The 72089-nt window shown below is 36.4% G+C and overlaps 2 protein-coding genes and 1 non-coding gene across 3 annotated transcripts; all 3 read right to left on the bottom strand.

Moving 5' to 3' along the window:
• Positions 1-17767: 17767 nt before the first annotated feature.
• Positions 17768-29442, bottom strand: LOC145641003 (protein DCL, chloroplastic-like). Its single transcript, XM_081692208.1, has 3 exons — positions 29071-29442; positions 22841-22955; positions 17768-18508 (listed from the first exon to the last, which is right to left on the bottom strand). Exons 1-3 carry the CDS (start codon positions 29373-29375, stop codon positions 18293-18295), a joined length of 636 nt encoding a protein of 211 aa, XP_081548334.1. The 5' UTR covers positions 29376-29442; the 3' UTR covers positions 17768-18292.
• Positions 29443-30491: 1049 nt separating this feature from the next.
• LOC145640113 (uncharacterized) lies at positions 30492-32382 on the bottom strand. Its single transcript, XM_081691424.1, has 4 exons — positions 31942-32382; positions 31816-31875; positions 31464-31728; positions 30492-31291 (listed from the first exon to the last, which is right to left on the bottom strand). Exons 1-4 carry the CDS (start codon positions 32380-32382, stop codon positions 30492-30494), a joined length of 1566 nt encoding a protein of 521 aa, XP_081547550.1.
• A 32700-nt stretch (positions 32383-65082) lies between these two features.
• LOC145641259 (small nucleolar RNA R71) lies at positions 65083-65188 on the bottom strand. The gene has a single exon (XR_014115314.1). It is a non-coding gene; the product is annotated as a small nucleolar RNA R71 (small nucleolar RNA).
• Between the last annotated feature and the right edge of the window lie 6901 nt (positions 65189-72089).

Raw genomic sequence — 72089 nt, forward strand, 5'->3', positions numbered from 1 at the left:
TTTCCTTTTTTTTTTTTTTTATAATTTAAAACAAAACAAATTTATTAAAATTAAAATTAGTGTGGTCCATCCAATTTTAAAATTAAATCATATTCAATTTTAAAATTAGGGTTCTTCATGAATTTAATCCCAATTCAATTTAACTTTTAAATTAAATAGGTTGATCATGAAAAATTCATAATTTATCATGAAATCAATTAAATTAAATTCATTTAAACATAAAACTTTTGAATTAAATCAAAATCAAAACACAAATTTCATAAATTAGGGTTCTTGATTTCGAAAATTTTCGAAATATTAAGGGGGGGGTTTGAATTTTTTGAACTTGATAGGGCAATTTTCGGATCTTTTAAGGTCTAATATGGAGCAAATTAAACACCTTTAATGATTCTATATTGTTAAATCACATTTAATACAATAATTGACCCATAATTAAATTATTCTCCCTCCTAATTGAATTAAAATTGTGGATCAACAAAGGTTTAATACTCAATATATGTAATTGCAAGAGGCTAACTGATACCATTGTAGGGGATTATAGGTACTACGCAGCAGAAATAATCATGAATCATATTCATATAGCACCTAACCAAGGATCTCATGCACAACACATAAAGAGTAAGAATAATACCTTTGAAGCGTGATTCCACAAGTGATCGAGCAAGAACAATAAGGAGAACAAGAACCCCACGTGTGATTCCTCTACTTAGTTCACGAGCACGGATTAAACCTCCACTAATGCTAGTTAGTTGTGACTGAACGCTTCAATCAACCTTCAACGAAGATCCGAGTCACGAACACACCACACCACCACCCACGCGCCACCACACGCGCCGCCCACAAGGGAGCGTCGTACGGACAGGGAGGAGAGAGAGTGAGGGCCGAATAGAGAGAGAGAGAGAATTAGGGTTTTGGGATGCTTGGTTGCTTGTGTGACAATCCTAGGCATGGTTTATATTTATAGATCATATCTAGAAATAAAACCATGTCAAGTCCAAAACTCATTAGACTCTTCTAATTATCCAAGCCCAAATATCAATATGGTATGTCATGAACTCATGAGGCCCAATAATGGGCCTCTAACTTGTTTAACCCAATACTCTTATGTGTGACCTTGTAGGATCCATTCTATAAGGCTTTGGGCTATTAAGCTAGCCCAAAGATCAATTGTCATATCTAGCACCAAACATTAACGACCCTATAGAATGAACTTATTATCTCCATAATAGTGATCCTTGATATATCTAGTAATTGCACTTATCGAAGACATAACTCCTTTAACTGGCACTAGCGCCAGGCGCTAAACATTATCGTTTGGCGCAAAAGCCTGTCGCTTGGCGCTATAATTGGGATTTCCATATATACCCCTTTCTTTGTCATTTTCGCTGCTGCTCATTTTTGCTCGAGAATCGTCCGTGAACTTCAATTCACTCATTCTTGCTCGTTTCTCAACCAAATTTGCTCAATTTTGTTGCAAATCAAAGCTTATTTCATCCATTTTCCCGATCTATGTAAGTTTTCTCCAAACTCACTCCAGTTTTTATGAATTTTTCATATGTTTGTTCACGAATTCTTAAAAATTCGAAACTTGAATTGCTTACTTCACTTTGTTTGTCAAATTTTATGCCATGAAATTGCTTAATTATGTTTATATATTGCGTTGGGAGTAATTTAAGACTTGTTTGACTCAATTTGGTGAAGAAACGAACAAATCACCATTGTTGGACCTCTTAAGGTCGGGAATACAATGTAGCTTGTTCTTGGTGTTTTGCTAGAAATTCTTGTCTAATTTGTTGCAATAATTACCATAGTATTGCAAGAAATTGTTTGGATGCTTGAAAAATGTTGTGTATGCTCAATTCAAAATTGTGCTCTGTTTTAGTACTACGTACTCTGTTTTTTTTTTTGTGAACATAGTATCATGCGGCTAGGCGAATATAGAACCTTAATTTATGATGATTTTGCACAATGTAGCATGGCTAGACAGCAGGTTCGGGTTCACAGTCCCGAGACGCACGACGGGAGCACGAGCCCGTAGAGGAGGACGCTGACCCATCAACTTCTCTTGGTCCCCTCCCTGAGTGGGATGAGCGGACTCTGTAATTACCCCCCGTCCACCATATTTTTTAGAGGATGCGATGTGGGATTACGGTTGGTAGGACGCGCTACCACAGCTCAGGCTGCGATATCCTGGGCGACCTATACAAGATGTACATCGGCATTGATGAAGAGGTGAGACTTCTCTGGGCGTCTTGCGGGTTGACTGCACTGTTTGAGACCTCGGAGGCCATGATTGCCTCTAGCGGGGTCAGCACGTGGCTCGTGCCCTAGTGAAGTTCTTTTGGGACATCACCAACACTTTTCACTTCCCCTGGGGTGAGATGATGGTCACCCCAACCGACTTCTGTCTTATTACGGGACTGGAGTTTAGTTCTGCTGCGCTGCCGTTCGACAACGAGATCAGCGTCTTTTCTCCTGAGGTTGAGGAGCTGTTGGTCAGATTGCTGTTTGGGCTCGTGCTAAGGTAGAGTCGACTCAGTTCAGCGCCAAGGGCATTCGCCGTTCGACTCTGGCGGCGGCTTTTGAGGATGATGCGACCACCCGAGAGCAGCGGGTGCACATCTTTGTGCTTATCATACTATCAGGGACGTTCTCCCCTGACAAGGGTAGTAGAGTGCTGCTTTACTACCTTCCTGCGGTCCGTGATCTACACTTGATTGGGACTTATGACTGGGCCATCTTGGCCTATGCTGACTTTGTTCGAGCATTACGAGACTCGTGTTGACACCGGTCCTTCACGGAGAACGTTGCTCTGTCCGGCTTCTGGAGAGTAGTAGAGGTATACTTTATCTCCCATAAAGTTTATCTCTAAGCTTTAGTTAGCACTTGCTGATACTTTTTGCCTTTTGTAGATCTGTAACTACGAGTACTTTCCCTCAGTTGCCCCGGCAAGACCGTCGCCGCACAGGTTTCCAGTGAGTGCCTGTTGGGGAGGCCGCCGCGCTAGGATGTCCACTGCTTATGTCCGAGATCAGATCATCTTGGTATGGCTCTTTGCATAATTGAACATTTTTGTATTACTTTTGATGGATTCTTATCTGATAGGCGTTCTTTGCAGGAGCCTGACGTGCAATATCGGCCGTGGATTGGCTTGGTTGTCCCTGGGTTAGTTGCGCAATATACCGCTGAGCGTCGCTATTTCTTAGGGACATACGGAGCAATTGCATATCTTGGAGAGAGGGTTGCTATTCAGCATTCCTCAGAAACTTTCGTCATTCCTGCTCCTCCGCCGCGTCATATGTTCAATGGCGCGAGGTTGGTGAGCATGTTAGAGAGAGCTGGTACCCCTTGGCGATCTTATACTATCCCTGGGCGGTGCTATGAGGAGGAGCTGCTGCCGTTGTTAGCTCCAGTCCCTGTACTGGCTGAGGAGGTGGCGGTATGATTTTCATCTTTTACCTTCCGTTAAGTAGCCCCCCAAGTACTATTTTACTGATTTTGATTTGCTTTTGCCAGGCTAGACCTACTAAGTTCGTACCACCTCGTATGTCCATCCATTATCAGGGGACATATGGGCCAATCGAGGAGATGATTCCTCCGGCTCCTGAGGATGAGCGCTTCGTAGAGCAGTAGATTCCTCGTCACTTGACTCAGGTAAGCTTTATTTATTTGCAATTTTGTCCATATATGTTATGCATCATTACTGACTTTATTTCCTTGACAGTTCTCGCGCGAGGTGGTCACGGTGATGGCACAGTGTATAGATGCCTTCCGGAGCCAGCTCGTTCGGATGAGGAATGTGGCTACATGTCGTCGCGACGACGCTGTTCAGGAGGTAGTTTCCCTTCTTATTTTTGCATTACTGCTTCTATTTTGATTGTTTCTGATTTAGTTTCTTCTTACAAGGCCAGCCCATTCCTTCTCATACCCGGACGAGACCTGAGGTGCGAAGAGACCCGACGAGGTCTAGCTCGAGACGTCGTCGTACTGGTTCTGGCGGTCAGGGTGGTCGTTCTAAGGCTGCCCGAACCGAGGCGATGGAGGGCTCGGGCTCTTCATCTGGGGGTGCACACGCTGCGCCGGTAGGCCAGGGAGAGGCTACCTCGGCTCTTAGAGGTGGTGGGATGTACGAGGTCGGCTCGTCATAGCAGCAGCCTCCGCAGCCTTAGCCTATGGTTGATCTTGGGTGGACGGGTCTTGAGCTGAGTTTTCCACCTCCCGAGGAGACTAGAGCTGGAGCTGGTGGAGAGGTTACTCCTCGTACTGCGCAGTGTTATGACATGATGGGCATACGTCCCCCGGCGCCATAGTTTATTCCTGTGCTTTTTTATATTTTGACTTTGTATAGAATTTTGCCTTTATTAGACTCATTTATTAGACATATTTGTATATACATACTACAATGAGTTTATTTATTTAACATTTATTTATTATTTTATTCATTTTTATGTGAATATTTATGTGTGCAAAGAATTGTGATAATTAATAATTTTGCGCAAAAATTCCGTCATTTTTATTATTGATGGAGGATATCCGACTTTCTCCCCCAAAAAGAAAAAATGAAAAAATAAAAAATATTGGATTTACAAAAACTAAAAAATTAAGTCTAAATAAAATCCAAAAAAAAGAAAAATATAATTAGAAAAAGGGTCGATGTTTAGACTCGAATCAGGCAAAAAAAAAACGCGATTTTTGAAAAGCTCGTATGACAAGACACGTCAGCGCCATCTGGCGCCACGCATTTTGGGTTAGCGCCAGACGCTAATTCTTAGCGTTTGGCGCCAGGCTCTGGCGTTAGGCGCCAGGCTATGGCGTCTGGCGCTGACTCCGAATCCTTTCCGGATTTAAACTGTGCCAATTTTGTGTATAAATAGCCCCCTGCTCAGCCGATTTTCTTCATAATTTCAGCGAATTAAATATAACCTTAGATTTTGAAAAAATAATAATCATGTCTTTAGTCTCTAAGAGTATTACCAACTTCACTCATGAATGGTGTTGGTCTCTAACTTCCGAGGAGAGAAACGAGTTAGACTTTTTTCATATGGGGGGTATTTATGGTGTCAAGAGGGTAGATCTTGATGTAGACTTTATTCATACCGCCTTAGAATATTGGGATGTGGATACTCATTGTTTTAGACTAGGGTGTGGTGAAATTAGACCTTTGCCGGAAGAATTCGGTGCTATCTTAAGCTTCCCTGCATTAGATCTTGCAGTAATCCCTAGAATAAATGAATATTATTTTAAGGATTTTGAGTGCTTCTTTAATTTAAAAGACAAAGATCTAACAAATATAGTAGATGGTAGCATAGTTAATGTGAAAGAATTTGCTCGCCATTATTTTGATAGACCTTATTCTGAGTCTTTTCATGTTTATAGAAGAAGGGCTTTTCTTTTTTGCATGCTTAATCAATATCTTCTCACTAGTGGTAGAACTAATGAGGGTCAAGCAATCATATCAACTGTTTTGGAGCAGGTTGAATCTGGGAGAAATCCAATGCCATTTATCATTGGAGAGACTATGATTAGTCTTGATGAATTGAAAAGAAATCCAAAAGCACCTTTTCGGTGCTCTCCAATTTTATTACAGGTAGAAAAATAATATTTTTTAATTATAGAAATCAAAAACATATTTTTGTATAGTAATATTAATTTATTTGCATTGAATTTTTTACAGATGTGGCTAATGGAAACACTAGAATTAATTAGTCCTCCATACAATGTTGAAAAATACACTCCAAATTGCTTTGTGAGAAGGAAGAAACGCTTCTCTAAGATGGGGCACCATGAATGGATGAAGGTCTTTGCCTCTTGCAACTTTTCCATCAAGTGGGTCATCCCTTGGTGGAAAATAGAAAAGATGGTTGGTGTCAACAAGCAACCATTCTATCGTCTTCCAAGTTTATCCAGGATGACTTTTTATTATCCCTGCAGGGTAAAAAGACAGTATGGCCTACTTCAAACAATTCCTTCCGGGGATCTTAATCGTCCCTATGAATTCCTTGTGTCTCAAGAATTAGACAAATTTTATGGCTATTGGAGCGCTAGACCTTTAAGGGAAGTGATTACCCAAAAGTTTCCTCCTTCCTTGCCCAATGATGTGAAGAAGTGGCTTCTGAAGAAACCTTCAAAGGACATGAAGAAAAATCAGAGTAAAACTGATGTGAAGAGTCGTCTAGGTGACAAAGTGATTCCCGTTAAGGAACGCTTGGGTGAAAAGGTTGAGTCAAAACACCTACAATGCCTAGGAAGAAAATTTCTACAAAGGATAAAGGGAAGAGAAAAGCTGACACATTAGAGAAGAAGGCTTGGGTAGAGAAGAAACATGGAGTCCTAGCTAAGGGAGAAACTATTTACTCCAAAATTGAATGTAGGTCCTCTATAGGATGCCTACTAGCTAAAGTGATGGATGATGAAGAGGATACAGACAAAAATTGGAAGAGAGCAAAGAAAGAGAAAAAAGATTAAAGCATTGCTTAACTTTCAATTATTAGACTTAATTTTCAATTTAAAGGTAATTTGCTTAAGCTTTATTTAAATTCCATCAAAAATGTAATTGTTAGTTTATTTTATTAATGAAATTGCAGCTTTTTTAATTAAATCATCTTCTTTAAATTTAATTTATTAAAGCAATGAAAACTGAAAATTTAATTTTCCAGAAATTTTTTCGAGTACGGAAGTCGAAAATTTTCCGAAAATCACCGAAATATTCCTAGGTACTGTCTAGAAAAATGACGTCGCATTTTTACGACTGGCGCCAGCTGCGGCAGTCTGGTGTCAGGCGACAGACAATGTCGTTTGGCGCTAGAGTCAATCGGCTGGCAACGGGCCGATGCTTCGTCGAATTTCTGTCGAATTTGTTTTTAAGTCTGTGACGCGAGGTTTACAAAAAGTAAAGTGGCCGCACCCGTTAAGGGTAACACCAAGTCTCCTACTTTGATGTTTCTTGTCTTGACCTTCTTATTAAAATGCCTAGCCATACGAGTTTGGTAGCATTGAGTATGATGTAGAGCTTCTAGTCATTTTTCATCAAGTAGAATTAGCTCCTAATATCTCGCCCTAGTCCATTCAACTTCATCTAGTTTGCTTTCTAATGCAATGCGTAGAGATGGTATCTCTAGCTCTACAGGTTGTACGGCATCCATTCCATAAACCAAGGAAAATGGCATATTTCCTGTTGATGTGCGAATTGACGTGCGATAACCCCACAATGCGAAGTGGAGTTTGTCAGGCCAATCCTTGTAATTTTCTATCATTTTCTCGATGATAGTCTTTAAATTTTTATTAGCCGCTTCGACTGCTCCATTTGCCTGAGGTCTGTAAGGAGAAGAATGATGATGCTGAATGCCATATTTTTGTAACAATTCTTCACACTCAGCTTGAAAGTGAGTTCCATTGTCACTTATCATTTCATGTGGGACTCCATATCGACAAATAATATTTCTTTTGATAAAGAGTGCTACATGTTTTGCAGTGAGTTTAGCGTATGATTGTGCTTCGACCCACTTTGTGAAGTAATCAATTGCTACTAGGATATATTCGTGACAACCTGTTCCTGGGGGAGTGATTTTACCAATAATGTCAATTCCCCATGTAGAAATTGGTCATGGCGAAGTGTAGGTGTAGAGTAGGGATGGAGGAACATGTTGTAAATTAGCGTAGATTTGGCACTTAGGGAATCTTTTTACGTATTGATGACAATCCCTATTCATGGTAGACCAACAGTATCCTTCTCACATTATCTTTTGGAGTAGCATCTTGTCGTTCACGTGAGTTCCACAAATGCCTTTGTGGACTATCCTCATTGCTCTTTGAGCATCATTTTTTCCTACACATAAGAGAGCTCGACCCTTAGGTACCCTTTTGTGTAACTTGTTGTCTATGAGCACGTATTGGGAAGCCAAGAGTCTTAATGCTCGTTTTGCTCTTTTGTCAGCATAGGAAGGGTATTCTCCTTTGGTGACATAGTTAAGTATATCCGTATACCACGGTTCTTCTTCTTCTTCTTCTTCTTCTTCTTCATCTTGGATCACTTCATCATCTTCTTTAGCTTGAATATAAGTCGTTTTATGCCTTTTTTCTATAGTTAGAGGCATTTGCTCGATTTCCATTGGAATCCTAACCATTGAGGCCAGTCTTGCGAAGGCATCAGCAAATTGATTTTCTTCTCTAGGTAGATACGTGTATTCCAACTTCTCTAACTAATTAGTGAGAGTTTCCAGATAAGTTTGGTAAGGGGCTAGACTTTCGCTCCTTACTTTCCATCTCTTAGAGATCTGATTGGTGATCAATGAAGAGTCCCCGAATATTCGTAATTTCTTCACTTTCAATTCCAAAGTTATTTCAAGGCCTACCACGCATGCTTCGTATTCAACAGCGTTGTTGGTTACGTCGAAATCTAGCTTTATGGAGATTGGAACATGCTCTTCTTTAGGTGATACTAGTAGTACTTCAACGCTACATCCTTTTTGGTTTGAGGCTCCATCAAAGTATAAGGTCCAAGTATCATCTTCCGTGACCATCAAGTCTTCGTCTGAAAATTCATTGTCGTGTATTAGCGTTGAATCTTCTATTGGAAGTCCGCTAGAAAATCTGAAACCACATATCCTTTGATAGCTTTTTGAGGCATGAATCTTACATCGAACTGGGCTAAGTTGACTATCCATCTTGATATGCGCCCATTGAGTGTAGACTATTCGAATAAATACTTGAGTGGATCCAATCGGGAAACTACAAAGACTGTATGCACGAGCATGTAATGTCTTAACTTGGTTGTGGCCCACACCAATGCGAGGCACAATTTCTCAAGTGGTGTATAACGTACCTCATACTCAAGCATCTTTTTACTTAGATAGTAGATTGCATTTTCTTTGCCTTCTACTTCTTGTGCGAGCATGGCCCCCATTGTTTCATTGGTGACTGTTAAGTACAACCTAAGAGGTATTCCTGGAAGTGTTGGTGCCAATACAGAAGGATTTGCGAGATAGGCTTTGATCTTTTCAAAGGCTTTTTGACACCCGTCATCCCATATTACTGGTACATTCTTTTTAAGCTTTTGAATATTAGTTCACATATTGTTGTCAATTTTGATATGAACATGCTTATGTATTGTAACCGGCCAAGAAATCCTCGAATTTGTTTCTCGGTTTTGGGCGGTGGCATTGACATGATTGCCTTGATCTTGGTTAGGTCTATCTCTATTCCTCTAGAGCTTATGACATAACCCAAAATCTTGCCTGAGGTGACTTCAAAAGCACACTTGGATGGATTCAACCTCATGTTGTATTTTCTTAGTCTTTCGAAGAATTTTCTCAAGGCTATTTGATGGCCTGGGCGATCTTTTGACTTCACAATCATATCGTCCACATATACTTCAACTTCTTTGTGCATTATGTCATGGAGCAAGGCAATCGCTTCTCGTTGGTAAGTAGCACCCGCGTTTTTCAACCCGAATGGCATTACCGTGTAGAGGTAAGTACCCCATGGTGTTATGAAGGTTGTTTTCTCCATGTCTTCTTCTGCCATGAGAATTTGATTGTACCCCGCGTATCCATTCATAAACGAGAGAAGTGCATGATTCGCGATATTATCTACCAGAATATCGATGTGTGGTAAAGGGAAGTCGTCCTTTGGACTTGCCTTATTTAGATCTCGATAGTCGACACACATTCTTACCCTTCCATCCTTTTTCAGAACTGGGACGACGTTAACGACCCATTCGGGGTATTTGGATACCTTGATAAAACCTGCATTTATTTGTTTTTGAAGTTCTTCTTTTTTTTATAAGAGCTACGTCGGGTTTCATTCGACGCAACTTTTGTTTTACAGGTTTCATTCCTGGAATTAGTGGTATGGTGTGTTGAGCTATTTCTCTATTAATGTCTGGCATATCTTCATATGACCAAGCAAATACATCGATGAATTCCTTAAGTAGATTGATTAAATCGGTTATTTCTTGTTCATTAAGTGTTAATCCGATTTTAACTTCTCTTTTATTAGTTGAATCATTTGAGATATCAACCGTCTCAGTTTCCTCAATTATTAATGTTTTCTTTTCAAGTATTTCCATTGCTTTAATAAGTTCTTTGTCATTTTTATTGTTAGTTAAGCAATGCTCGTCATCTTGGGTTAAAGAAAAGCACGAGGAGTAAGGGGAAGAAGACATATTATTAAACTCGGAAATCATTACATCGAAAAGAGATATTTCCTCAGGGACTTAATTGCTAACCATCCTAAGGGAAGAGATAGAAGAAGGGGGTGCTACAACTAAGGACTTAGATGACTCTACAGGAAAAGACTCTAACTCTGACTCTGACTCAGACGACTCTTCGAACATCAGTCCTTGCCCCATCGTAATGGAGATTCTCCTTCCGCTTGGAGTATTCACCTTGACTTTCTTGCGCCACCCTTGTAGTGATCCTTCTGCTGGAGTGATGAGCCTTGAGGGATCAAAGCTTTCGATTTGTAGGACCGTTTGGATGAGCGAGGAGTTATCCTCTATGTACGTCGGCTCATCTTTTTTCTCGCCCAAATAGTAATCCCATGACATTAAAGTCAAAGCATGGGGGTGCTTTCTCCTTGATAGGAGTTGGGATTTCATCTAGAAAATAGCAATCTAGGAAAATTTCGAATCCCGGTTGCCTTATGCCATTTACGACAAAAGGTTCGGGAAATTCGTAGCATGGATAGTCCTCTCCTTCTTTTATGAATTGTCCATTGAGAGTAAGAGGATACCGATCCATTAGGATTGCTTCCTTTTGGATGCGAGCATTCCTACGCACCTTTGACTTTTCCTGGGCTCGCTTGAGATCTTCCCGAGTCGGTTCGAAACCAAGTTCAAAAGTGTCTAATTTAGGGAGGTCAGGTGATTCCAGCAATTTTGCTATTCCTTTCTTCTTTCCTAGAGTCATCCCAGGAAAATGTCCTTGTTTCTTCAGAATAGTGTTCACTATCATATTGGAGTGGGGGTCATGGCAGAGAGGGGTCCTTTCATCCTCCTCGATTAAGGAGACCTTTTCATTAAAGCCCCACAAGTCTTCATCGTCTTCATCGTGCTCCACGTTAATGATGGGATTTTTTATAGCTTTAATCCTCATGGGTGAAGCATCGATCGTGACGGGAATTCCACCAACTATGGCCTTTTAACTGTTTATGGAGATATGAAGGGACGGCCTTTAGGTCATGAAGCCAAGGGCGTCCCAACAATAAATTGAATGAAGCCTTAATATCTACTACTTGAAATGTAGTAGCATGTTCTATCGCTCCCGCCGTTATATTCATAGTAATCTTGCCAAGAGCTTAACGATGAGTGTTGTCATAAGCTCTTATTCCTTGTGTTGACGGGGTTAAGTCTTCATCCCTTATGCCTAGCATCCTCACAATCTGAGTGGACAGACATTAATGGTCGATCCATTTGTCTACAAGAGTCATAGGGATGTTCATTCTCTTGCAAAATACTGTGAGGTTTAGTGCCTTATAATGCTTGTCACCTTCTTGAGGTAAATCCTTGTCGGAAAAGGTGATCAAGTTGATAGGACTAGGGAGATCACTCGTAAGGAAGTTAGCCAACCCCTCGGGAGTGGTGTCAGAATCTATCCCTATTTTATCCAAAGCATTCATCACTGCCAACATATGCTCTCGAGATGTTGCTAGAAGCTTCCATACATTCATTTCAACCTTGGTTTTCTTGAAATGTTTGACAATATCATTGTTTTCTATGATAGGTATGGGAACTTTTTGCGTAGTCGGTATAGGTTGTGTCGAAATAGGAGGTTGCATTCTCCCAGATCTTGTGAGGACGTCTATAGATTAATCTTCTTCAATCCAGAAGTCATCCATGGCATATGACACTGAAGGTGGAGGTCCTTCCATGTCTTTTAAGTAGACGTCTTCTTCATCACTGTCCCAAACTCCATTAATGATTATGTCTTCCTCTTGTGGAATTTGGACTAACTTTTTTCATCAATCATTTTCTAAATTAAATCTTTAAATTTAAAACAGTTTTCAATAGTTTGACCCCCTGATTGATGGTATTCACAGTAGAATCTATCTGTCCTTTTTAGTGATTCAAATGGTCTCGGTTCGAGAGGTTTGACCTTGCCACTCTCGGGGAGCATTTTGAACATTTTAGCGTATGAAGTCCCAATTGGAGTATAGACTCTATTACTCTTCTTAGGTCTGTTAATTACTTGTAGAGAGAAGGGTTTCTTCTTCGTGGGTGGAACCTTGTCACACTTTTTCTGAAGCTCCTCTAATTGTTTCTTCGCAACTTCATGAGCTTCGCGTAGCAAGTTTGATCCCTCCAACATGGACAATGTAATCAACCATACATCTTCTTTACTTGCTAGTTTTGGAAAGTCATCCATGGCATTGAAAAAGATCTCCTCCTCTTCTTCGATAGCATGGATTTCTTCGATAGGCCTGATGAGAGATGAGGGATCAACCTCGTTTTCTTCATCAGAGATGGCCAAGGAGTGAGCTAGAGGTGCATTGTCAATTCTCGGCTTCTTACTGGCAGGAGGCAATGGAAGTTTGTTGTCATCGATTAAATCTTGGATAGCTTCCTTACGCTTCCAACAATTTTCGGTAAGATTGCCCCTACCTTGGTGATATTTGCAATGTGCATTGGGGTTCCAATTAGTTGTCCTCTTCTCGACCGGTGGGTCCCCAAATGGTCCAATAGGAGTTATAAGACCTTTTGCATTTAATCGGTCAAATGTAGTGTCATAACTCATACCTATAGGAGTAAAGTTCCTCCTAAATGGTTTCTTTTGTCCTTGATTATTCATAGAAAGGACTTCACTTAAGTTAAAGGTACTAACATTGTTTGAGTGGGTGGTTTTGGAAGAAGAAGGATTGTCGTTCTTTCCTTTCCAGCCACTGTTGGAGTTACTGTTAGCAGCTTTTAGCTTAGCCAGGTCGTCTTTAATATTGATTCCAATGTCATAGACGGCCTTGAAGGTATGAAGATTATTCTGGTATTTGAGATGCTTGGAATACTTCTCTTGAAGGTTCTTGATGTATAACCTCACAAATTCTTTTTCACTTGGTACTTCAATCATCTTAGCAGAGGTTTCTCTCCATTTGTTGCAGAAAGAAGTGAAACCTTCATTCTCCTTCTGCTTGAGGATTTCAAGTTCCCTAAATTCAGTTTCAACTTGAATGTTGCACTTATATCTATCAATGAAAGCGTTTACTATAGACTCCCAAGTGGAGGCTCTTTCTTTTTCAAGAGAGAAGAACCATTATAGGCAAACGATTTCAAGAGATAGCGAGAACAAAGAGGGAAACACCTTTTTGTCAATACCCTTGATGCTCATTATTGTTTCGAAGGCTCTTAGGTGAAAGTAAGGGTTGTCAGTCGCTTTGAATTTCGGGGTGTCATTGGCATTGAACTTCTGCGGAAGAAGATCCTTATCCACCGAGACCCCTTGTGAGCTAATTCCTTGAAACTTATAGTCACTAGACAGTTTGCTCAGACTTTCTTGCATGAGGTCAATTTGTTTGGTTCTTCACATGATCATCGATTTTGAGGGTTAAAACCTTTAATGCCTCAGTCACAGTAATCAATTGGTTCCTGAGCTCATTAACTTCCTCTTGATTTTCCATTATTGTCTTAGCTTTCCTTTTACGAGCGATTGGTTTGTCAAAAAGTTAAACTTGAATAAAAAGGTAGTATTTGATCAAACGCCCTTCCTTTCTTAACCACGCGCTGTAAATTAAACCATTTTGTTTTAATGACTTGACTCAAATTGACTTTGACCTTACAGTTTTTTTTTTTTTTTTTTTTTTTTTTTGAAAAAGAAAAAATAGCAAAATTAGGGGGCATATAAGGTGTACATTTTTGGGAGTTAAGTATAGGGTTCAAACAAGTGGTTTAATTGGAGGATTAATATCCGACTTACCCCCCTAAAAAAATGACGGAAAATACGCGCATACAAGACTCCCTTAGACATGGTCAAAGTATGCATTAGTGTGTGCTTTATGTGGTGATTGTAACTGGCATGCTTTGACTCTTGTGTAAGACCATGGGATTTAGTGCTTAGACTCGATTAATGGCTTGACATGGTATTATTACCAGTAAAAATTAACCAAATTTATTAGCAAATTGTTCAATTAGACATAAGGTGATGACTCGAGCAACAAACCGAACTGTCGCCAAAACGACAGGACTAGCGCCTCTCTTTGTAGTGTAGCGCCAGACGACAGGACTGTCGCCAGGCGCTACGCACCACAGAGTGGCGCTGCAGTTTTAATCTTGGCGCCATTACTGGAACGTTGATCTGGAACTGCTTTCGGTATCATTACTCTACAGGGTATGCCTAAAGTCGTACTAAGTCAACTCTGATTAAATTATTAGGCTTTAATTACTCAAATTAATTAATTAATTAATTAATTAGGCAAAGTTCTTTTAGTCATAAATCAGTTTATTTAATCTTAACACAAGTCAAACAAACGGTTAGGAAAAACACATAGAGTATGCACAACCAATAATGCACAATTAGCCCGTCAAAAAAAATAAATAAATAAAATAATGCACAATTAGTCAAGTAGCACAACATGATGCAATGAGTTTGCAATCTAACCATGGCTCTAGTTCTCTAAAGTTCGAGATATAGGTTAGTCAAAAGAGGTTCCATGGTTAATTGTCCAAATGCACCACGCGGAAGCCTAACCGTGAAGGGTTGGCGCTAGTGGATGGGACACCGCGAGTTAAGAAAAACTCGCTTCCATGGTTTGGTGAATTCAACATTCTCGGATGTACCCTTTGTTACTCAGAGCGTTCAATCAGGTAGATGAAGCATAAATTCTCATAGGGTTATGTCCATATGTAGAACACATTTGGGTTTCAAAAAAGTGAGAAAAACTCAATCAGGAAGTAGGATTGTGCAAACAATGCTAAAAAATGGTTGAAATTAGAACACATATTTCTGGCTCAGTATTGGAAGAACTTGGCGCCAGCAAACAGAGGCTAGCGCCATAATTTGGCTTTAGCGCCTGGCGCCAGAAGCTGTCGCCTGGCGCTAAAGTCAAATAATTGGCACTAGACTTTGTTCCCTGACGCTAGTTCCTACATACCTCAGCAGCTTTCTGTGCTCGATAAAATTTTCCAGTTTCGCGCAGCATTATTTCGATTCTAGTTGTGAAAAATATTCCTCAAATTTACTACGTGTAAAAATCCTAAGTTTTAACTCATTACAGATGGTCTTTCCAATGAGATCGTTTTTATGCATATGACAATAAGTTAATCAAAATTACGCACATGAAATACTTAGAACTTTTCGAGTCTCATCCACTCATTCTAAATCATTGCCAAAATAAATTTCAGGAATTAAAATAGAAATCCTCCCCAGTGGAGTCGCCAAAAAACTGTAGGGAATATTTCAAGCATTACCCCAAACTTGAACCCCACTAGGATTATACACTTAAGCATGGTGGCGTCCAAAGGGAAAGAAGATAAAGCAAAAGAGTCGCCAACAAGTTTTAGGAACTTGTAAACCGTTCACAAGGTGAAGGTTACACCCCTTAACGATCCAGGAGATCGTCAACTCCAATAGGTCTGGAACCATGATTGGTAGTTCAGGGATGAAGGTACAAATCCAATCTAAAAGAGATTGAACCTGCCCTAATAATAGGCCTCTACTTTATTCTGATCGTATTCATGTGTGCTTTCTGACTAACAAGCAATCAATAAGATTAACCCTAAACCTGTTTATCTATGTTGGTTGAATATTAATGCACAAACAAAACTATTATTGGCGATCACTTGAATTATAATCAAATTAATCCTAAACAAGATTATTAATTATCTTATTAAGCGTGATTACAAGTACCAATTCCCTTTAAACATCATGAAAGGTGTGATCAAGCAATAACAATAAATATCAAGCAACATAATAATAATCCAAAAATATAATAATTATAATAATAACAATTATTATCACAGAAATAAACATGTTCATGTTAAAGCATAATATTAATAATAGCAAGATCCTAGGCATGATACTAACAAGATTAATAATAAACCCTAGCATGTCACTAAACAATAAAGATCAAAGTTTTAACCCTAACATGATACTAACATGCTATTAGGAAAGAAAATAGGAAGCATCGCAATTGTCATATTTGATATTAAAGTTACCCTAAACATGATACTAGGAAGATCAAAACACCCTAACATGACACTAGGAATCATAATAACAACCTAGACATGATTTCTATATCATAATATCAATAAAATCATTAAAGCACTTACTTGGATGCCTCGTATCTCTTTCTAATAACAAAATACACACGTTAGTAACTTCAAGGAAAATAATAATCAAAACAATTAAATTAAATAATTGAAATAGAGATTAGGGATCAAACCCTCATAAATAACACCTTTCATGTCTAGGGCGAAGGTAACTTCGAATTTGGCTAGGTGTGTCTAGATCTTGTGAATGCGGAATTTTGTATAGAAAGTTAGAGAGAGAAGAATTCTTAAAAACTTGAGAGAATAAGAAAACTAGAGAATATATGATATTTGATGATTGTTGATGAGAATTAGAGAGAATTAATGATGAAAAACGAAGGTTTAAAGAGGCTATTTATAAAAAATCAGTCAAACGGATAGAAAAACAAATTAGAGTTTCAACGAGGATAAAACAGGTTAGCGCTAGACGCTGAACATTAGCGCCAGGCGCCAAGCATTAGCACCAGGCGCTAATCCTTGTCGTCAGGCGCTAACAATTATTTTCACGCGTTTTCTTAATTTTGATAAAATTTAGCCGTACAAAAGGGCAAAATCGTATTTTCTTTAAAAACACTCTTTTATTCTGATTAAAACTCTAAAAAGTCAACCAAAGTCAATTTATCAATGCTAATTGAATTAGGAATGAAAGAAACCTTCTAGAAGAATCTAGAAGACTAAAATCAATTCTAATTGCATTAGAATTGATAAATCTGTATTAGGCCCTCCTCTAGATCATTGGGCCGTATATAAGTATCAAATCGGGCCCAGTTTGGTAATTTGGCCATAACTTCTTCATTATTCATTGGAATTGGACTTATAATATATCGTTGGAAAGCTCTTTTCAAACCCCATTCAACTACACCATTATTGAACCCTTGCTATGGACCAAACCAAACTGGATTGATTGTTTTCTTAAAATAGGTTTTCAAAAACAGAGAGAAAAAAATAAATTAAAACTATCCGCAACACTAGACTTTCTACACTTTCATTTCATTCGATTATGATTCGACGCGAAAGGTACTCATCACCGGGTTTGGTTTTGGGGAGACATAAATGGGTGGCTACAATAGCACATTATTCCTAAGAGTTATCTTCTATTTTTTATAAGGTATGGATAATTTAGTAAAGTCGTGCATAGCATGGGAATTTAACTAGTATATATACTTAAAGAGGAGTTTTTTCACGAGTTTTTAGAGAGACACGTAGGATTTAATTTTCTTAGCGCACTATGTAGGATTATAAATTTAAGTGGTAGCCAATTAAATATGAGATTTTTAATTTCTTTTACAATTAAATAATTCAAATGCCACGAAAGTAAAATTGACGAATGAGATTTTAATGTTTAAATTAATTAAATACAAAATATTATCTTTTGAGATTAGGAATTTTATCTAATATTTTAAAACTAATACAATAACAATTTTAATCACATAAATATGAAAAATATTTTTATAAAAAAAAATACTAACAAACCGTGCATCGCACGGGCTTCATCTAGTAAATAGTAATAGATAAATAAATAAATAAATAAAATAGAGACTTCCATACATAAGAGTATAAATGTTATTTATGCAAAATAATCTTCCTTTGCACCCAAAACACAATGTAAGGCCAACATAACCTTTCGCCTTTGCTATACAGAGCAGGGATCACATTAGAGACATCAAAACAACTGAATTGTCTGTCTATCAATAAACATGTATATAAAGTGGTTAGCCATATTCACACTGCAATGAGAGTGAGGGATAGCTCAAGTGGTCAGAGCTTCCCTCCCGATTCTAGGAGGTCCTGGGATCGATTCTCACCCCCGCCCTTGTGGCTCTCTAAACACCAAAAAAAAATATTCACACTGCAGTCCATCAAAATAAAAGGGGAAAGTGCACACAAGAACTCAGATAATAAAATGCACATTCAATTTAGAGACAGAGTTTCTTGACATAGAATGATTTCTGTCTGATAAATCTGGTAGGATAACTGCTTCAAATCTCAACCAAAGGAACTTAAACTAATCAAAGCCTAACACACCAACGCCGATGCCAGAAACGAACAAAAAAACCTTTTCTACATGATACCTCCTCTGGACCAAAGATGAAGCCGTCGTGGCTGTTTCTTATAAATAACAGCTAACTTCTGCTGTTCAAAATATTCAGAATAAGAGGGGAATTTCTGTCGGACATACTCCCGTAGACATTTTTGGTAAGAGAAGTCAATCCATCCACCATCCGTTCTAACAACAAATAAACTCCTTGATCTTTCAAATTGGGGGTGCTGATCAACCTGTACACAAGAAAAATGAACAATAACTCAAGATAAAGAAACTAAGCATTATCAGCTAATGATTTCAAATTGAACTTAATATCACTCCTTATATAGGAAAATTAGTCAACTACTACCATCATCAGTTCAACCTTAACTGAAAATATTATCACTTAAAGGACATTTTCTAAAATTAAATTGTCAATTAGGCCTTTTTATCCAACTGAAAATAGCAATTTACAAGTATTTTTTTAAATTAAGATACAAATAAAGATAGTAAATAGCAGGTCCAGAAGAGTCTCCTACAGGCACATGTTCTGTAACGTAAATATTCTAGAGCAAAGCATGCACCACTGGCGGAGCCAGCTTACAAAAATGAGGGGGGGGCAGCCCCCTAAAACCCAGTAAAAAAAAAAAAAAAAAAAAAAAGTTTAAAACCAAAGCATTGTGCAATACTTAAAATGCCCAAGTGGTTTGTCTCAAGTTGTGATTCTCTTAAGGAGTCTAAGGTCTTTAGTACGAATATCCTTAACATCAAGCGCTTTTTATTTATTTATTTTTTTATTATTATTATTATTATTATTATTTATGCCTTTTGGTTTACCTACTACCATTTCCAGTTTTTCTAAAAATCAAAATTTAAGCAATCCATCAAGCCCCAACTTGCAAGAAAAGGTTTTAAAGAGGAAAAAAAAAAAACAGACACCCATTTAATTTTTAACAATCTCATAGAAGAAAACAATGGAAAATCCACCCCAAGCTATATTTGAAATTTCATTGAAACTTCTTAAATTGTACTTAATTGTATGACACTCTTTTTAAATTGTTTTAATACGACCATTAACAAAGAAGAAAAAACAGCTACATTTAAAATTTCATTAAATTTCTTAAATTGTAATTGTTTGCCATGCACCCCCTACCATGTGTACTCCAACTACTTAATGAAGAAACAAGAATATATCTAAAACAAGCATGAGCAAACACATTAACACACAGTACCTCCATTTTACGAAGATCTACCCTCTTCGTGTTTGAATCCATTCAATGTAATATATGTAAAACAAGCACGACCAAACACATTAACACATAGTACCTCCATTCCTTGAAGATCTACACTCTTTTTGTTTAAATCCATTCAATGAACCCCCTCTCTCTCTCCAGGAAACAGTAAATGCTAGCGGTCGCAAAAGTAGTCTCAGATATCACATAAATATTAAAAAGGTAATAACAAAAATAAATAAACAAAAATAACTCTCCTCCCCATACACTCCAACTACCTTCTTTCCTCAGCCCCAGCCCCACCCCTGATTCTTTTCTTTTTATTCTTTATGCTACTTATAATGTGCACTTTTAATTCCCCCTTTCTTTTCTGTTTTGTGTGCAGATGTTTCTGTTAAAAATTACACATTATTGCCCAATTTGATGATATCGTTGCACAAAATTGATATACTTCCTCTATTTTATTATTGCCCAAGGAAGGTACACAAATATTGCAACAATTCCCTTCCAAACCTGATGTCACTTTTCACAATGCAAATACCTAATATACCCCTTAATGAAAACTCTTTAGTTGCTTACCCACTTGGGCTTTTATGGTAAATCACAAGGCTTTATTGCATTTTGTCACCTTTTTTACCCATTTCAATAAGGCAAAATCATACTCGTTGACACCCACTTAGGGTGATTATGCATTTATTGACACTAACTTGTACCACTCATTAGATTGACACCAACTTGTTTAAATAATTATGAATTTAACATTGATGATATTGGAGTGGGCTCACAGCTCACATACCAGAAAGTTAATTTTTAATTTATTTAAATCACTTTTAGCATTTACAAATGAATTATCAAATCAGTAATTTATATTAATCAATTTTTTTATTTTTTATTTTTTTTTTGTAAAGTAAAATATGTAAAAAAAACCCCAATTCCTTCTCTCTCCCCTCTTTCCTAAGTATTTCTCATCTCTTTCTTCTTTTGTATCCCTCTTCTCTACATACTTTTCCCTTTCTTTATCATGAACTATACTTAGAAATTTGGCACCAATGGTTGATAATTGTAAATTAGCCATTTTATTGCAAATTTAAAAGGGAGACGGTTTAATTTGGCGTCAATGGTTTTACTTCCTCTTCCAAATTCTTAGAGTGATAACTTTCATTCATAAAACTCCCATGGGCTTGTTTTAGGTTATATACCTCTGATTAAGATCATCATTCTCACTTGTCAAACGATTGATAAACCTCTAAAGCACAAGGTCCATAGTTCTTAATATTGTACCATTTAAAAAAAAAATAAAAATAAAAAAAATAAAAAAAAAAAAAAAAAAAATCACTCTAATTTAAACCATAGAAACACTTCCCAACATTTCTTCACATTCAAGTAGATTTTTAAGTGGGTGCTTATAGACACCTAAAAATGTCTCTCCAAAACCAAACCCGATTATGAACAACCTTTCACCGCCATTATTGGTCGGGGTCAAGTATTTAATCTTTGGAGTGCTTAAAATCCATATTCAATCCAATAAAATTAGCAAAACAACCTAATTCTTAGCCCATTTCCCTAGTGGAGTCGCCATATTGTAGGTGCGCTTCCTACGGTGATAAACGGTAGAAACAACACAGTTCAAATGATATTCTACTAGCCATCCTTAATTTAACCATCTTTGGTTATAAAAGGTAGGGTTATTTTTTAAGGCAGATAATAAGGGTGTGTAAGTAGAGAAGATGACTGAATAACAAGGAGATAGAGAGAATTAGGGTTCTATTAAATATTTTGGAACGTATGGGTTGTTTATAGGTATATAATATAATTGTTTTTGTTTTATAATACTACAGCCATTTCATATTATTTGCATCAAAGGGATATTATTTGTGAGGCATAAAATATTCTTTTGTTGCAAATAATATGAAACGCAAGTAGTATTTTTTTTAATTGGAAAAACAAAAAGTTAAGAAAGGAGATGGAAGGATTGAAGAAGGGGTGGGAATCAAACCTACATGTGGAAGAAATTAAGTCCGAGGGGGGGGGGGGGAATGAATTAAATGTAGCACATACAATGATAGAATAGTTAGTGTTTCTAATAAGGGAAATTCTCATTGGTAGCCATCAACTTTTGCTTATTTCCATTGGTAGCCACTTTGTATATGAATTATCTTTGGTAGCCTTTAACTTTTAAAATGTTACTTCCGTAACCTTATATGGATAAAAACGTTAAAATAAAAGTTAACTTTGATTTAGAGCCATTTTAATTGTTAATTAATCTTTAAAATTATCTTTAAAATTGTTAAAATAAAAACCTTAATAAAAATATTTTCATCTTTCCTCCTCCTCCACCCCCGTACTGTTCCTCTTTCTCTCCTCCCTTTGCTAATTAATTATTTATATCTCTTAGAATTCTCCCCCAAATTGTTTGATGAAAGGTAGATCTAAGCCTCCTTATAGCTTACTTTGACTCTCTGAGTTCTCCATTGAAATAGTTTGTGAGGTAAGATGATTTTGTAATCATCGAATAACAATTTCCCTTTGAAGCGTAATCCATGTTCTCCATGGTGGTTCGATTGTGGTGAGGGCACGGTGGTGATATTTGATTCGATTGTTGGGTGGGATTGATTGGGCTATAATTGGAGCTTGCGGCGCTGCTCGGTACTGCGGCGGTTTGGTGCTGCTAGCTGCGGGTTGGTGCGACGGCGGTTGGTTGTTCGGCAGTGGGGAGTTGCCTGGTTGTCGGCTAGTGTTGTGGGTTTGGTGCGTGAGGGAGCAGGGGAGGCACCGAGGCAGCATGAGTAGTAGTGTGGAGGGACGGTTGGGGCTGGGATGTCGGGAATTGGGCGCCGACGGGAAAGGGTGGGTCGTTGCCGGCAGCGAAGGGGGAGAAAAGAGGGGGTGGCTGGACTGGTTGCGGGAGGGTTTTTTTTTTTTAATCAAATTATTATATAATTAACCTTAGTTAAACTTTTTTAATTTTTATGAAACTAACCTCAGTTAAGCCAATTAACGGTATTTAACCAAATAAGTTTACGGAAGTAACATTTTAAAAGTTGAAGGTTACCAAAGATAATTCATATACAAAGTGGCTACCAATGAAAATAAACAAAAGTTGATGGCTACCAATGAGAATTTCTCTTCTAATAATTGCTCAAACTATGAACGAACAATTACAAGGCTTTGCTCCAAACTCAACAAACCCTTAATTATCCTACTTACGAGGGTAAAGTGGTTGGATTTTGTTGTTGTGGCCTTAATATTTAATACCATATCTAAAAACCAAAAAATTATGGTCAAAATATATTTATGGGAACCAAATGGGAAATTTATATCTATAAAAAAAATGGTTAGGATATTGAGTCTAACCATAATTGAATCAAGTCCACATCCAATTTTCTCTTCACTAGAAGGATGATAGGCAAGCAGCCTCTCTCTAATAACATTTTCATCATCAGGAGTAAGACGTTCCCCATCCATGTACCTGCCAATGCAAAACATCAACTAGGGTAATATTTGGCAACAAAAGAGAAAAGGTTTTTTTAGAAGGCAAAACTATCGATAATATTAGAGTATAGTAATTATAAAAGAAGACTCTAGGGGACGTTTGGTATAGTAATTTTAGATCTAGGAAACGGATTCAATTACGTGTTTCCATTTCTCTTTGTTTGGAATGGGTTCAAAATAACAAATACCGTTTCCGGAGGGTAACAAAATCCCTTGATTTTTACCCTTGACAAACTAGTGGAAAAAAAATATGTTTTCTCACTCAATCATAATCTCCTCAATTTGTTTCCATTCCACTAGGATACCAAACATATAGTTAAGGTAACGTTTATCATTACTCTTTCCCTTACTTATTTGATTCCTTTCCATTTCATTTTCAATATTTATACCAAACACCCCCTAAAACCCCATCCATCAGCCTACATAAATTTGGTTGTAATCAATAAAACTACTAAAAATAATTCAATCTTAATTCATCAAAAAGGAGAAAAATACCCCTCCATTCCTGAAAGTTTGCTTTCACTTTGAGTTGTCTCAAAATTTTAACTCATTTCTAATTTATTTCTTATTTGAAAAACTCCTTTTTTTCAGGATTACCCCTCTTATCCCACACTGTTCACACTTTTTTCACTCTCTTCTACTTTATCCACATTTCTTTACACCCACCTATTTACCTCGTCTCTTACTTAAATTACTTTTTTCTTACACCCACTCTTCCAAATATTCAAAGAAACAAGAGTCTATAGTAAGAAAGTCGAACTTTCAGGTCGAAACGAAGGGACAATATTTCAATATATCTAAAATTAATTAGTTAGAATTGTCTAGAGATATGAGTGTAATTAAATGATTTAAGTGGGCCCATGTATTAGAGTAAGGACTGATTTACAATTGTTCATTTGTTCACACGACATGGAAAACTAATCATTAGAAAATGAAAACAAAATCATTAAAAACTAATAAATAACATCGATAACTCATGCATGACCCAAGTACAAACAATATACTTCCTCTATTCCCCTAAGATTGAAATAAGGAAGACATACATGGATTTTAGATGAAGAGAGAGATAGAGAAAAATAAAGACATGGAATCATATAATGAAGAAAGAAATAAAATGAAATCATGTGCAAAATAGAAAAAGTTGCAATATTTGTAAGACATCCTAATATTGAAACTATTGCAATATTAAAGTACTGATTTATGAAATAAAATGAAACCATGTGCAAAATAGAAAAAGTTGCAATATTTGTAAAACATCCTAATATTGAAACTATTGCAATATTAAAGTACTGATTTATTTTTATTTTTACATGGTATATAATTTCCAATTCAAGAGCTTAAGTAATTTTATTCTTAGGTAAATTGATTTTGGGGTAGTAAAGCATCATCTATTGTTACCATATTTTCTAAAAGATGACTAATGAAATAAGGTAAGGTAAAATAAGTAACGTAAAATTTTATTTAATAAATAGAGAAAATTATTTTTAAGAAAATATATAAGTTTAAAAAAAAAAACACTAAATACAATAAAATACTAAAAAAATAGATGTATCAATTACACAATCATTAGTTGTCACATTAAAGCCAAAAAAAAATAAAAAAAATAAAAAAAAAAAAAAAATTAAGGAGTCGTATGCCTCATCATGTCAAATGCCTCATAGGCACGACGATGGGTAGGACAAATGCCTTATCATAGGGATTTGAATTAGACAATACACTCGTTAATAGCTTAATCAAACCTTGTTTGCTAGATAAGCAGATAAACAAACAGGCTTTAACAAAATTCTAAGTGAACGTGGATTTGACTCAATTTGGCTCACAAACTTGTTAGTGTTCGTCTATCATTCATTCGTTTTTGTTTATTATCAACATGAATTTTAGAAATGAAAAATATAATGGCAATTATTTTATGTAATAAATTTATAGTAAACATAACAAGGATACCAAAATACATACAAGTACCGTGTATAGCACATCTACATAACTTATAACTAAGGCCACTAAAACTAAGGCCAGAAAAATCACCAAAAAATATGAAATAGCGTAGTTATTGATAATAATTACACATACTATAGTTGTTTACTTTTCCTTACCTAGTTGATGTTGAGTAAAAGACCGCCTCCAATTTGTGGGACGTAAAACTTCCTATTTTAGTGCAAAACCAAAATAGAAAGGAAAGGAATCTCAACAAATCACCCACCCATTTGTTTTTCATCTAGAAACAGAATGAATACCTTTTAAATTCGTTTTGTAACTATTTGGTTATAGTAAGAGAATCAAACTATAACTTTGTAGTCCCAACTTTTATCCTTCTCAATAAATTACAACGATCTATTGGGCAAAAATGCAAGAATGGCAAGATAATTCATATAGAATTATAGAAGGTACGAAAAACAAAATTAAGTCCATAGATACAAGCTTTAATAAATTAATTTGACTATATATAAGCTAATAGTTAACAAGAATGACAAAACAAAAAAATAACACTCATTTTCTGATAAAGTCGGGCAAAAATACGGAAAAAGAATTAGTACACAAATTTTCTGGGAATAAAGGGCCATAAAATTGAACTGTAAATTTAATAAGCTGAACACATGGAATTCTAGAATGAAAAAAAATAAACGAACAAACAAAGAATAATAGATATGGGTGAATAAGACAGGAAAAAGATTGATTTTCAAACAAAATATAAGAAAAGGTTGCTGGTGAACTATAAAGAATGAGAAGGGGATATAGATCTGTTAGAAAAAACAGGGGAGAAGAAGAAAATATAGAGAAGGACGAAGGCCATTAAAACGCCACTTGAAGATGGTCACCAGTGACAATTGCCGATAGTTAGAGACACTCTCCAATGACCAGAGATGGCCAGCGGTGGTGAGGACCAATGGCTGCTATGGCTCAAGGAGTTCTATACTTCAAGGAAGACAGGGATCTGAAGTGGGGAAAAGAAATGGGAGATGCCTAAGGGGTGTAGAGGACTTTGAGGGGAAGTGAAAAAGAATAGATGGTAAAAGAATGATAAATTTGACCTAACATGGCTAACAAACGACACCATAGGAATTCACGTCTACTCTTGCCCTTACCCTTTAGTGAATACCCCCAAACCAAATGCCCATTGGCGGATCTACGTTGTCACAAGGGGTAGCACCAGAAATTTGGTATAAAATTTTTATACTGCAAACTTATAATAAATGTCAACTATTGTTGCAGTGGTTAAAGGAGAGTTTTCTAAAATTTTGGTTGTGTAGGCCATCGGGGTTAGATTCCCACTTCTCTGTTTTTTCCAATCGATTTCCCTTTCAGCTAAAAAAGTACAAAAAGTATTAATTTTAAAATTTAAATAATTTGATACTTCATACCATTATGCAGTTTTTTTTTAAAAAAAAATTATTGTAATTGTTTTTGATACAATACTTGTATATCTTAGTAATTGGATTTTTGAATAAGTTCTCATGTCAATTGTAAATATTTTGCTGATCGTTTTTAGGGTAATTTTTCAATATGAATCCCTAAAATAGAGTCCGAAATTTCATTTTTAAATTTTCTCAAAACAACTATGCGCTACCCCTCATTGGAAACCCTCGATCCGCCACTGCAAATGCCTCTAATTTTTAGAAAATTCATTTTTCTATGTAATTATATGTCAACCAAAAAACTTCTTAGAGAGGTTGATCATCAAACCTTATATAAAATATTTGTAGTATAGTGAGGAATTTCCTCTGTTATCAATATTAGCTTCTAATAACAAAATAAATTATCAATTAGCTACAAATTTGTAACAACTTTTTGACTTTTTGACAAATTAGCTCATGATCCTAATGCTAGCAATATTTTTTTTTAATTATCTTCATTTACCAACCTGTCTTCTTATCCATATACTTCCACTAGAACCTTACTTGATTTAAAATCAATACATCAGGTCATTTAGCACGACAAAGATATTATGACACGACATATCTTAAAATTGAAATCAATTTCACTTTAGATATCCAATCATTTCCTTCTGCTTTTTTCTAACCTTTTGAACACTAAATATACCGCTAATTCTAATTTGTAAAATTCTTGAAAGCGATTCCAAACATAAAAAATTTATACTATGTATATAATTTCAACTACAAGCAACCAAGACTTTCTGTTATACAGTGCAAAAAGTGGTTGTCTCCAAGAGAAACCATGGTTATACAATGTACACTACAAGTGTCATATGGTCATCTCCAAGAGAAACAATGACTGTTTTGTAGAGTATCTAGTTAACCAAATTACATTAAAATTTTGAAACTAAGAAACCAACCATCAAGAGTTACTTCTAGGCATGACTTATTTCGTAAAGATTCTGGGAAAAAAAAACAAGGCTTTAAACCAAAAACACTTTGGATCTCCACAAGCTTGAACAATAAGGATAGCAAAATCAATCTTCTTGCAAAAAGATTTGTGGTCCATGTATTCAGCTTTGAAACTTTCGTACCCATTACTCATTTATGTAAAGAAAATTAGTTCAACTCACATGTGCATCACTATAATAAAACATAACAACTGAGATCATATTTATAGCAAAAGCCATAAGTCATAGATCATTTCCTAGGTCATTTCAGGTTCACATGAACCATAGAAGGGAAAGAGATTTAAATAACACCCTTGAACCATATGGTGAGGTGTGTAGTGACGAGTGGGGGAAAGTGTCCTGCTGTGCTGCCATTCAATTTTCAGAGGTGTGGGAGAACAACGTGGTGGTGGCAAATGTAGTGTTTTGGTATGAACTTTGAATGTGGCACAAGAAAAAGGTAGGACCAATTAAATTGTTGAGAGTGATTGTGTTGCTAGTGTGTCCCGGTCATATGTAAAGCGTGTTGGGAATAAAGTAGCCCATTTCCAACCTTGAGATGTTGGCAAACGAATGTGGAGAAGTGTAGTTCCACCCCATATCTCTGATTTTGCTTCTAATAATATTTCAGTCTAAGCCCTAAAAACCTTGATTCCCTTAGTTAATAATTAATTAACTATTTAATCAATTCCCTCATTCCCAATCTTCCAATTCAGAGGCATCCAGCCTCAATACTATGAATCCCCACCCCAGCCCTGCCGCGCCTAAATACTAAATGCAGGATAAATTAATTTTTATGAAAATTAGATTTCCAATCTTACCCTTTGTTAAAAATAACCTCTTTTAAGACTCTAAAGTCCAAGAGTTCCAGCCCAGAAATTTTATATATGTAGTATATAATCATCCCTTTTACCACTTGTACGCAAATTCCAACTTTTTAACCTTTTGATTTTTTTTTCCAGTCACGTTCATCATACGAAGTACATAATATTTGTAAGATTGATGGAAAAGTTTCTCTAAAAAAATTTCCAAGACCAACATTTAGCAATTGGTTGTAATGTTCGGCTTTAAAGCCAACTACCGGATAATTTTTCTGAGGCTGACAGCTATGTACCGGACAATGTTTCCAGGGCTCTAAACTACCTATCAAAGGATGTTTCCGGGCTCCGAACCACCTACCGGATGATGTTTCCGGACTTCAAGACAAATACCCTTATCAAAATACAGTGAATTATAAAGGCACTTTTTTTCACAAACTAGACATATATATGGAAGGTAAACTACCTAATTATGAAATATAACAACAATTTGTGAAGTCAACCAACAAATAAGCAACCAAAAAAAATGTTTAAGAGATGAAGTTAATGTAGAATTGGCTTAGAGAAGATTACAGTAGACAACTAGACATTAAGAGAAGGGGGGAAGGAGTGAAGAATCCACTGTATTAAGGAAAACGATAGTATTGATTTAGAAGAGGTTATTTTTGTCTTCTTTTTAATTTACATATTATTAATCTTTTCTGCATTTAGGAAATTTTGTACTGCATTTAGTACTTATGATTTGCTAATTCTCTTAAACATAAATTACAAAATGGGATGTTTAATTAGGAGTATATAGTGAAAAAATCACATTTATATACATATGAACCACGAAGTATATAATAATCGATACAGAAATCCAAACGACAAGGAATTCAATTACTGTAAATTGGAAATAAAAGCCTGAAATAAAAAGAAAAAAAAAAACAGTAAATAGATCGAGAGAGAGATACCTATCAGAATGGAGAATATCTTTGAGGAGAAGAACAACAGGTTCAATATCCCTTAGAATCTCTTTCTCCATATCTTGCCATTCAACATTACTAGGGTTATTGATCCTGTTAGAGGAATTAGGAGGGTTTTGTACTTTTGATAGTTCACTAGTCGACGACGATGTGTCTAACGGGGACGTTGTTGAGCCAGAAAAGGTTGTTGAGAAGAACGGACGACGAAGAGGAGTCGGTATCCTGGCAGCGAGTCTGTGACGGAGGTGAAGACGGAGGAGAGACAAGCCTCTGAGAATTGGAGGTACAGCCATGGGAATTTAGGAGTGGGATTATGGGAGGTGCATTTCCCCACTACAGTGAGGTCAAGTCAAGCTCTCAAATAAAATGGTTTAAAAAAAAAAAAAAATTCTCTTTGGTAGACCTGCGTTATTCAAAATTCTTAGTGGTAAATTTAAAAAAACGTAAATATCCTTGGTAGACTATGTTTTAAAAAGTTAAATCAATGGTAACGTTAATCCATGTAATAAGCCATTTAAAGCTTTACTGTGGTTAACTAAGCATCTAATGACTAACTTAACCCTAATAGCAGACCTAATTTCCCTCCAAATCGATTTCCCCTCTTTTTATATGAATGAAAATCGATTTCCCCCTTTTTGTAAGAACCCTATAAATCGATTTCCCCAAATTCTGTCTAAGAGACAATGAAGAACAGTCGTTCTTCTTCTTCCTTGAAGCCAATCACCATGGACGATAGGATTGCTTGGGTTAAGCATATGTGCTGCGACTGTTCTCCCCCTCAAGTGGCTGCTGTGAAGATTTCAGGAATCGCGAAGAACCCTAGAAGACTCTTTTTCAAGTGCAAAGGGTGCGATTATTTTGCGTGGTTGAAGGAGGAGGATATAATAAGGGTTGGTGATGAATTGGAAGTTGAACAAGATGGTGTTGTTGGTGTTACTTCAAGGCTGGATGATTTGATGAATTTCATCAAACTAATCGTGAAGATTGCTTTGATAATGTATTTTATTATGTTATTTGTTGTTTGTAAGTGATGACTTTGGTGTATTAGTATGAAGTAGAATTTTGATGTTGGATATTATGTATTACGTATGGAACTGATGTAATTTGGTTTGTTAAATGCATGATGATGAATGAAATTGGTACTACTTTTGTCAATTTTTGCAAGCATTTTTTACACATTTTTTACACAATTTTTGCACAATTGTTGCAAGCATTTTTGACACATGAAATTGGTACTGCATTAAGAGTCAATAATGTTGATATTACATCAACCCATAATCTAAATGTCTTGTCCAAAAAAAAGAGAATTTAACATCATGAACAGATCATCTTCAAGTTTGACTCATGCAGTCAACTAAGAAGCAAAAAAATAAGCACTTTTCTGCATCTATCTACTCCTAAGACAAACATCATGCAGGCTGTGAAGCTGAGACCCCTCCTTTAGCTCTCTTAGACCTAGGTGAGACTCTTAATGGTTGTGATGCTGAGATAGGACCCTTTGCTCTCTGTTTCCTTGGTGAAACTCTTAATGGTTGTGATGCCACTGTTGTTGGTTCAGGTTGGCTCATAGATGCCCCTTTTCCCTTCCTAGTTGTTTGCTTTTTGTTGGTCTGACCTGCAGAGCTTTCACCTAGGGCCACCTTTTGTTTACCAGTCAAGCCACCTTGGCAGGTTTGTGTATTATGGCCAAACTGTTGGCATTTGCTGCACTTGACAGTTCTGGACCTCTTCCCTTTGGCTTGCTCACCCTCTTCCCTCCTCTTATTCCTTGCAGGTCTCCCTATTCCTCTTTTCATAGTTGGTGGGCCAATCTCTGGATAAGGACTGTCAGGCCACTGATCCACATCTGGTACGGCCTTGATAGAGTTGGCATAAGCCAACTTATACCTTGTGACAGAATACCACTCACTTATGTAGAACCTAGGGTCTTCATTTGAGTGCAAAATGGCTCTCATGGCATGTTTACAAGGCAATCCAGTAAGTTGCCAAGCATTACATACACATGTCTTCTCTCTTAGGTTCATTGGAAGCACAGATCTTCCATCAAGTATTTCAAATTCACCATCTCCAGACTTCAAACTCTTGCATGTCCTTGATTCATGGCTAATAACATGCATCCTTTTCATGATATTAGGACACACATCATCCCTCCAGTTCTCACATGCCTCCCTTCTGGTGGCCATTCTCACCATTGTCACTCTTCTAATACCTGAAACAGCAACAAGGATGAATAGATAAGCAATTACTGATATTGAATTCACTAAATATCAAATAAGTAAGGTAAGGTGAGAATACCTTCTAGCAGAGTCAGGACTGGTCTGCATCTATCAATGCCTAGGGTAGAATTAAGCTTTCTACAAAGTTTGACTTGTTTGTATCACACTTGACTTCTGGATTGAAAGCATGCTTTGACCATCTTGATTGTGGTCTAAGCTCTGCCAGCCAAACAAGTGCTAATGGATTTGCCTTCTGCAATGCTTTCATTGCCTTCTTAAAAGTGAATGGATTGAATGCTCCAGCTGCCTTCCAAAATAATTGGACCATTAGCAAACCAGGAAATTCCTTCTTGAAGTTTTTGACCAAGTGCTTCCAGCAGTATCTTCTGACTACTTTTGGCCATATGTCACTAATGGCAGGATCAATACCCTTTAAAAACAAACAAAGTAATTAGTGTTCACATTATATACCAAGTATAAAGCAATTAAAGCCAAACTAGGGGATTAGGATGAATACCTTTTGTCTGTCACTGATTATGCACCAATTATCACCTCTGCCACTTGGTTCCAGAGCACTCTTCAAGTGATATAGAAAGAACTTCTAGCTGTCAGCATCTTCAGCTCCCACTATTGCTCATGCTACAGGAAATAACTCATTATTTCCATCAATGGCAATTGCAGACAATAACACCCCACCATAATTGCCCTTGAGATGAGCTCCATCCACTCCAATTAAGCTTCTGCAGCCAGCATTCAACCCATCTATTGAAGCCTTAAAGGCAATGAATATACTACTGAACACCATTGGCCTATCAGGACCTACACTCTTCCATGCACAGTTTGCTAAAGAACCTTGATTAAGCTGCTTGATCACATCACAGTACATAGGCAGTGCCTTGTAAGAGACATCATGCCCACTATGAATTTCAACTAAGGCCTTTGTCCTCACCCTATACAGTGTGCTTTGTGCCATTGTCACTCCATACCTTTTCCACAGCAACTCATTCAAAGCCTTGGCATGAACATCATTGTTTGCCCTTATATCTTCAAGTAAAACTCTCATAGCCCACTTGACATTCACCATACTGTTCCTTGTCTCCAGTCCTGCACATGTATGTTCTGGGTTTTGTATACTCTTGATTGCCTAAGTGCACCCATCTGGAAGGACAGAAGCAGCTAATCTCCAGCCATAGTTCACATCAGAGCATCTACAACAATATCTCTTGTTGCTAGCCCACTCAACAACAACTGCTAATCCACACTAGATGCAGTAATCCCTCATAGCATCCCTTAGGTGTTGCTTGTCCATGAACAACTGCCATTCCTTGAGAACTATTTTCCCAAATCCCTCATCCTTATACACCTCTCCATTATTATATAGCTTTGTTAAATAGTTGTCCTGTTCATTCTCACACTCAAATTCTTCATCCTCAAAGGGATCATAACTGTCTTCAATCATTGGCCCATATTCATCCCTAGGCAAGTCATCTTCATCATCTAGGCTCACATTCTCTAAGTCATCACTCATGTCTTCACCAGAATCCCCTCTACTAGGATTGTACCCATCATCTTCACTGTCACCCTCCTCACCAACTAAAGCCAGACTAGTAGTATCATTGTCTTCACCTAAGCTAACAGTAACCTCCCTACTCCTATTATGATCCCCATTTTGTTGTTCACTATCCCCCCCACTTGTACTTGTGCTAATCACAATCCCTTTTCTCTTAGCAGTTGTTCTAGGCACTCATTTTTGAAAAAAGGCAGACACTCTAGATGAATTTGATGATTGATTCTCACCTGAGTTACCCCTAGGTCCAAACTCACCAATGTTTTGCAAAGGAGCTATCAGGGACTGTGTAGATGGTTGGGCTTGGGTATTTTGTGTGATGATATCATGAGGCAGTTGGTATTGATCTTCATTTGGTTCATCAGTTTGGTCATTTTTGTTGGGGTTGAATTTCTTGCTCAGTTGGCCATGGTGTAGGGGAAATATTGAAGCAATCCTCCATGGCATTACCTCTCCCTCTCCCTCTGCCTCTCCCTCTACTCCTCCTTCTGCCTCTCCCTCTCCCTCTGTCATTCCCTTTCCCCCTCCCTCTACCCTTAGGTATAGGGTTTGCTTCCAATTCAGCTTCTAAATCAGGCCAAGTTTGACCTGGGTCATAATTTAAAGTCACAGGTTCACTCACAGGTTTACTCACAGGTTCACTCACCTTCTTTGACTGTCCTAGACTCTTTACATGTCTATCAAAGTCATCCTTGCTTACTACTACAGCTTCCCCAGTCTCAAGTTGCTTATTCTTACTAGGTTTGAGTTTTTTCCTAGGATCAGCTACTACTTTAGCTACTGGATCAACTACTAGGTTATCTTTAGGTTCAACTACTGGATTAGCAACAGGTTCACTCACTTTTTGCTTTCCACTCATTAAAGTTCTTGCAGCTGCAACAACTTTACTGTCTTTAGCACCACACCCAACCCATATGTATATCTCAGTTTTTTCAAGTAAATTACTAAACATTTTCATCAAATCAGCATCACTAAGTAGAGATACATGCTTCATTTTGAACACATACTAAAAGGTGGGGTGGTCTGGTGTTTCTATATTTTTCTCCTTAGCAATTTCCCAGTACTCTACAATGAGGTCTATCAAATTAACCTTATCAACATCATCAACCACAACAAACACATCAATACCTCTGTACTGAAATTGTTGTACAATTTTATCAACCATTCTGCATCATCAAACCAAACAACATCCAAAAAACAATTGTATAAGAATCTGACCTAAATCACATACCAATACAACATATTACCACATAATTTAACCCTAAACAAACAAAAAAGTTCACTTTAACCCTAGGCAAACAAATTAAACCAATACCATCAACCACATTTCATATACAACCCCATTAACCAAAAAAACAAAGCATGAATAAACCTTATATGCAAAAAAAAAAAAAAAAAAAAAAAACACATACCTTGCTTCAATTAAGGACAAATGGTGAGATTCTCTGAAAAAATTCGAACTTTGATGCAGAGCTTGCACAAACCAAATTCCACTCCACATAATTCACGAACAAAAACCCTCAAACCTTCCTCAATTTTCCCTCAAAATGTGTTTAATCCCAACTACTAATTACATAAAATACCCAGAACAATTGTTTTATAAAGCCCAAACTTTTAAAGCTCAAAAAAAATTGAGACTCAACCTTCGATTTTCTTCAGAACGTTTATCAATGTCGCGCAAGTAATGAAGAATGAAGGCTGATCGTTTCAAGTCAAGGAAACAAAATGATTTGACATTTGTGGTTGGGGGTAATTAAATGGGGGTATTTTAGGAACTTCTAGGTTTTTTTTATTAGAATGATTAACCATGGTTAACCAATGGCTTATTACATGGATTAAGGTTACCATTGACTTAACTTTTTAAAACATAGTCTACCAAGGATATTTACGTTTTTTTAATTTTACCACTGAGAATTTTGAATAATACAGGTCTACTAAAGAGAATTTCCCAAAAAAAGAAAATGTTTTTCTATACAATGTTATGAGGTGGGGAAATACATGTTGATCAGCTAGATTGACATGGGAAGCAAATCTAGGGGTACATTCGTCTTTTGAAGGGTAAAGTCGTTACCCTTCCGTTGGAACTTCGTTAACAGAACACAAAGATTCCTTTTCCTTCACTTTCGCGAGTCGGTCTCAGCCCAGCAATTTGCTGGGGTTAAAATTACCAGCACTGGGGTGTTTTGGTATTTTCGCATGGGCTTCAACTTAAGATGTATGTATTGCTACTGTTGTATACGTATTAAAATACTAATATATAATATGCCTCCCTCGTTTCCCGTTGGTTCAATTCCCGCTTTTCCTTTGCTCTACTCTCTCTCTTCTCTAAAGCGAGCTCTGTAAAGTTGTTCATTTTCTCATTTCTTCTCTGATAACATGAATATCGTTGAGCAATTGAAATCCTTCAATTCTAAAGAAGACCTTGTGGATTGTGCTTGGGGGAAGTGATTTTTGATCAAAAGTTCTTCGACGAAAGAAAATTTCAGAGAATTTCGTGCGCAATTGATCGACGAAAATGAGGTATCGAGGTGAGTCTCTGAATGATTATGTAATAACTATTACAATTGCATGTGACTTTCTTGGTTAGCAAATTTCAAGCTAATACGTTTTATAAATTTTGAAAATTTAAAATTCCTAATTTTGAAATTTAGGTTGTTGTATGTTCTTAGGTTTCGTTGTTGATATTTTTGCAGTTGTACTAAATTTAGGTTGTTGTATGACCTAAGTTTGTACTAAATTTCGGTTTTATACAACAATTTAGTTGCTTTTTACTTGAAATGTCATAATTTAGGGTTTCGTGATAATTTGTGATTAGGTTTGTGATAATTTTTGAATTAGGGTATTTACTCCTAAATTAGTAATAAGTAATATAGATTTTAATAGATTTTAATAAGATTTTTATAAAAATATAAATGACAAGAATTCTATTAGCAAGTAATATAGATTTTAATTGTGGTTGTAATATGACTGTATTATTAATATAAATGACAAGAATTCTAATAGGTAATAGGTGTTAATATGGCTGATGTGTCTATTTTATATAGTATTTTACCCCCATCCCTTGGTCATAATTAGTAGTGTTTTTGGCTGTTTAGAGCCACTTTTATTACTAATTGGTGTTTTCTAGTGTTTTTGTAGATTTGGTTGACTTTTGTAGGGAATTACACTTTTGGAGTATTTTCCCGGAATATTTTAGAGCAATCACGAGCACTGGAGAAGCACGACCAGATTTTTATAGCCCAGGGCCGGTTAGAGCCATCGAACCGGTGATTAAGGGCTCGGTATAGGTGATATTAGGGCATTTGGACCGAGTATTAAAGACCGGAAGAGGAAACCCAGATTGGCCCGAAGAATTGGAGCCCAATCGTAGTTCAAATAGTGGCCCAAGAGAGCCGCCCGGCCAAAAAGGCTGGCACCCGGAGGCGCGCCCGGCCGGGCGGGAGAAGCTAAGGTCGGCGCCCGGTGACGCGCCCGGCCGTGTGCGAGAGTCTACCTGAAGAGCAAAAAGGCGCGCTCGATCGGGCGCGTGTAATTATTAAGAGAGGATTAGCGTCGTTTTAGTTTGTTTTAGTTTAGGATTTGTACGGAGTATAAATACTCCTCCGTAATACAATTTTAGGATCTCTCTCTCTCTCTCTCTTTCTCTCTCTCTCTCTCTTTTACTCTCTTAATTGTTTTCTTAGATTTCTTTCTCTCAAACCTTTGTTCTTAATCTACTCTTAATTCCAGATTTACTTTGGTAACGATTTCTCTTCTCTTAATCTTAGTTGTTTATTTTATTCCTTTAATCATGTCTTGCTTTATTGCTTTGATTAGTTTAATTTATTTTATGTGTGAGTAGTTTTCTTTCTAGGGTTTATGGGGATCCATAATTAATATGAAGGGATAATTTGTTATTATTGATTATTGGTATTGCATGATAATTTCTTATTGAATTGTTTTAATTCTTTGCAATTAGATTATGAATCGAGCAGATGTAATTTGATTGTGAATGTTTAGCAATATTGAATTGATGAATCGAGCAGATGTTAATTTAATATTAAAGACTATTTTTAATAGGAACTTAGATCTAGTAAATTGCGAGAGCCTGTTAGATCTATGTTGATTAATAAATTGTGAGAGCCTGTTAATCATGTTATTTGTGCAATGTTAATTATTAATTATTATGTTTTATCCCGGAATATTAATTATTGGTGAACCTGTGACCCTAGGCCTTCTTATTATTGTTCTTCTCACTAAACTTATTCTTCGTAGTATAATTCCTTTAACAACAACAAATTGGTTACTTTAATAATTTAGATTATAATTGATTAATTAGGAATAGAAAGACCAGTTTCCCTGTGGATTCGACCCTACTTCCCTATCTACTTTAGTTAGGGGACTTAGGTAATACTTTTGATTAGGTGATACGACTTTACCCTGTCAATGGCATTTCTTGGCTCATCATTGAAATTATGGCACTGATGTTGTTGTTTATGATGTTTAAGCATGTCCTGAAGTGAATGAGGTTAGGTTTGCTCCTCCTATTATGATTGTGTTAGGGTTTCAGCAATGATTGAGATCCAAGTAATGGCAGCTTTAGTTAATGGTTTTTTTAGTCTAAATTAATTCTGATTGTTCTGATTATCATGTTGGTTCTTGTTGTTGTTTGTTGCAGGTGGGAGAGGTGGTAGTGTTGTGAGAGGTGGGAGTGCTGTGAGAGTGAGAGGTGGGAGTGCTGTGAGAGGAGGTGGGAGAGGTGGTAGTGTTGTGAGAGGTGGTATTGTTGGGAGTCTTAGTAGAGGCTGGGGTGGTGTTGGGAGAAGGGTTGTGAGAGGTGAGAGAAGAGGTGGTGATGATACACCTTTTGATCCTAATTTAGAAGAGGAACCTTCATCTGAAACGCATTCTGCGGATGATAGTGAAGAAGAAGAAGAATGTGCAAGTAGTAAAATTCATAGAGGGGTAAAGTTTCTTTTACCTAAATTTAGACACACTAACTATACTGTTGTTTTTCCAATGATTACCTATATTTGTTTTGTTTACCAATGTAGGTAAAGGCCAAGGGGAAGGCTAAGATGGTGAAGCCGAAGAGCGTGATAAAAGACATTAATCCGATTGTTTACACGGTATTTTAATGAGTTTGCTTTGTATGTGGTTTTATTTAGTTCATTTTGATTGATATCAGTTGTATAAAGTATTCTGATGATTGTTTCTTATTATTTTTGTTTGCGAAAGGATAATTCTAAAAGTGTAGGCGGTAGGTTAAAGGAGGCTGGGAAAGTTATCGAAACGTTCCAACAATACGAGAAGATTGTATGTTTGTTGAGAAATTTGTTGTTTTGTTTTAAAGCATTAATTTGAGACGTTAATGAAATTTTGCCTTTATTTTGCATTCAATGAATGTGAATTGCCCTCTTGAGACATTTGGGAGGGTATTAGGCAAATTTGATGAAACAAAGACTCGAATAGTCAGATATATTGGTTTTGGCACATTATTTTATGTTGTTGGGAAGAGGTTACCTCGATAGTTGGCATACTGGCTGTGTACTCGGGTAGATGTTGATAAGAAGTGCCTTCGCACGACAGATGGGATGGTTTACCCTTTTTCTTCTATTCAGGTGCATTGGGTTCTGGGCCTACCTCACGGACGGAGACCGGTACCAACGAAGGTAGTTGATCAGGAGGTAGAGGACAGTTTGTGGATTAAGTACCGCACCATTTACAATTCTGGGACATAAGGGATAACAAGGAAGACTTTGATTGAAGCTTTGGAGGCTCCACGTACTGATGAGGTCGAGTTTCGGCAGCTTTTTGTGTTGCTGATGTTGAATACACTCTGTTCGACAACTTGTCATCGCATGAAGAAGAAACATCTGCATGCAGCTGCAATTGCAAGCAGTGCTAAACTGTATAACTGGTGCTCTCTCATTTTGGATGAGTTATTACATGCGATGGCAAGCTTTGCTAAAAGGTTTTATAACAATGGTTTTGCCCATGGAAGTGGTGGGTGTACTTTATTTCTGTCGGTAAGTTGACACCTCTAAAATATCTGAATGTAAACCTTTTTTCATTCATTTAGAAGTCATAAAGCTGATGTTGATGGTTGTTTATGTAAAAGCATTTGTTATATCTTGATAGACTGAACAGAATTCCACTTGAGTGAAATGAGTTTCCGAGGTTAAAAGTATGGACTACAAAGGAGATGAGCAAAGCTTATAAAGAAGATCGTTTCCCAACGGATGACTTTGGAAAAAAGGGGGTAATTGGAATATTTATTTTGTTAAATAGCTACAATCTTATAGTTGTATAAATATTATTTATTTATTTTTTACTTCGGATAGTGTCAGGACGTTTCTTATGGTGGGGATGCTGGTCACCCGTTGAAGGCAAAGGACTGTTTTCCAGCTAAAAGGAAAAGAGAGGAGGCAGATGAAGTAGTAGCTGATATTGATGATGAGGATTTGGCATGGCTTACCATAGATGTGAAAACCAGAAGAACTCTAGTTAAAGAAGAGTATGCCTTTAGAAGGAAGAAAAAGAAGCTAGGAGGTAATACATATTTTCTCGTGTTATTAGTACGGTTTGGTTCATAGCGGTTTCATAGTTAGTTATATAATTGTTTCATTTTTGTTGTTGTAATAAAGAAGTACTAAATGAGGACCCTGAAGAAGAAGGGAGGAAGAAAAGGTCTGGACAAGATGAGGTGAGTGAAGGAGTTATGTCTTCGTCGTGTGCAATTACTAGATATATAAATGGATCAAATTATGGAGATAATTAAGTTCGTACATTTGGGTCGTCGTTTTGCCATAGCTAGAGGTACTAACGATCTTTGGACTAGTAAAATAGGCCAAAGCCCAATTGGACGGATCCTATAAGGTCACACAAAGGGGCTAGATCGAGCATTAGAGGACGAGGCCCATCACGGGCCTCATCACTCAGGTGGCCGGCCATGCATGTAGTGGAGTAGAAGGCGTTTTGGGCTTCGTGCCCTAGTCTAATTATAATGAGATTATAAATAGACTAGGTGCCTAGGTTTGCAGGATGTATGCAATTAACTGATCAGTGTGATCAAACCCTAATTAGCAAACACGAAACCCAACCCCTCTCATAGTCCTCTCTCACACGGCTCTCTCCTCCTCCTAGGCGCCGGTGGTGTGTCGCGGTGGTGGTGGTTCGTGCGGTGGTCGGTTGTCCGTAAAGGTGGTGATCGCGGTTTTTCTCAATCACTCGACCAATCTATTATTGGTGAACGGCTCGTTCGAATCTCGTGGACTAAGTAGAGGAGCAACGCTTGGGGCTCTATTCTCTCCCTGATTTGCCTGTCGAATAGCTTCGTCGAGTTCACGCGTCAAAGGTATAATTATGTGTCTTGTGTGTTATGCATGTGATCTTGGGATTGGTACTTGGTTGAATATGATTCATGTTTTCCGCTGCGTAGTACCTATAAACTCCTACAGTGGTATCAGTTAGCCTCTTGCATGAACGCGCTAGATTATAATAATACGATTATTTGATGTCAACGTTAATTTTATAATCAATTAAGAGGGAGAAATTAATTTAATTATGGTTCAATTATTATATTTAATGTGATTAAACTTTTGGAATCGATTAAATTTGATTTAATTATGCTCAAAATAGCCATGAAGAGACCGAATTTTAGCCCTAAATTGTTCGAAAATTTCGGACCCCCTAACCCTAAATTTCGAATTTTTCGAAAATCCTAGCCCTGAAATATGATTTTTGTGCTTGATTGATTTAATTCAATTATTTTATGATTTATAATTTTAATCGGATTGATTTATGCATAAAATTCTTTTATGTATGATGATCAATTTAATTTTAAAAGTTAGAATTAAATTGGGATTAATTTTATGAAGAACCCTAATTTTAAAGTTGAATGTGATTTAATTTTAATCTTATGGACTGATTTAATTTAAATATGATAAGCGTTATTTTAATTAAATTGAAACACACAAAAAAAAAGTTTTAGGTGGTCGGCAGCCGCGGCTGGGTGGCGCAGCCACGGCGGCTGCCGACTAGGTGGCAGTCCGAGAGGGAGGGAGGGCAGGCGGTCGGGCTAACTGTGGGCAACAGCGTGCAAGTGTTGCACGACTGTTGCCACGGCTGCCAAAGCAGCTGCCCGCTGCTGCCTTGCGGCAGTGGCTGTTGTTATGGCAGCCAGCCACTGTGGCTAGCTTCGGCTAGCCAACCACGGTGGCCGGCGGTGGTGGCTTGCGGTATTTCAAAAAAAAAAAATTAATTATCTTATTTTAAAAATTATTTCAAGATAATTGTGAATTATTTTGGGATAAAATCAGTTTTATTTTGGATAAGATAAAATATTTTGAAAATATGATCTTTTATTTTAAAAGATAAAATTGATTTTATTTGGATAAAATCTTTTATTTTAGGATAAAATCAAATATTCAAAAGTTGTTATATTTGATATTATCCATATTTAAAGTTGTTAAATTGGTAATTATCCTAATTAAAGTGGTTAATTTTGGATAAGATTGATTAGGATATTTTGAGCATATTCCAAAAGGATAATAATTAATTTAAATAATGTAATTATCCCATAATTAGATTAGGATATAATTGATTTTAAAATTTTTTGATTGGCTAGTAATTAGGATAGAATCTCCTAAATTTGTTAGGATAATCATGAAAGATTAAATATGATTTATCTTTCTAGATTAAAATATGATTTGATTCTATCTCATGACTAAATTAAATATATGATATTTTATAAACGGTCATGAATAATATATAATATTATCTAATTATGATTAAAATATGAGATATTTTAGGAAATGCGTTGACTTTATTATGAACATTCGAAGTTGTAGTTTAGACAAGCATGTTGAGTGATTTATTATATGGCACTTTTATAATATACGATATTATTTTGCTATATATAGACTAGTATGGCCCATAGATTCTTAAATACGAACTGCGCATCGTGAAGTATTTTTGTAATCTAAATATGGTCTGCGTACCGTTAAGTATTTTTGTAACTTTTATTTAAAGTAAATAGAATAGTTATTTAAATAGTGTTAGTCCAAAGAAGCCCATGAAGTGAAGGCCCAAAGGAGCAAGGTGGATGGAGATCCATGATGATTCAAGTGGGAGCTTTTTTCATTTCTAGTTTTCTTAGGACTAAGGGGTCATACTATGTCATGATTTATTGCATTAGTAGATTATGAATGTTAGATTTTATTTATGTTGGTTGATGATGCGCTAGAGTTCACTAAATAATCACAACATAATAAATCTAGGTCCTAGTAATATTGAGATAGCTTTTCCAATTAAAAACTCGATGAAACCTTTGATATTTTATGATGGGTCATGCCTCAGCTGGGTGTCATATTATATCTTAGGGGAGTGGGGGTAAATCACGTTTTACACTTTTAATTGGTTATACTCAACAAGGTTACCTGAAGAGTTTAGAACCTTGAAGCTAAGGGTAATAATTAAGCATGTGATGATTAATTATTCAACCAAGAGTTACAAGAGTTGTAATCAGTAAAGAGTTACTCACCTTGAAAATGTAATGGTTGATGGTAGGGCCTCATTCCGGTCAATTATTGCACAAATAAAGGATCTTGGAATCACTTAAAATTTAATTGGGATCAATTAATCATTGAATAAAGTGTTTTAAAGTTACCAAATGAATGCGTTTATGGTACTTTAATTTTAAATTAAACATAATTATTAAACTTTGCCTTATTTTGACATAGATGGGTAGCCGTAACCACAATGACAACAACGTTTACAAACTTCGACCATTCCTTGAGAAGGATAGGTTGACAGGGGATAACTTTTCCACTTCGGAAAGAATGCTAAGACTTGTTCTGAAATATGAGGGTAAAGAGGATATCATTGACACCCCATTGCCAGGACCTCTGCCAAAAAATCCAACTGCGGCAGAGATCAAGAAGCACAAGGAAGCTCATGACAGAGCTATACCTATCACTTGCTTAATGATTGCTACCATGGAGCCTGTCTTCAAAAGCGTTTTGAGGACCACGATGCCTATTCAATCATGCAAGAACTCAAAGCCTTGTTTAAGAAACAAGCTAGAGTTGAAAGGTATGAGCTCCATCGTGAGATTCTGGATTGTAGAATGGAGAAGGGAGCCACAGTTCATGATCATGTTTTCAAAATGATCGGCCTAATTCAAAGTATGGAAAAACTGGGGCACCCATACAGTGATGATTTGGCAACAGACATCATTCTCCATTCACTACCAGAAAGTTTCAACCAGTTTATCATGAATTTTAATATGACTGCCACTGCAAAGACTATGAATCAATTGCATGCAATGCTGGTTAGTGCTGAGAAACAAATCCCTAATGAACCTAAGAAGGAAGTTCTTATGATTCAAAAGGGAAAGGGGTTCAAGAAGAAGGGGCAAAAGGCTAGTGCTAAGAGCAAGGGCAAGCAAGTTGCCAAGGCTCCTGAAAAGCCTAAGACGACTCCAAAGCCCAAGGCTGCAAGTGAAAGTGAATGCTTTTACTGCAAGAAGAAGGGGCATTGGAAGTGAAATTGCCAGAAATACCACGACTTCCTCAAGAAGAATGGAGCATCAACCTCAGGTATTATGTTATAAACATTTTCACTTAGGTATGAGATACCAAGTTGTAGTGCTTAACATAGTGATGTTGCGCAGGAACTGCAAATAAGTGAAGCTATCATGGAAATGGAGCTTGAAGGTGCACTAGAAGTATTTGAGTGGCCAGAGATAGCTTCATAGTTTTAAATTTTGATTAGTTACCATGATTTTAGAACAATTTCCAGTTTTGATGAGACAATATTTCGGTTTTCTTGTTTTGAATACTGAATTTGGTTTACTTGGCTTGGACAAGTGTTGATCCATGACCAAGGTAATAAATTATTTTCATTTTGCTAGATATGAGTTAATTTTGTTTTATGACATTGATATAAGTAGATCACAAAAATAAGACTTAGATGATTCAAAATACACTTACTTATAACAAGTGAGGTTAGGTCACACCAACCATTTGCACATCCTAAGTAATGGATGGACTCTTATTCTTATATGATTATGAATCACTTGAGAATTAGAAGTCAAGCTTGATAAAAGTTAAAATGACCAAGTTGCCTTTTAGTAGAAAGGGTAAAAGAAGCTAAAATGACCTTTTGGTTCTCATACATATGATGTATGTGAATCAATAAGTTCAAAACTAGCAAAGGGATTTAACTATTTCATCGCTTTTACTGACGATTTAAGTAAATATATCGATAATTACTTAATGAAGTAAAGCTTGGAAACATTGAAATGTTCAAAATTCCAAAAATGAAATGTAAAATCAGTTTGAGATAAACAATTTAACACCACAATATGATTGTTGTGATAAATATTTTACTCAAAAAGGAATGATCATCTAAAGGGAATTGTTGAATTAATTCACAATCCAGAAACATTACAATTAAAGTGTATGTTTATGAAGAAGGAATCAAACTTTGCTTGCCATTGTTCGATCCAAGATTTAATGATTTACAAATATCGTTTTGAGGACATACATTACAACAACAATTGCGATTATACTAAATAGGAAACTTAACCAAAGCAGAAGAAAAGATGTCATAAGAGTTATGATTTGGAAATGTTCCAAAATTTATCTTTTTCTAAACAAGATTGAGGGATATGAAATCAATGTAAAATGTTTACAAAGATAACATAATACACCCTAAATCATAAAAGTAGTTCTACATGGGTTTTCTCATGGAAACTAAGAGGTATTATTCCTACAATCGCGTAGAAATAAAGTGTTTGTTGCTCGCGATAGTGTCTTTATAGAAAGAATGTCTTCCTACAAAGCCAAGTGGGAGTAAAGTTAGATCTTGATGAGATTCAAGACGAGCAACAAATGGATGTGGATAACACTACATCAGAGACGAAGGCATATGAAATCAGCTAATTTGATAAACCATGTGCCGAAGCAAGCTAATTCCACTAGCGAGGCTTCTATCGTCCCACTAGAATGAAAGGCTTCAAAGAGTTGAAGAGATTAATTCTATTGTCGCTCATACCTATCGTAGGTTACTTGGGATCAAAACAAACAGTTTGTTGAAATTCTGAGAAAATGTGGATTCTAAAATTTTTCTATTGGAATGGTTGGAACCCATGCCTACAAGCAAGCTTTGGATAAATGCCAACTCAGGAAATGGCTTAAAGCCATGAAATCCAGTATGGACTCCATGTTTGTAAAAATGTGTTAGTCCATAATAGTCTTACAAATAGGGTCAAACCTATTAGTTGGGTAAGCCTATTCGGATTATTCTAGTTATGGAGATCAAAAATCACCTTCATGAAATGTTCTTGATGGTGAGTATGTATATGATACATCCTAAGAGTTTTGAAATCCATAAATTCCTAGAAAGTTTTGCAAACTTCAGAAATTCATTTATGGATTGAAGTAAGCATCAGGAAGTTGGAACATTCGTTTTGATGAGGCAATCAAACAGTTTGATTTCCTTAGTAGAACGAAAGAATTCTTGTAGAGACAAGAAGTTTAGTGGGAGCAATTGGTCTTTTAGTCTAGTATGTAGTTGACATACAGTTCATATGAAATGATTATCAATGCTTGAATAAGTCAAGCAGCGGTTAGAAAGATTGTTTCAATATGATAGACTTAGGAGATGTTGAGTACATATTGGGAATTAAGATCCATGAAGTGAATCTTAAAGAATGATTGGAATGAATCGAGAGACTTATGTTGATAAGGATCTTGACAAGTTCATGAAGCAAGACTCCAAGATAGGATATCTTCCCATGTTTCATGGTAATACAGTCAGTAAGACTCATTGCCTTCAAAAGCTAATAGAGTTGAGTTGTATTGATAATGTACCTTATGCTTCTGCAAAAGGATTCATTACATGTGCCATGAAATGTACATTGCAAGATGTTGCATATGACTTGTGCATGTGTAGCAGAATTCAAGCAAATTCAGAATAAGCATATGGAGAATTACCAGGATTAGATCCTTGAGTACTTGAGAAGCACTAAAAGGAATTCTTCTAGATGTTGTGTTAAATGGTAATTTAAGCAAGTTGTCAAAAGGTTACACGAATGCAAGTTTTCCAAACAGGCAAGATGATTCTAGATGGTGATCTAAATGCATATTTGTGTCTGAATAGAAAAGGACAGTGAGCTTAAAGAGTTCAAAGTAGAGCACTGTTGCATAATCAATGTCAGAATATGTGTATTAAACTATAGTCAGATAGTTAGAGAGGAAGTTTGGATTAAAATGTCATGTGACTAACAGGTCACCTTTGCCCAAAAACAAAGGAGCCAGAGTCACATCACAAATCCAAACAAAAAGATATGAGATATCACCTCAATTATGAGATCATTGACCAGCGGAAGGTCGTGTTCTGCAAAGTTTTATTATGAGTGAGAAATCACTAAACCCCTTCCATGGACTAAGATATGAGAGTCATATTAAAGTCTTAGGATTGAAGCAAGTTATGTAATTTAAGTTGTATATGTTTTGAGAAAACATATTACATAAGAAATGCATCAATTTGCAGAATTATGTTTAATATAGAAATTATTATTTCTCTTATTTAATTATGGTTTTGGAAATTAAATAAAATGTCCAAAATAATTATGAATTGATGGGCTCATCAAGTTGACGACCTGGTGAATTGAAACCCCACAGGTGAACAAAATTCATATATTATTTAAAGTTCCTAGTTCGAGATCATTAAAGTGGACATAAATGATTTCAATAAATGAACTAGCATGTAAGATTGATTGGATAGCGCAGTTTCATGGGCTATAGGGGCATAGTGATGCTCGGTCAATCACTTGGATATGCATGAATGATACATGATCGAACTATTGACCTACTTTGAAGTTCATATATAGAGCTTCCGTATATATTAGTGGATTCCTTTGACATGAGTGGAACATCGATTTTATTCAATGGATGTTGTGACTGTGGTACACTCAAACGTCTAGCCGTAACTGGAGATTATAAAGGGTGTTTCCCGGTTATTTCACAAGTTGAGTAGGAGTCATATTACCACAAGATTGGATAGAGTCTACCTATTAAATTAGGAAATGTGTCATGGCCGCTTGAAGAGGGAGAATTCAGAAAATACGTGGCCGCGTTCAAATGCATTACACAGTAATCATTTGGTTTTGTAATTCTAACTCAGATTTCAAGAAACAATTTGTAGATTAATATGATCTCGACATGTGATGCAATAATATTATCAAACCGACACATATTAACTTAAGGAATTTGAATATTGCACCCTTGTCTCAGACAAGTGGGAGATTGAAGGAGTTATGTCTTCGTCGTGTGCAATTACTAGATATATAAATGGATCAAATTATGGAGATAATTAAGTTCGTACATTTGGGTCGTTGTTTTGCCATAACTAGAGGTACTAACGATCTTTGGACTAGTAAAATAGGCCAAAGCCCAATTGGACGAATCCTATAAGGTCACACAAAGGGGTTAGATCGAGCATTAGAGGATGAGACCCATCACGGGCCTCATCACTCTAGGTGGTCGACCATGTAGTGGATTAGAAGGAGTTTTGGGCTTCGTTCCCTAGTCTAATTACAATGAGATTATAAATAGACTAGGTGCCTAGGTTTGCAGGATGTATGCAATTAACTGATCAGTGTGATCAAACCCTAATTAGCAAATACGAAACCCAACCCCTCTCATAGTCCTCTCTCACACGGCTCTCTCCTCTTCCTAGGCGCCGGTGGTGTGTCGCGGTGGTGGTGGTTCGTGCGGTGGTCGGTTGTCCGTAAAGGTGGTGATCGCGGTTTTCCTCAATCACTCGACCAATCTAGTATTGGTGGACGACTCGTTCGAATCTCATGGACTAAGTAGAGGAGCAACGCTTGGGGCTCTATTCTCTACCTGATTTGCCTGTCGAATAGCTTCGTGGAATTCACGCGTCAAAGGTATGATTATGTGTCTTGTGTGTTATGCATGTGATCTTGGGATTTGTACTTGGTTGAATATGATTCATGTTTTCCGCTGCGTAGTACCTATAAACTCCTATAGTGAGTAAAAAGAAGAAGAAGAAGAAGAAGAAGAAGAAGAAGAAAGCAGAAGAAGAAGAAGAAGAAAGTAAGGATGACAACAAGAAAAAGAAGTCATCAGGTAATGTCATATTCTTGTGAAATTAAACATGTTTTCCAATTGTCTTTGTGTCTCAGTAATTAATTTTTTTTAAATTGGTTATGAATTTGTAGAAAACGAGGAGGAGGAAAGCAAGAAAGAGAAAGAGAGTGAGGTGAAAGTGAACAAGAAGAAGAACAACAAGAGGAGGAGGAATAATAAGGACAACAAAAAGGGTGATGGTGAATAGATATTTTTATACTATTTCAACATTTTATTATCATTTTTAAATAAAAAATTGTCATAATGATTAATAATATATTATTTCAGAAGAAGAAATGGAGGAGGAGAGCAAGAAAGGGAAAGAAGAGAAAGAGAATGACAATGAGCATGAGCTTGAGAAGGATCTTGAGAAGAAGCCTGAGAAGGAGCATGAGCTAGAGAAGGAACTTGAGAAGGATCCTGAGAAATAGCTTGGGCTAGAGATGGAGCCTGATCTAGAGAAGGAACTTGATTAGCAGGAGCTAGAGAAGGAGGCTAAGAAGGAGGTTGAGAAGGAGGCTGAGAAGAAGCCTAAGCTAGAGGTTAGGAAGGAACTACAAAAGGAGGCTCAGAAGGAGCCTGAGAAGAAGTCTGAGAAGGAGCCTGAGCCAGAGGTTGGGAAGGAGCCTGAGCCAGAGGTTGGGAAAGAGCTAGAGAAGGAACCTGATCTACAGAAGGAGCTAGAGAAGGAGTTAGAGAAGGAACCATCAACTGACCAACCAAGTCATGTCATGAACTTTGAGTCCACAAGTGATAAGTTAGAACTAGATCAATCATTCATTGATGCGATTGTTAAAAATTTTAGTGTAGACCAATCTTTGGTTGATGCACCTTTAAGTACGGGCTCGCAGTTTAGTGACAGCAAGTACTTTGTTGGAAGTCATGAAGCTGATGCTGTTGGTGGTGCTTCAGCATTTGATGTTCCAAAGGGGGAAGGTGATGTTGAAGGTGATGTTCATAGGGGGAAAGTATCCCTGATGTTGAGAACAAGGATGTTCCAAAGGGGGATGCTGATGTTGAAGGTGGTGTTCATAAGGATGTTCCAAAGGGGGAAGGTGAAGGTGAAGAGAATAAGGATGTTCCAACAGCAGAAGAGGAGCTACCCAAATTGTCAGAGGCAAAGGCTAGTGAAGGTGTAGCCGATGCAGCAAAGGGGATAGAGCGTTATCCCGAAGAGCCTTGAGTATTGCGAAGCTTCTGCCACCTATGACTCTAAAGATGAATCACAGATTACAAATGTGCAGAATAAGAGGCACCAACTCAGTAGGAAACAGAGGAAGATATCAAAGCCTCTTACCCTACCTATTTCGTATATCAATCAATGGCGGACAAAGGGTATTCGTCGTTTAAGGGTACCTTTGCGTGATTATTTGGATGAGCACATGTCATTCAGCACAAGAAAGATTAGAAATGATGAGTATGTATAGCCTTGAAAATCTTTATTGTTGATCATCTTAATGTTGAAAATATTTATTGTTTCCTTTCATTGTGTACATGATGCTTATATTCATGTGATTTGATGCAGGAATGAACCGACGTTCTTCAGTTGCGATGGTGACTATGTCAAACTTACTTTATGTGGCCATTTGATAGATAATTTTGGGGAGGTTAGTGATCAGGTACGATGCTTAATTCAAATGTTTTCATTATATAATTTGTTGTTAGTAACTGTAACTATAATCATTGACAAGTGTTCCTTCTATAGTATGCGGGACGCGTTTATGAAAAGGTGTGGGAGAGGCAATTCCCCGGTCGCAGCAGGCGATTTATGACTGATCCCGCATTTGCAGTTACCACTTATTCCTTCATTACCTACTTTTGATTTGATTGATAGATGTTGGTTTAGTATGCCCAACACACTAACATATTGTTATTTTTAGATGTTGATTTTGCAGGCCCATACCAATACCAAAAAGGTCAAAGAACTGGTGAACCAAGAGGTAATTAAGTTAGTAAAAAGTTACACTCACTACATGTACCCAACCGGGTCAACCAGAATCAATCTGGTATGAGTTTGCAACTATTTATTTGCCTCTATATGTACTGTATGTACTCTATCAAAGGTATACTTCTGTGTATGACAAGTCCTTTTGCACAGATATTTGTCCCAGTTCTTTGAGAACACCACTGGTGGTGCGCTGTATTTTCAATTAACAGATAGGAGGTCCTTATTATTGATTCGATTAATGAACGCGGCTTCTCGCAGAAAATGTGAAGTAGACCACCTGGTGGGAATAAAATGCATATAAACTTATGAATTCTAGTCTGCATCTATTAATTTTAGAAGTAAGTAAGTTAACTAGGACTTCATTATAGGTTGTAGCAATGGATCTTGCATTTCAGAATATGGAAAAAATTGGCGAACAGGAACCATATATTATTGGCCAAGGACATCCCTCAATATGAAAAGTCAGGGAGACTTGTAAGCTTCTATACATGTACTTTTGCCTTTTCTTACGGGTGTACATACAACTTCTATCTTAATAATCAATAATCATTATAATTGCCAATTTTTATTCCAACCAGAAATAGCTGTGGAATCCATATGCTGATTGCGATTAAGCGCAACGCTGACAAGTTGTTATCAGAGATGGACGAAGTGAGTTTGACTTTTTTTTTCCTTTTAATTTATTTTCAATTTGTAATATTGTTATTGTATCTTCTAATCACAATCCCAATCTTCCCTTCCAGCTTCCCGATATGACATTTGAGAGGTTCTGGGTTGTGTGTGAAGACCTCTTGTCAGAGTTTAATGAATCGAGGGAAGATGTTCTGCGGCTACTTCAACCTCTTGTCAATTGATTTTCATTTGCAGATCAATGGTGGTTTGGTGTATTTTTTTGGGAAGTAAAATTTGGGACTGAACATGGTTGTTTACTGTTAATAAGTTTAGAACTTTAGCAATTCAGAGTAAATTTCGGAGTAAACTTTATTGGGCAAATGTGTAAGTAATATAACAACAACCTACAAGAACTATAAGATACAATTTGTTTTGCAATTAATAATGAGGAATGGTTTTGTTTTGTTTAGCTAATTAGTATTATTTGTACATACACAATGTACATAGACAATAACAATACATAGACAATAACAATACACACTAATGACAATATTTGATATATGAATGATAAGGTCTATACAATGAAAGCTGGCCCCTTATACAAAGACTTCTTATAAAAAGAAAGAAAGCTTGGCCCCTTATACAATGATAGTTAGCCCTTATCGGACCTTATACAATGTTGGCCCATATAAAACTGGGCACATTATAATGGAATAGAACTGGGCCTGACAGAGCTCACCCTTATATAAAACTGGGCCTTAATAATAATAATAATAATAATAATAATAATAATAATAATAATAATAATAATAATAATAATAATAATAATAATAATAATAATAATAATAATAATAATAATAATAATAATAATAATAATAATAATAATAATAATAATAATAATAATAATAATAATAATAATAATAATAATAATAATAATAATAATATAATAATAATAATAATAATAATAATAATAATAAAATTTAATAATAAAAATAAAAATAAAAATAAATAATAATAATAAATAATAATAATAAGAAAACTATTTCGCATCTATTATCGACCACAAATACGTAAAAACTGTCTTTCTTGAACATATCCGCTCTTTCGATATCTAATAATAATAAATCCATCCTAATTTCTTGAACATATCCAATACAAACAATAATATTACAAATAAAAATAAAAATAATAATAAGACCGATATCTAATTGTCACTAAAAATAGTATCAATAAAAGTACTCGTGACCATAATATTTATAATTTTTTTATTTGTAATGACAATATTAATAATACTAATAATAATAATTATTATTATTATTTGCTAAGATTTTGATTTCATAATGGTCAAAGGGAACTCGTTTTACTGTCATCCTGGAAAATGAACACTGTCAAACGTTTGTTTAGTGTTCCCATGTTTGACGAAAATTCATTGCACCCAATCTAATTTCAGTTGGGATTCCCCATGTTGCCATCCGGTGTCATTGGCATTCCCCATGTTGTTATCCTCTTTTCTATGTAAGAATAGATTATATCTTTACATCAACACATTCTCATTCTTAGATTATATCTCTTATCAATCAAGCAAAAAAATGGAGGAGGGCTATGAAGGTATGACATGCACTACCATAACCTACAAGGACCACATGATGAACCATTTGGTAAGAAGTACTTCACCTAATGTTATTATCAAATTATTTGTATTTGCATGTGTTATTTAAGGAACAATTGTAATTGTGCAGGCACTCCCTGCTGACTGGAGAGATTTTCTTTCTCGCTATTCAAATGGAGTTAGGGTTAAACGTGGGAAGACGGGGCATGCATGGCATGTGACCCTCCTTGGGGATGACGTTCCTTCTACCCGGTCTGTGTTCATTGATGAAGGATGGGATACGTTCGTTACGGACAATGCCATAGTGACCGGGGAGATTTTGAAAGTCTACTACACAGGAGGGGGCTTATTTCACGTTCGCATTTTTTCTGCTGAGAACGTAGAAAGGGTTCCTCCTGCAAAAGCCCCATAGTCTTGTTTTGTAATATATTTTTTTTGTTTTTTAAATATAATGTTTTGTTTTATTTTATTTTATGTTTAATTGATAATAATAATAATTTTACTTTATGTTTTGTTTGATCATTTTGTTTTTAATACTCTGTTTAGTATTGAATTATAACTTCAAACTTCACTTGAAAGAACTACAAATTAACTATAAACTTTTTTTAGTTTATTTAACCTTTTTGCATGTGAAATAATAAGAGAAATTTCTCTAAATCAACATTAATTTAAGTTACGCATATGAATGAATTACATTGAATAATTACATCATGTTAATCATGTTAAGTATGAGTACGGGCCATTAATTCTTATTTTCTTTACCTTCCTACTAAATCACATTAAGTATTATTTTGTTTCATTATTTTCTTTCTAAATCACATTAATTACATATCGACATTAACGTTTATTTGTTCTTCTCTGTCTTAAGTTGTATTCAATTGCTGTAACATACATAAACAATAATACTGTTAATATTATTATTAGTAAAAATTATATTATATATGGTTAATACAAACGTGATATTATTAATTTTATCATATCATTAATACAAACCATATTAAAACCAATACATTATATATGATTATTATTATGAAACATACGTAAAGAATTCATATATAAATTTTACTATTATTAATATTATTTAATTCTCGGCAGCCGGAGGAGGTAGCCTTTCCACGTTCTCGGCAGAGAAAATGCGAACATGAAATAACCCACCACCACTATAGTACACCTTCAAAATCTCCCCTTCGACGATCGCATTGTCCGTAACGAACGCAGGCCATCCCTCGAACAACAACACTAACACTTTATCGCTCGGAGGTACGTCAGCCCCGAGGAAAGTTACATCCCATGCACGACCCGTATTACCTCGCTTAACTCTGACTCCATTCATGTATTTTTATACCAAATGCCTCCAGTCATCGGGGTGGGCCTGTACAATAAAACAGGGTCATCTAAACACATGCAACTAATATAAATTGACGTTTATATAATTTGTTATATATGTTTATATATGTACAAATGGTTACGACTTACCAAACTATTCCTCATGCTGTTCCTGTATGTTATGGTAGTGCATAACATACCCTCATACTTATCCATTTTTTAAATTCGATTAGTGGTTATTGATATTATTAAAAGAGCATGCAAATTAATTAAAAAATTATATTTTTACAAATCAAATGTGTGTGTATATATATATATAGGATTAGAAATACTAAAATTAGATACAACTTACATATAACAACGGATGACCTTTGAAATTTGAATAGTAAATGACATAGGAATAGTAAACAACTAATTGCCAAGCGTTGACAGGTATCTGAATATTCGGCCTGATTATTACTATTAGGATCAGTCTAATTATTAATATCATTATTATTATTAATATATCTCTAAAACAAAAGTCCAACTTGAAATAAATTAATATTATAATTAATTTTATTTTTATTATTATTATAATTATTTTTACTTTCACTATTATTATAATTATTTTTATTTTTATTATTATTATAATTATTTTTACTTTTATTATTATTATAATTATATTTATTTAAAACAAAATAGTTGCCCACGAGTAAGAAAAAAAGTTTTCTTACGAATTACAGCGTATTATTATTAATGGGAAAAAATATTAATACAAAATATCAATGACAACGGATAGGTCAATCACATTGGAACAATAAACATCGGATTTCCATGCATCACCAGATTTTAATTTTCAAAATGACAATACAAATATACACGATGACGACTAACAAATGCAAATGCCAAACATAGTTAAGTATTTTCACTTATTATTATTATTATTATTATTATTATTATTATTATTATTATTATTATTATTATTATTATTATTATTATTTACAAAGTCAATTAGTTCTATTAGGGAATGCATATCTAAGGATTCAAATTTAGATTATGGGGAACTATTAATTTCGCAAAGCATGTGAAAACGATTTTATTATAGTATTGGAAGACATAATGACAATATGAACTCAACACAACATCATTTTCTGAATCCAGTACTCGAAGCAACGGGATTACATCCAGTCGTGACCGTTGACCATTTGACTTGGTTTATTGGAATTATAAGTCATTATGACATTATGACTTATAAATACGAAAACCTGTTCTGCAACAATGGTATGTATTTGTTTCTTCTGCAACTCAAATTGGTATGGGGGAAACTTCAAAAGTATTTGTTCAATCAAGCTATTGGACCTGTGGAGGATCAACATTCCTTTATAAGTCACGATAATCTGCTTTGGCTGTTCTTCAACAGCTGACTTAGAATAATCTCTTTTAATTGTAAGGACAATTAAAAGAGATAAGTCGGCTGTTGAAGAACAACCAAAGCTTATTTTGCTTTGGCTATTCTTCAACAACCGACTTATCTCTTTAAGTTGTCCTTCAATATGTCCTTCAGACTCAGTGTATTAAGCGCAAATGGATCTGTAGAGGATCCAACAAAAAGTATAATAGTAATGGGGAATCATTGTATTTGGAACATCAAGCATATAGTTTGATATGATATTAAGATTTTAGCCTTACGTGTTTGTATGTATCAATTACTTATTATTATTGGTAATGTCATAGGTTTTTATGTAATTGTCATTTGTTTTAATTGGTCGTCATTTGGTTGATTGAATTTACGAGGTATAATTCGATACTTTAAATTACGTAATACAATTAGTAATCTTTTCGGTTGAGTTTACGAGTATTAAGAAAATTACATTACAATAAAAGAACTAAAACTATATTGGAATGTTTTTTAATGCAAATGTGTGCAAATAATAGGTGTATCCATAACATTATCAAATCGGAAGCAAATTTAATCAAATATTAAAAAAATTTAACACAATATAAAGAAACTGGTATAACGTTAGGTCTTCAAAATTTACACCCACTATTAATTGCAATATTAATTGAAGGATATGCTTAATCTCGTTTCCCTAGACGACCCTTCATTTGCTTTTTGGAATTACAAAATATTATATAATCGAATACCTCTACACTGCAATATATACATATGACAGTTATAGGAAAAAGAAATCAACATAACCATGGCTAACTTGATTGTACCAAGTATTATTCTGCAATTCAATCATGGTGTTCACTTTGAAAGAATGGTATGTATTTGTTTCTTTCCTTTCCCAACTCAAATTATTTATGGTTTCACAATATTTTCTAATTCCTACACATACTAACGTTTGCAATTGTACTTTGCAGCGTCTTCCTCAATACTTTAAGGACGTTCTCGGAGATGGGTTTTTTGGAATTGAACTCTATCGTGGGAACGTTGTTGAGTCGTGGCTTGCCACATTGGTCCACCAAGAACCCGAATCTGAAGACGGTGGTTGGGATATATACATTGATTTTGGGTGGGAAGATTTCGTTCAAAACAATGATTTGGAAACCGGTGATCAAATGCTTATCGTTTACGCAGGTGATAGCTCTTTACGATTTACTATATTTAACGTTGATGGGGTTGAAAAACCTTTTCCTGGGGTCTAGTTCCCTTATTTTGATAACTACACTTGGAAAATCAAGCAATTGGAACTCTGTTTGTCAATCGGAATAGGCCCTCGAACTATTGTCAATGTTTTCTTTTTGTTTCCTTTTGTTTATTATTAACAATAACTTAATTTTATGGTTTGTGTAATATATTGTATTGTCATTAAACATCTTTTATATTGTCAAAATGAACTGTGATTTCTGATTTATTGCTAACTATAAATTTCAAATTGGCAACATAATCCACACTGCAAAATAGTTCAATCACATGCCGAAATAATGTTCTTACTACTACTACCAAGCTTAGAATACATAAGCTATTTAACAATCATACATGCCAAAGAGAAATTGTCTTCACCAAACCCATACTAAAACTATTACAAATTTATTTAAGAAGATGACAATATAAAATTACATAATGATGAGAGTCCTTCCAATAACGCTGATAGAGAAGTCTTTACCCCGGCGTCAGACTAAGATCCCGACGCTTCAGATGTGCCCACTTCAGCTACTTATATAATTGTTTTAGAAGTATTAGAATAGTCGTAACAATGAATCATAACATTGTTAAATAACAAAGGAATGTGTGTACCTTAATTGAACCAAACCCTAGGACCTCGCTGTCTGTCCAGCCAAGACACCACCCAGTCTCACAGTCCACACTCCCCTTTTCCCACAGAACGCTCACTCCGCTAAAAAGACCTAGGCCTTCTTTCCCGGTCTCATGCATAGTAGCAGCTATGAGCTCATTGTATAGTGTCATCCAGTTGGCATCATTACTACGCGTCTCAGCCAACCAGTTTGTGTTTCTTAGTGATCATCTTAAAGTTTCTCTTAAACGAAGGGCGCGCAACATCCCTAACATTCCACACTACTATTGGCGTTCCTACTGATAGTGGTCGAACGTGGGGTTCATTGCTAACGGTAAAACGGATACCGTAGTACTGTGAAGCAGGATATCCAGTCATGAAATGGGAAGAAGTAACAAGAAATTCAACACTTGTCATTTCACCATGAACATGAAAGACAACTAGTGAATCAGTTACAAATCCAATTATGATAAATGAGGGTTTTGATGTCAAACGATAAATTGGACATTTGATGGAAATTGAGGGAACTGGGTCTATTATGAATGTAGGAACAATCTTAGAAACAGTGTTCAACTCGTTATAGTCATATGATCCAAGTTTGGAGTTAAAAATACTAGGGAAATCAACTAAACCACACATATCATAAAAATTTGGAAGATGAGATAGGTAAATGTTACCTTCATGGTCAATCATTTGCAACTTTTCTAGGTTTTTTGGCCACGCACCTTTAGGATTCCTTAGTATAGCACGAATGTCATCATCGTCTATGAACTCCACTTCAACCATGCCATTCTTCTCCTTCACCACACCATACTTAAATTTGTTGAAGTCCATCTCACTTTTTGTGTTTGTGTTTGGTTCAAACAAAGTAATGTCTTCTGGAGCATCAACCCCATGGCATCCAGAAGGGTAAATAGGCCTACTTCGATGATATCGGTTTTCCATAGCGTTTTCTGGGTTTGTGCTTATTTAGTAATAGGAAGTTTATGTAGTGTGTATAGCGCAAGTCTACACAGTATTACTAGAAGTATTTATAGAGGTATATGTTGTTGTGATGATATGTAGTAAAACAAACACAAGATGACAAAAATAAAAATGTCACTGGAATAAGAAATTATAAAATACAATACAAAAAATTATACTGAACATGAGTATGGTGAAATGACAAGACCGTGCATACCAATTTACTTTTTAATTTTAACAAATTAAGAATTAACGCAATTTACAATAACATAATCAATTATGAAAATAAGTATATTGAAATGACTAGATCATGCGCCACATAGAAAAATGTAAATTGTTCTGAGAAGAGCATGCTTAAAATTAGATGTTCAATAGATTCATCATTGAGAATTAGATATTAGATGATGGTCAACAATTACAGTCGTTGGAATGGAAAATAAGAGTCTCATTAGGTTCTCATTGGATTGGAAAATAGCAATTACAATCCAACTAACGCAAGAAAATTAAAATGTGTGTTCAACAATCATAAGTTAAAATCAAAATGTGCGGTCAACAATCATCATTTTAAATACGGGTAGTTATGTAAGATAAACGATGAAACTACTTATGACTTTATTGACCTATAGTATTACTATTTTCAAGAATAAAACAATGTTACTCCCTCCATCCCAGAAAGAACGACCAATTTGGCCTAATTTTAGTTCCAAAAAGAATGACCCATTTGCATTAAAACATCCACCAATTTGCAATAATATTTGTGCAACATTAGCTTCCCCATATAAAAAATTTGATTTTCCATGTAATTTTATTACTTTCTCTCTCTTTTTTTTTTTTACAAACCCCATGTAAATTTGTATTTTCAATATACTTTTACTTTCTTCTTTATATTTAACTTCTTAATACCCGCGTAATCAACCCAAATTTATATTATGAATAAGTTCATATATTTTATTAATAAGTTCATTACAAAGTCAATCACTTTACAAGAAATTGGTCGGAAGCCGAGATACAATAAGTACCTTAAATGTAATTATTATTATTATTATTATTATTATTATTATTATTATTATTATTATTATTATTATTATTATTATTATTATTATTATTATTATTAATATTATTATTATTATTATTATTATTATTATTATTATTAATCAAAGTATTATTTTCAAATAGTCATTAAAACAGTCGTTAAAATAAATAGTCATTAAAACAAGTCATTAAAAAAATTGATTATTAACTCGCTCTTCCCCTTAACATAGTACCATATATGATTAAATATCATTATTGTTATAAATAATTTAATATGCATTTTCTATTTTAAAATAGTCATTAAATGTTAAAACAGTATAGTAGCAACAATATCAAACTAATACACCTACCATTAGATTTTTTTTTTTTTGAATAACCTACCATTATATTAACCAATAGATTTGAGAAATCCACATTCATAGATTAAGCCATACTCTAAACACATACATAAATTAAATATATCGTTAGTGGTAGTCTTGGTAGAAAACCTATTTCTTAACAATAGCTAATCGAAACACAAAAGGATTTTCTACTTCATACATAAGCACAATCCCGTGACCCGCTTTGTTTTTTTTCTTTTTTCATCATTTTATTAACGTCGTTCCGTATTGAGGCGAAAATTATCTGTAAGTCCCCTCCTTCGTCGGCATAAACAATATCCAGTTCTGCATTCCACTTCTTTTCGTCCACAAAAACCTCAACTTGTGCAAAATCACCCATGCCAACGAAGACATCCCTAGCAAAATCCACTGGAATTTCCTGTAAGAATAAAAATATCATTAAGTTTTATATTGTAGGTATTACATCTATTGTCAAATAAAAAAACTATATTGTCAAATAAAAAACTATATTGTTTAAATCAAACTTACTAAGACACCTAATTTCACATCATTGTCTGATATAATTATTCCAACAGCATTACATTGAATTTGAGATTGCATGACTTCCATTTTTGCTTCAATTTCCGCTATTCGTTGTTTTGAAGTTTCTTTTTTCCTCCTACTAGAGGAACTGGGTTCGTTACAAAGACCATGAGCTAGGTTAGACAATCTTGTTGTAATTTCAATACCTAGGCGATAAAAACGAACATAAAAATTTCCTAAACCCCCGTAGTACAATTCCAAAGAATCACCCACGAGTATAACATTGTCGTTTATAAACGTTGACCACTTGTCTTCAATTGTCGTTTGAAAACCTTGACCCTCCTCCACATCACGAACCACAACCGTCCAATATTTAGTTGTATCTAGTCCACGATACACACGCCCATAACCGTTTATGTCTCTAACGGTTGCTCGATATTTAGATGGAATAACCTAAAATTCAAAATATGAACAAGATAAAATTTTCGCATTTTAATAATGCTACATAGAACGTATTCGAAATATTAATAATTACCAGTCGAGTTTTTTCTCCATCTTGAACTTGTTGAATTGGAAAACACGGTAAGACTCCATACAACTCATGTTACGTATCTATATGGTTAAAAAAATGCATCAAAATAAAATAATGCCAAAAAAATAAAACAAACAAAAATTTGGAAACAAGTACTGTTACCTCGGAGGACATCATCTTCAAGGTTTTAAAGAGAATTTAATCCAAAAAACAAGCAAATGCAACATGTTGTTGTATTTGGAGTGGTGTTCCATTTTATAGTTACCTTTTAATATTATTTATATTATGTTCACTGTTACATCACATTAAATGTCATTTCATGTTTATTATTTTTACGATTTAAATATCAATTAATTTGATTTATAATTTTACAAAATGATTGTTACAAATGACAATATGGATATATCACGTTGACGATAATGACAATATGGATATATCACATTGACGATAATGAACATACCAACCAAGACAAATGAACCGAGACAGAAAGAGTACATTTCACATGGTGAAATGTAGACCTCGATTAGTGGAGCCTACTCCCTCCGTTTTTAAATACTTGCTCCATTTCTATTATTTGCACTATTCATTTGTCCTACTTTGACTAATGTTTATGATTTATACATACGAAAAAATATAGTGTTGTTGATTATTAATTTTCAATTTTTAGAATCTATACTTATTGATAATTAAAGATATTTGTGATAAAAGATTAGTATCGGCATACGTGTCCAAGAGAAATGGAGCAAGTATTTAAAAACGGAGGGAGTATTTCTGAATGCATATCGACCTTTACACAGTCAACCAGAAAGGACAAAGCTTTTGACTTTTTCACTTCAAGTTTGTGGGTTCAGTTCAGTTCAACTCAGTTCAGTTCAGTTTAGTTGAGTTCAGTTCAGTTAAGTTCAATTGAGTTCAGTTCAGTTCACTTCAGTTGAGTTGAGTTCAGTTGAGTTCAGCTCAGTTCAGTTTAGTTCAGTTCAGTTGAGTTCAGTTTAGTTCAGTTTAGTTCGGTTGAGTTCGGTTGAGTTCAGTTGAGTTCGGTTGAGTTCAGGCCCTAACCTTAAACTGAACAGGCCCTAACCAAACTGTACAGAATTGAACAATTTTCAGTTCATATAGAATACATGACTTTATAGTTTGTATTTTTCCAATTTTTGATTCTGTACTCTTGTACTCCTGTACTACCTCAATTTTTAAGTACTTGCTACATTCCTCTTGGACACGCATGCCGATACTAATCTTTAATTAAGTATAAATTGTAACAATTGAGAATTCATAATCTATTCATTGATTTTAACATTTACACTCAACTAAACCCTAAACCCTTAACCCTAAACCCTCTAAACCCTAAACCACTAAACCCTAAACCCTAAACCACTAAACCCTAAACCCTAAACCCTAAACCCTAAACCCTAAACCCCCAACCCCCTAAACCCTAAACCACTAAACCCTAAACCCTAACAAATAATAATATTTATACTTTCAATTAGATCACCTTTTAATAACTACAATGGATTCAATTGAAATAATAACAATTACAATTGGATTTTACTTTCACCTATCAATTAGGATTACCAAAATACATTATTAAACTTTATTCGACTTTCCACAACATTTATTAAACTCATATAGGGATTGGACTCATCAATTTATATTCAAAGATAATTATTTACTTTATAATTTTATATCAAATGAAAAAAAATATAAAAGATACATAATAACCAGGCCACATGGCGTGACCTGATTGGTTTATGTTACACGGGGACCAAACCAAATGCTTACCATGGGATAGTATATACCATGGTATACTTTTACACCATCATTGTAGTAAAAATAATCATATTTTGGATGAATATTTACACCGTACACCGTGGTATAAAATTATACCACGAGTGTTGATGCTCTTATTTTCACACTCTTACTTTCCTAATAGGAGCATGTATATGGTCAATTTTGAATTTTTTGCAAAGGATTGATGACATGCCATGCCATCTTTGTTTTTTTCAATCACATCATGTTTTGGATTATTTGTTTTTGTTTTACTACTTATTCTTAGTTCCTTAATTCATGTGTAGCTTTACAATCAGAAATATAAAAAAGGAAGAGGGAGTATTGATTATCGTGTCATTTAAAAAAATCATTTTAATATGTGGTGGAGATTTATTTCAATCAAATTATGCGTGTAAAAATTTACTTCTAAGTGCAAAAATTTCAGTCATATTTAAGTCACTTCAAGCTAATTGTGGTGGAGATTAATTTCACGCTTATCAATAGTTTACAACTTGAAAAAATTCAAATTTTCCCTCCCCCAAAAAACCCAATTACCGCCAATGAATTCACCCCTAAAACAGAGTCATACTAATTGTTCGCCGACCAAATGCATTTGTTCAGTATAAATTTAGAGAGAGACAGTGTGCCTCATTGCTCTACTTTTTCCTCATCTTCATTATCAAAATTATTCAATCCAAATAGCAATTCTGGAATGGACAATCCTCTGAAGAATTGTTCTTACGATTTCGTGTGCCCCCCTTCCCACCGCCCACCAAAAATTGATGTTAACATTGAGGATTTACATGAGTGCGTAAAAAATGCACCCGATGATCTCCGTATGAAGCTTGCCAAAATTACCCTCAAGGAACGAAATCGAAGGATGATGTTTAGTCATCAGCTTGCTGATGAGTGGCATTTATGCCACTCTTTTATCCTTTTTCTCTAAGGATTCTCCCCTCATTTGCACTTGTTTGGCTCTTTTTCTAAGCATTTTTACTTAGTTTTGCTTCCTCTTTTATTTCTCCTTTATCCTCCCTTTTCTTAGTCTTCCCGCTTTGTTCTTATTGTGATTTTTATGCTTATGCTTTGTAGGAACCATCGGGATTTTCAAGAGGAGGAAGCTAAGCTCAAGGGAAGCTAGAGGAATCATGATTCAGAAGAGGTTCGGCTGAACCCCCTGATGGTGTGGCCGAACCCCCTGATGGTGTGGCCGAACCAAGGTGTGGCTGAACCTGCTCAGTGGTTCGGCCGAACGTTGAGGCAGGGGCAAGATGAAAATTGGCAGTTTTGCAGGAGTGGCCGAACCACAGGAGTTCGACCAGACTAGGATCAGGGAGGTTCGACCGAACCTACCCATGGTTCGGCCAAACCTACCCTGTAGTCTGGCCGAACCTACCCTGTAGTCCGGCCGAACCTTCCCATTTGTTCGGTCAGACCTCTCCTTTTATCAGCTGGCTCTATACGGACTATATAAGTCCCATCTTAGAACGTTTTGAAAGGGGGATTAACTTAGTTTTAATTTTTCTACATTTTTTAGCTTAATCTAGAGAGAGAAACACTATTAGTCTTCATTGGTAGAGAGAGAAAGTGTGGTTTTCTTCATTGGTGAACTTGGATTTTGAAGAAGGAGTTTTGTTCAATCCTTTGTAGACCTTCATCTTCAATTAATGAGCAATCTCTTACTCTTTCTCTTTACCTTTGTTTTTTATTTTGCTTATTTGCTTTGATTTTTCTTCTTTACTTATTAATCATGTTGACGCTTATTGATTTGATGATTGATATTGTTTTCAATATGATTTGTGAGTAGTCACCTAGCCAAGGGTATGGGGATGGTGTAGTTGCTAATTGTTCATGCTTATAATGTTGGGGTTATGTTAATGGTGATTAAAGTCTTTTCATGCTTTATATTCTTTGGTCTTTCTTGCAACTGCACATTGTTAGTTGATCAAAGATGAGTCTTTACTAACAAGTAACGGAAGTTGACTTAGTTGAGATTCATTACTATCGATAATTCTTTGTTTGCACCTTCTAATATATGATTCTAATGTGGAAACATAGAGGCTATGTTAGGAGAAACCAATTAACCCCGGAAGACGGTTAGATTGGACCCCTTTACTTCGGTATTCGTGCATGTTTAGTTTACCATTGATATGCTACTTTGTTATTGCATGATCAAGCGTCAACTTCACCTACCCATTTCCCTTGGTGCCTAGCTATATTAATTTTAATCCATTTTGTTCTTAGTTTAACCTTCTAGTTATTCACACTTCTTGTTCCGATATAGCTTAGACCCTAGGTAATGAATGCAGTGCTTAAGCATTTCTCCCTGTGGTTCGACCCCTCTATTTACCCTATACACGTATTAGGTCGGTAGAGCGTTATAAATTCATTTGATTTAGGTGTAGTCGCTCAACGACACGATTATTGCCTTGTCAAATTGGCGCCGTTGCCGGGGAGACGATTTCCATTGCTATTTCATTGCTTGTTTGAGACTATCTCACCTTTATTTGTTAGTGTTTTCTACTTTTGTTACTTGTCAGTGCTTACGTTCTTCTTAGCTTTGTTGTATGAACAGAGGACGAACCCGCTCAAGATCTTTGATTCCCATCGATCCAGAGCTAGAGAGGTCTTTGTCCCTACTTCGAAGAGAAGCAAGAGCAAGGAGTAGAAATTCCCGCACTCCAACGAGAGGAGTAAGAGAATTAGAAGATACTCCACCCTCTTCACCTTCAAGTGAAGAATTAGATAGCCCTAAATCATCTTTGAGTTCAGAAATCAACCCTTTCTCAACCTATAAGTTTGAGAGTAAAGAAGGTTCTAAAATGGGAGAGAATACGCCTTTGAGTCATCTTGGGCCCCCCGAAGCTTTTAGAGCGCAAAGTGGGATCCTAACTCCTACTACTCAAGCCAATAATTTCGAGATCAAGCCTAATTTGATTGCCTTGATTGAGAGGAAACAATTCTCGGGTGGAAAGTTTGAGAGTCCTCATGAGCACCTAAAAGAGTTTGAGAAATATTTTGACACAATAAAGGCCAATGGAGTGACTCAAGAATATATTCGCCTCAAAATGTTTCCATTTTCGCTAATTGGGAGAGGTCTAGAATGGCTAGAGAAGGAGGTTCCCCCTAATTCTCTCACGACATGGGACCAAGTGACTACGGCCTTCTTGAGGAGGTTTTATAACCATAGGAAGACCGCCGAGGCTCGGTCTTTGATTCAAGGTTTTCGCCAAAAGAGTGGTGAGTCTCTAAGTGCGGCATGGGAACGATACAAAGAGCTTCAACGTCAATGCCCACACCATGGGATACCCAAGTATTAACTCATTCACACTTTCTATGGAGGTCTCACACCTCAAGGAAGAACAAGCCTAGACGCCGCGGCCGGTGGTCCAATCATGAACAAAGGAGAGCATGAAGTGGAGTGTATTATAGAGGAAGCCGCAAAGCACTATGATGATTGGTACGAAGGAGAAAGGGATGCTACTTCTAGCAAGGGTGTTTATGCATTGGAGCAAGCCAACGCAATCAACAACCTTTCTACCCAAATCTCCAAAATGACCAAGCAAATGGATGAATTGATGAAAGAAAGGTCCAACCTTCATGGTAATACCTCCCCTTCAACCAAGGGAGGCAATGGTATGGATACTTCCTCCCCCTCTTCTTACAATACAATGCCCCAAGGATGCATGTTTTGTTCTAATTGTGAAACCTATGATCATGATACCTCTCATTGTGTCTATGCTTGTGAAGTCCAACCCCCTTCCCATGAACATGATAGTAATATGGAAAATGTCAATGCTATGAATTTTGCTCCTAGAATGGGAAATGTAGGAAACTTGAGGCAAAACTCCAATCAAATGGTGAATTGGAATCAAGGTGGAAACCGTGGTTGGAACCAAAGTGGTGGTGGTTATGATAACCAATACCATGGTGGGGGAGGCCCTTCCAATTTCAATGGAAGAGGCTACTCTAACCAAAGAGGGTATGGTAATCAAAACCAACAACCTAATTCCCGATACCATGACCATCAAAATCAAAATTTTGGTGACCAGGGTAACATGGGAAATAATCAACAAAGCAATGTTCCTAACCAAGGCACCGGAGGCAATAGGGGCCAATTTGTTTCTAACTATGCCCAAACTAATAGGCCTCCGGGTTTCCATCAACCCCAACTTCCTCCACCTCAACAACCTCTTCAACTTGAAGCCCCTCCAATAGATCCCGTGATGGCTAAATTAGATGCTCTTTTAAAAATGCGTGAGGAGGATCAAAAGAAACACGAAGAGGCCCAAAAACGAACCAATGCTCATATGAAAATGCTTGAGACTCAAATTGCTCAACTTGCATCTAATTCATCCCCTTCTTCTTCTTCTCCTTCTTCTTCTCACATCCCAAGTCAAGGAGTCAACCCAAAACCTTTGTATGCCGTGACAACAAGGAGTGGGAAGGTAGTAGGCAGTGACCCTTTAATTGAGGAAGAACCCCAAGAAGAGGTGGAGTTAGAGAATGAGGGTGAAAAACCCAATGAGCCATTGAGTGTTGAAAAGGAAAAACATGTTGAGGTGCCCAAGGAAAAAGAAGCCACCCCCTTGCCCCTAAATCTCCAACCTAGAGAGGAGAAGCTACCCTTTCCACAACGATTTGTGAGAGCTAAACTTGATGCCCAATTTGGGAAGTTTTTGGAAGTCATTAAGAATTTGCATATCTCCGTCCCTTTTGTTGATGCTATGAAGCAAATGCCCCACTATTCCAAATTTTTGAAAGATCTTTTGAGTGGGAGAAGGGAGTGTGAGACGGTGAGTTTGACCGCCAATTGTAGTGCAATTCTTTCCAACAAACTACCTACCAAATTGAAAGATCCGGGTAACTTTTCCATCCCTTGTTCTATCAATGGCATTGAATTTGATAAAGCCTTGTGTGATTTAGGAGCAAGTGTGAGTCTCATGCCCTATTCCGTCTACCAAAAGCTTAGTGTAGGAACCCTCTCTCCCACTAACATTACTCTCCAACTAGCGGACCGTTCCGTTAAGTTCCCAATGGGTAAAGTTGAGGACATCTTCCTTAAGGTAGGAAAGTTCACATTCCCCGTGGATTTCTATGTGCTAGAGATGGATGAGGATGAGAGGATTCCTATAATTTTGGGTAGGCCATTTCTAGCCACTTCTAGAGCTATCATCGATGTGAAGGAGGGGAAGATATCCTTGAAAATTGACAATGATTCTATTGAGTTTGATTTGAATAATGTCATGCAACAACCCTCCTCAAGTGGTGAATGATGTAGGGTAGATGTTCTTGATACGGTTCTTGATGAATTTTCTCGCTCCCACTTGCATACTACTAATGATCCTCTTGAAAGTGTGTTGTTGAATGAATCAAAGATAGGTACTCACAAAGAAGACATACAATTCTATGAGGATTTGCTTGAGGAAAGCAAGAAGGAGTGCAAGGGCGCGAGCATGGAAGAAGAGGCTCCTTACATTCATGACCTCTTTCAAGTTGAAGAAAGAGAAGAGAGCCCCAATGGTAAGGGAGCACCAAAGGTAGACTTGAAACCTCTACCTTTGGGCTTGAGGTATGCATTTCTTGCTCCCGATGAGTCTTTCCCCGTGATTGTAAATTCTAACCTAACGAAGGAGCAAACCTCCCTCTTGATCAATGTTTTGAAAAAACACAAGAAAGCTTTGGGTTATACCATTGATGATATCAAAGGTATTAGTCCATCTTTATGTATGCAAAAAATTGATCTAGAGGGAGATGCCAAACCCGTTAAGCAAAGGCAAAGAAAGCTTAACCCTTCCATGCAAGAGGTTGTGCGGAAGGAAGTGGCTAAGCTTCTTGATGCGGGAATTATTTACCCAATTGCTCATAGTGATTGGGTATCTCCCGTGCAAGTTGTGCCTAAGAAAGGGGGCATGACGGTAGTGAAAAATGATCATGATCAACTAGTACCCACTAGACTTGTTACCGGTTGGTGCATGTGTATTGACTATCGCCAACTTAACACAAGTACATGCAAAGATCATTTTTCACTACCGTTCATTGATCAAATGTTGGAAAGGCTTACAAAGCATTCCTTCTATTGTTTCCTTGATGGTTACTCAGGATTTTTCCAAATCCCAATTGACCCTAAGGATCAAGAGAAGACGACTTTCACATGCCCCTACGGTACTTATGCGTATCGTAGGATGCCTTTCGGGCTTTGTAATGCCCCCGCAACATTCCAACGTTGCATGATGTCCATTTTTAGTTATATGATTGAGGATGAGATAGAAGTCTTCATGGATGACTTCTCCGTTGGAGGAGCCACCTATGAAGATTGTCTATCTAATTTATCTCGTTGCTTAGAAAGGTGTGAGAGGTCTAACCTCGTGTTGAATTGGGAAAAGTGCCACTTTATGGTTGAAAGAGGGATTGTTCTTGGGCACAAAATTTCCCATTCCGGCATTGAGGTTGATAGAGCCAAGGTTGAGGTCATCGAAAAACTTCCTCCCCCCACCAACGTGAGGGAAGTGAGGTCTTTTCTTGGCCATGCCGGGTTCTATCGGCGCTTTATTAAAGATTTTTCAATGATCTCTAAGCCTCTCACATCCCTATTGCAACAAGATAAGGAGTTTTTGTTTGATGATGCTTGTCATAAGTCCTTTTGTAGGTTGAAAGAAGCCCTTTGCACCGCTCCTATTGTCCAAGGTCCGGATTGGTCTCTTTCATTTGAGCTCATGTGCGATGAAAGCGACGAGGCCATTGGATCGGTTCTTAGAAAACAAAAGAATGGGAAACTTCATGTCATACATTATTTGTCTAAAACTCTCAATGATGCCCAACGAAACTACACAACTACCGAGAAGTAGTTCCTAGCGGTTATCCATTCATTCGAGAAGTTTAGAACCTACCTCGTTGGTTCTAAGACAATTGTGTATACCGCCCACTCGGCTCTCAAATATTTGATAGGGAAGAAGGAAGCTAAACCAAGGTTGTTGAGATGGGTTTTAGTCCTCCAAGACTTCGATTATGAGATGAGAGACAAGAAGGGAGCCGAGAATGTGGTGGCGGATCACCTCTCAAGGTTGGGTGGTGCAAGGTTTGAAGATGATGGCTTGCCAATAGAGGACGCTCTAAGAGATGATGTGCTTTATGTCCTTGAAGTGAAATCGGAGCCTTGGTATGCGGATATTGTGAATTACTTAGCTTGTAGTGCCATACCGCCGGATTTCACTTCGCAACAATGTCGAAAACTCAAGCACGAGGCCAAGAGATACATTTGGGATGATCCCATTTTATTAAAAAGAGGGGTCGATGGTTTGTTGAGGAGATGCGTCCCCAACGACGAGGTTCAAAGTGTTCTCCATATGTGCCACTCTTCTCCTTGTGGTGGGCATATGAGTGCTCAAAAGACCGCGTCAAAGGTCCTTCAATCTATGCTCTTTTGGCCTTCTCTATTCAAGGATGCGTGGATATTCGTCAAAACTTGTGATAGATGTCAACGGATGGGGAATATTTCTAGAAGGGATGAAATGCCGCAAAACCCCATCCTTGAGCTTGAAGTTTTTGATGTGAGGGCTATAGACTTCATGGGCCCTTTCATTTCTTCACATGGGAACAAGTATATTTTGGTCGCCGTTGACTATGTGTCTAAGTGGGTGGACGCCGTGGCTTCTCCAACGAATGACTCTAAGGTGGTGGTCAATCTTTTCAAGAAAGTGATCTTCTCGAGATTTGGTGTTCCAAGAGCAATAATTAGTGATGGGGGATCGCATTTCAAGCACCACACCTTCGTTTGACTACTTAATAAATATGGGGTGTCTCACAAGCGAAGGTTTGCATACCACCCTCAAACAAGTGGTCAAGCGGAGGTCACCAATAGAGAGCTCAAGGTGATTTTGGAGAAAACGGTTGCTAGGACAAGGAAGGATTGGTCCTCCAAACTTATTGATTAACTATGGGCTTATAGGACCGCCTTCAAAACTCTAATAGGGACCACTCCCTACAAAGCTTGTCTATGGGAAAAATTGTCATTTGCCCGTGGAGATGGAGCATCGAACGCATTGGGCAATCAAGCAAATCAACTTTGATCTCCATAGTGCGGGTGAGCAAAGGCTTCTAGAGCTACATGAGTTAGAGGAGTTGAGGATGAATGCCTACGATAGCGCAAGCATGTATAAGGCGCGGACTAAGGCTTGGCACGATGCTCAAATTGTCAAGAAGGAATTCGTCAAAGGCCAAAAAGTCCTCCTATTCAACTCCCGCTTGAAGCTTTTCCCGGGCAAACTTAGGTCAAGGTGGAGTGGGCCGTACATTGTCACGGAAGTGTTCCCATATGGAGCCTACGAAATTTCCCAAGACGACCATTCTCCTTTCAAAGTCAATGGTCACCGTCTCAAGCCCTATTATGAAGGATTCCCAAGTGATGAACCGGTTTCTGTGACACTTCTTGATGTGCATCGTCAATTCGACCCTCCTTGATCAACTCAAGGAACGTCGAGCTAACGACGTTAACCAAAAGCGCTTCCGGGAGGCAACCCGAGTTTCTTACCCTTTTATACTTTTTCTTTTCATGTTGCTTCTATTTTTCCATCTACGACTTTGGATTGTTGGGATTTTTGAGTTTTGATTCTGCTTGGGTTTTAGATATGCTTTGCATCTAGCATGATTGTAATGTGTTTAGATGTGTGTTAAGGACTATTTTTACTTGCGTGATTCTTTATGGGAGTTTGGCCGAACCACTTCATGTTCGGCCACTGCAGCAATTTCAAGGATTTATGGCAACATTCTGCCAAAAACAAAAATATTGCATTCTGGCAGAAGGTTCGACTGAACCCCTGGGAGGTTCGACTGAACCCCTGGGAGGTTCGACTGAACTTATACAGTAGTGCAGCCGAACCTTCCTGGGTTCGGTCACTCCTTAATTTTTAGAAATTTTCAGCAACTTTCTGCCAGAATTTTCAAATTTGCAGTTCCAGCACAGGTTCGACCGAACCCCAGGATGGTTCGACCGAACTTAATTTGTAGTCTGGCCGAACTTTCCTTGGTTCGGTCACTCCTCTCTTTTTGCGATTTTGCTGGAACTTTCTGCCCGGATTTCATAAAGTAGAGTTTTGGCAATGGTTCGACCGAACCTAAGGGGAGTTCGGCCGAACTTCTACTGTGGTTCGACCGAACATACCCTTGGTTTGGCCGAACCTCTCTTCAGATTCGAAAAAAAATGCTGCCTTAAGTTCTATTTTGCTGCATTTTCGTGACCACAACTCCCATATTCGTCACCTACCTCTTTCTTCTCTTTCTCACTCTAAACCTCCATTGCACCTCCCCTTACAACCTCAAATCTCCATCAAAATCACTCCAATCTTCACCCTTTCTCACTTATTTTCCATCCTTTACTCAATTTCTACAATCTCTACCAAAAATTCCTCACAAAACAAACCCATCTTTCCATTTTCCCCAATTTCAAGGGTTTAAGTGCTTCGGTGTTTTTGGGTTTTTACTTCATTCCAATCAATTGTGGTATGTTTATTCTAGCTTTTGCAAGTTTATTTCTTTAATTTCTTATAGTTTTACCATGTTTTACATATTTAAGTGTGAATTATGGTATTCTTGAAATTGTTAGTAATGACTTGTTTGTTTCATGTGGTTCTTTGGATTGACTTGTTGCAATTGATTGGTTGTTGATAGTAGAACATTTTGTTATGATTATTATGCATGTTTACCTTGGTTTTATTTTGATCTCAATGTCTTTGAGTGTTGATTTCATACTAGGGTATTCATGTTACCATTTTATGATTGAGAAATGCATGAGTTGGATGTTGTTGGAGATTGTTATTCATTGTTTTAGCTTGATTTTGATGGTTTGATGAATGGATATCATGAAAATTAGGGGACATCATGCCAAATTTCACCTAGACCTTGTTAGGACTAATTTAGGAATGACATAGGAATTCTTATTCAAACCTTGGTTCAAATGTATTCATGCATGCCTTGAATTGTATACTCTCATGCATACACTTTTACCTTGGCTAAGTACTTGGCTTCTAATGTCATTTCTTATCAATTTGTTCTAATGATATGCTCTTGGTGAATTTGTAGAATCAAGATGTTCGACAAGGGAAAAGGAAAGTCAAAGAAAAAGAGGGTGGGAGAATCCTCAGCACCGCAATTCCCACCTCCTCCCGGCATCAATGATCATGGCATTATTGCTCTGGACGAGCAATTTTGGC

This window comes from Chenopodium album, chromosome 7, assembly GCF_948465745.1.
Source record: "Chenopodium album chromosome 7, dcCheAlbu1.1, whole genome shotgun sequence".
In the NCBI taxonomy this organism is placed as follows: Eukaryota; Viridiplantae; Streptophyta; class Magnoliopsida; order Caryophyllales; family Amaranthaceae; genus Chenopodium; species Chenopodium album.

Excerpts from the sequence above, each read along its gene's own strand:
- LOC145641003 (XM_081692208.1), bottom strand. The coding sequence starts at position 29,375 with ATGGCTGTACCTCCAATTCTCAGAGGCTTGTCTCTCCTCCGTCTTCAC. Across the intron at positions 22,956-29,070 it reads GATATTCTCCATTCTGATAG|GTACATGGATGGGGAACGTC; the intron begins GTATCTCTCTCT and ends TTGCATTGGCAG. Across the intron at positions 18,509-22,840 it reads GTGGACTTGATTCAATTATG|GTTGATCAGCACCCCCAATT; the intron begins GTTAGACTCAAT and ends TCTTGTGTACAG.
- LOC145640113 (XM_081691424.1), bottom strand. The coding sequence starts at position 32,382 with ATGGTGAATGTCAAGTGGGCTATGAGAGTTTTACTTGAAGATATAAGG. Across the intron at positions 31,876-31,941 it reads GAAATAATGAGTTATTTCCT|AGTGCTCTGGAACCAAGTGG; the intron begins GTAGCATGAGCA and ends TATCACTTGAAG. Across the intron at positions 31,729-31,815 it reads TAATCAGTGACAGACAAAAG|GGTATTGATCCTGCCATTAG; the intron begins GTATTCATCCTA and ends TTGTTTTTAAAG.